At 36.9% G+C, this 65,292-nt stretch overlaps 3 protein-coding genes and 1 pseudogene across 4 annotated transcripts; all 4 read left to right on the forward strand.

Moving 5' to 3' along the window:
- Positions 1–12,388: 12,388 nt before the first annotated feature.
- On the forward strand, positions 12,389–13,054 carry LOC143604396 (glutathione S-transferase T3-like). Its single transcript, XM_077080891.1, has one exon. The coding sequence runs from the start codon at positions 12,389–12,391 to the stop codon at positions 13,052–13,054; it is 666 nt and encodes a 221-aa protein (XP_076937006.1).
- A 4,824-nt stretch (positions 13,055–17,878) lies between these two features.
- Positions 17,879–23,013, forward strand: LOC143604398 (alcohol dehydrogenase-like 7). The gene is made up of 10 exons (XM_077080893.1): positions 17,879–17,913; positions 18,003–18,139; positions 18,232–18,278; positions 19,930–20,255; positions 20,455–20,537; positions 21,208–21,283; positions 21,362–21,426; positions 21,513–21,608; positions 22,223–22,387; positions 22,582–23,013. Exons 2-10 carry the CDS (start codon positions 18,134–18,136, stop codon positions 22,693–22,695), a joined length of 978 nt encoding a protein of 325 aa, XP_076937008.1. The 5' UTR covers positions 17,879–17,913; positions 18,003–18,133; the 3' UTR covers positions 22,696–23,013.
- A 5,415-nt stretch (positions 23,014–28,428) lies between these two features.
- Positions 28,429–32,442, forward strand: LOC143604397 (alcohol dehydrogenase-like 7). The gene is made up of 10 exons (XM_077080892.1): positions 28,429–28,633; positions 28,722–28,858; positions 28,952–28,998; positions 30,314–30,639; positions 30,734–30,816; positions 31,284–31,359; positions 31,554–31,618; positions 31,708–31,803; positions 31,952–32,116; positions 32,190–32,442. Exons 1-10 carry the CDS (start codon positions 28,588–28,590, stop codon positions 32,304–32,306), a joined length of 1,158 nt encoding a protein of 385 aa, XP_076937007.1. The 5' UTR covers positions 28,429–28,587; the 3' UTR covers positions 32,307–32,442.
- A 12,806-nt stretch (positions 32,443–45,248) lies between these two features.
- LOC143604399 (alcohol dehydrogenase-like 7) lies at positions 45,249–57,295 on the forward strand (annotated as a pseudogene). The gene is made up of 9 exons (XR_013148282.1): positions 45,249–45,300; positions 45,777–46,053; positions 54,905–55,215; positions 55,309–55,391; positions 55,944–56,019; positions 56,477–56,553; positions 56,642–56,735; positions 56,909–57,070; positions 57,146–57,295. The product of XR_013148282.1 is annotated as an alcohol dehydrogenase-like 7 (transcript).
- Positions 57,296–65,292: the final 7,997 nt, after the last annotated feature.

Raw genomic sequence — 65,292 nt, forward strand, 5'->3', positions numbered from 1 at the left:
TCCAAATACTTAAGAAAATAATTAAAATCAGTTTATAAATGATATTTAAAGAAATATATAAGTCTTGATAGCTAAAAACACACTTATGTGTCTTAAGCGAGTGAAAATCGGTTTAGTTCGGTTTGGTTCGGTTTCCATCTAACAATAAGTTCATAGATGGTTTCCACATAACCAAGTATCAAAGAACTTGTATAATAACTTATAAATGGTGAAACTTAAGTTTTACAACCAAAAAGTTAACAATAAAGTCTTTTAGACGAAAGTTCGGTTTGGTTCGGTTTCCATCTCACAATAAGTTCATAGATGGTTTCCACATGCCTAAATATCAAAGAACTTGTAAAATGATTTTAGAAACTTAAATCTAACATAAATCATGTTTAAAACAATTATTTAACAAAAATAGTAAACAAGTTCGGTTTACGGTTTGGACTATTTACGTTAAACCGAGGCTAGTCTCTACAAACCCATAACCATGGAACTTCATAAATATGATGTACCAACTAAAATGAGAAGAAATTAAACATGATTAATATGTACAAACAAGTTATATAAGTGTATATATATTAAGGACACGAAGTCCTCCATGAAGCCTTGCCTTACAAGGTCCGAAACCTCACCGACCAGGATCAGAGAAGTAACTAACAAAGGTAACAAGGAGTGTGTATTATATATATGTTGTGCCATATGCTTCAAGTATTTTAGACTAAGTAAACTAAATAAAATTGCAAAACTAACTTACTTTGATTCTTGGAAGTCAAACCTTCAAGAACACTAAAAATAACAACCTTGAATCTTTGTATTTGAGAGAGAATTTGGAGATGTAGCAGGTGTAAAAATAAAGAAGATGGTGTGTGTATATATAAGGTAAGGGTCAAAGATTCTTTGCAAGGTTCTCTTTCATATTTGCAAGTAAATAGATTGGTTAAACAAACAAGCAAAGCACAAAACAACAAAGAAAATCCGTATTATGCTGCAGAGGTCTCTAGGCGTCGCGCGACCTCACCCATTGCCCTGGCCGCGCGGCGCGGCGTGCCCAGGGGGGGGTGGGTTGGCCCAGCTCGTCTTGTGTGGTTCGTTACGCGTCCTGGAAATTCGTTTTTGATGTAATTTGGTCGTTTTAAAGGCGTTTTCGAATCCGTAAAAGGGGTTTTTAAAATTAAACAAATGAGAATGATTTAGTAACATAAAAATCCAATATTTTATATATGATAAGCTTTCGGTTTACAAAACGGGTCGGTTTTACATAATAAAATGTTACAAAACGAATACAAATTGAGATCCGAATTTTAACGAATGTCACATCTGGCTCATAAAATTTGGCTAGTTACGTCTAGCTCTAGTTTAAATTATAAAGTATCATTAGTCATCTAGTGTTCAAATATATCAAGCACCTAGTTTAAACACCACTAGCTTCTTTCAAAAGTCATGATTCATCATATCGACAAACGGATTTAAGCAACAATCCACATATAAAACACTTGCATAACGGGGTGTTATAGATAAAAATTTCTCTTATGCCATTGTCAAGGCATTGATTGTGCACAAGATTCACTTGATCTACACCAACTAATTTAGAAGATTCTCACCTTTATGAATTAGAACCGAAGATATGGTTGAAATTTGGATAAAAGATGATAATGAAAAAACATGCAAAGACTACCAATGAAAATGGTTATTAAACATGAAAACTGCACAAGATTCACTTGAAGATCATCTTGAATTTGTCAACGTTTTTTATATATGATTTTTTTCTTGCTTCAATTATATCATTTTGTATGAATGTTCGTTATCAAATAAAGGCAAAACTCACAATATTCAAGCCCAAACACGTAACAATAGACAATAGTAGTTAACTAAACCTAGGTACATGACCTTTAAGCCCAAAATTTCAGGTGTAGATTCAATATGGTGGACCTCATGATTAGTGGCGCACAAACCGCTTAACCCGTTAATTGAAAACCAGTTATTTTTAAAACCGGTTTGTGATCAACAATCAAATTACCGGTTAGTCGGGTCAGGTACTATCCAGTTTTGAGTCAAGAAACCGCTACCCGGTATAACCAAAGCCAATATATTCTCAACATTCTCTTAATTGGAATTTTCGATTTACATTCATTTAGGGAAAAAAAAACCGACCCAAGTCAGAGAGATTCCCATATCCTTTAGACCATCCGTTGTGGTCATCGACTGAAGCAGCAAACGGCTTGGCGCGAGCCACGTAGGCCGCACACACCACAACTTCCCGTAGTGACCGCCCTCGCAAGCGAGCGGTCGCGAGCTGGCTCGCCTGGGGCTGTATTGGAACGTTGGGCCTTGGGTTTCGTTTATGACCTTTGGGCTTGGAAAGTTTCTAGAAAAAAATATTTTTTTATTCTTTTTACTGTTTACCTATATAAACACCCCCCCCCCCCCCCCCCCCCTACCCCTAAACTTTAAAGAATTAAGCACTCTCAATTCTCTGTACAATACTTCAAAAAACAAAAATAACATATTACTCATCTACCATTTTGTAAAAGTATGGATCAATGGGTTATGTCACCAGCCGAAAATGCCTTATGGTCAAGACGACGACAACGTGTTTGGCACCACCGAGATGGAGCATAACATGAGTCAAATGCCACCACCATCTCCCAACTTTTTTGTTCCGGATACACAAGAGGTTCGTAAAGAGGTCATCAAGGGCAAACGGAACCAAAAAAAGAACAAAGGAGGAGCGGGAGGCTCGAGCCAAGCGGCCGAGGAGGTCGTTCCAAAAAGAAAAACTCCTTGGTCAAAAGACGAGAAAAATGCTTTGTGTAGTGCTTGGGTTGAAATATCTCAAGATCGACATGCCAGTATATTATTTGATGAATTCAGAGCCCGACTTCAACGAAACATATAGTATTATAACCAAAGTTAGAACTACGAGTTGCAGGTCTTGTAAGTTGTAACAATATTGTAATCAACGTTATTAAAGTCAACAACGTTACCAACACTTAGGGGTGTTTGGGTGAGCTTTTAAAATTGTTTTTCGAAAAAACAAAAACCAATTTTGAAAAACTCCAATTTAAAGCCCTTTGAGTAGCTTTGTCAAACACAATTTGTTTTTCAACAAGCAAACAAATAGGCAAGCTTTTAAAGGTCTCCCAAACATCCCTTTGTGGCTACGAAATTCTAGCTATACAATTACTGAAAGTTAGGATATCAAATAGGAAACATGGACCATGTGGTTTGACCACTCTAAATTATTAAAAACTAACTAGTGGAAATATCCAATTCATCAGCATGCATGGGATTAAGTCCAATCGTCCGCGCGCGCGCACACATATATATATGTGTATATATATATGTGTATATGTTACTGTCATGATTGTCTTAATGTAGGTTGCAAATTTTTTTTTTTTTTGGAATGTGTTGATGTGTAGGCTATGCAGATTGGTTTAATGTAGGTTGTTCTAGATGTATGTTGTTACCGTGTAGATTGGAGGTTGGACATCCAAAGGTGGGGTCAACATATTCATTAACGCCGATGAGCTTGTCATTAAAATGGGCCACAACAAACAATTACAAAGATGCAAGGATAATATATATATAACCGTCTGTGTAGGTAATTTGAGCAATCTGTGTTGGTAATCAAATTGTATAATATGGGTTGGTGTTCTTCTAATTCAGGAATTCTGTGTAAGTAATGCATGTGTAGGTAATATGAATCTATCATCTATGTAATATGGGTTACTCAAACCCAAAAAAAATGTAAGGTTGTGTAGGAAAATTATGCATTATGTGTTGGTCTTGTTTAATGTATATAACATGCTCATGTAGGGTTGTGTAGGTAATCTGGTTTGTGCAATATATGCAAGTACTAATGTTAATTATAATCAGACAATGTTCTAATTTGGGAACTGTGTGTAGGAAATGCACGTGTAAGTGATTTGAAGGTCGTTGGACATTATATGGCATATGTGATTGAAGCTGCAATTGACTATGTCAGCAACTCTTTGGTTAAGTTAAAGTCTGTGGAAACTAATTTATTATTGTTTTTAACCAGTTTATGGGATTGGATATGCTTGAACTCTAATCAATGATGACATATTTGTTTTATATGATAACGTTGAACTTCTAATTTCTGAGAAAATTATTAATTAATGTAATCGTCTAGTCATTTGTCTATGCTTTTTTAATTCCTAATTTGATTGAATATCACAAAGGAGTGACCATGTCTTTGCACGAACATGCATTCATTAGTTGGTTTAGTATATCAAAAGGTCCAGTTTATTTCTCATTTATACTAGTTATTATAATTACAAACTGTGTAAGTTTGTGAAGTTTAATGATTTGTAATCTGTGTATTATTAGTTGTTCGATGTAGGTTGATTTGGGGATAATTATGAAAATCCATTTTGATGTTTTAAATTATTTTGATGATTAAAACACCTAAAAGATCATATACGTGAGTAGTAAAAAAAGAGAGATAATTAGAAACATAACATAAAGAATTAAGAAAGTAAAAAACTGATTTATAATGTTTTTTAGTTAGTGCAAGTTTCTAAATTTAAAACTATAGCATTTGACTATTATGTCCTTCTTATTAAATTAATTAGAAAACTAAAAGAAAAGTTGTAATTGGTTAATGAACTTAAACTTTTATATATATATATATATATATATATAACTCTTTAATTTATTTAAACATAACTAAGCAAAATGAAATACATAAAAATAAATGTTGTGTTGTTCACCCTAGTTTCTTGCTAGTCTGGTTTGTTTATTGAAGTATGTTAGCAATGGGTCGGACTCTTGGTCAAGATATGTTGTAGTGTGGTTCAGACTCCAGACTTGCAAGAGACATGACATGTAGTCGAGGCTGTTGAACGAGTAGTGACACTATCTCGGATTAATTCAACAATTAAGTTATTTAGCTTACATTTAATTTCTTTTGGTGTCTGTGTAAACTAAGCATGGTTGCAAAAGTCGCGAGACGCTCTCAGGACGGTCGACTGGGGAGTTGCAAGTACTCGGTGCAGAGAGTACTCTGTGAGTACTCGGACGTGGTAAGTTATAAAAAAAACTAATTTTGGGAACTTATATATATGTCAAGTATCATAAATCTATTAATATTTATAACAAAATACATGAATATCAATATAAATAAATACGATACCATTAAAGACTAAAGTATCTTAGATTTGAAAATCATTATTTAAAAAAATGATAGTCATTCTTTTATTTTATAGAAATATGAATTGTGTTTAATTTTTTGAAGTTAAAATCGGCTCAAGTTGACTGACTATATCCAATTGTAGTGGAAGTTGATCACTTTTGATCGATTCCAAGTAACTAATCGGAGTTAAAGAAAGTCGCCTCGGCATCATACCTTATAATGATTACTCAGCGAGTACTCAGCACCTAGTCGGGATTTTTACAACAATAAAACTAAGTAAACCCGATTATATCTTTTACATTTAATGTAGATGTAGTTACTTTAAATTTAAATGTCTACTAGATATTTTAGTTATAAAAAATGTTAATTAAAATTATTTGGAGCATGTTTGAGATTGAGTTTGAAAAATACTTATCGGCTTATTGGTGTTTTCAAAAAGCCAAAAGTTTAAATGTGTTTGGTAATCACAAAAAAACTCTTATTTTAACTTTTTGAAATGGTTAAAAAACAGTTTTTCAAAACCCTAAATCTTAGCTTTTCAAAATGACTTTTTAAAAAAGCTCATAAGCCAACAACAATTTTCAAACTTAATCCCAAACACGCCCTTAATCACTTATTCCTAAAATTTTAAATTCTAAGAAATTGCACATCTAATATATTAACTAAACAATAAAGAAAAAATATAAATCTTATTACTTATTTACAAATGTTAATAGCTTAACTAATACAATATTAAATTATGAAATTACCACTCTGGTGGGGTTGTAAGATTAAAGATGTAGAGTAGGAGATCAATGGTTCAATCCGTCATAACGTGTAACATTTAACTGTTCAAAATAATAAAATAATAATAATTCAATTTGAAGTCATAATTATTCTTATTTCTTCCTGTTAAACAAGTTCACAGTTAATCATATAAATTACAAATACTTGTTACTACTACTATTTCCAGGGGCGTAGCCAACTTTAAGGGAATGGATTCGGCCGAACCCGAATTTTTTTTTTTTAGTGTTATATATTAGTGTAATTGTCATTGAACCCGTAGAAAACTCAAATCTAAGTGATAAACAATCGGTCGTTCGTCCCTCAAAATTTTCCAAACCCGTAGAAAAAAAATTATGACTACTATTGCTACTGCTACTATTATTATCTTTTTAGATTAGCTTGTATTAGCTAAATTTATTTATTTGTTTCAAATACATGACTTCTCAATTAAATATATTCAAATTTGTTTAGAGTTTTAAAAGTTGTTAATACTTTGCGAATATGTTGTAATTTATATTATTGATTCATTTAATAGATATATGCACGTATTTTACTCTTGATTCTACCGGTTATTAAGTTGTGTTTATTAGTAACAGATAAAAAATTTGAATATATCTGTTTACGTAGTATATATATAGTTTGATTGGGATTATGGCTTCCTGATCAAACTTAGGCCATGTTTGGGATTCCTTATTTACACTTCATTTTGACTTATTTAAGGAGTTTTTGATAAGTTATAATTTCCTAACTTATCAAAACTCTTTTTTTCTTCTTTAAAAACTTAAGAAAACCACATTATCCAAACACATTTTTAACTTACAAAAGTCAATAAGTTATAAGAAGATAAAAATAAGGAATCCCAAACACCCCCTTAATCTTGTTATCAAATGGATAGCATGATGAAATTGGGGCCAGCATGTCAAATGAAAGGCGATATCTGGGACGATAAGAGCAGTTATGATCTCGTTGACATTTTAATTTCACATCAAAATGATAGCATAAATTCAATCCAGTTTACTTATCGATTAGGCTCCAAAGTCTTTCACTCGCCAATCCATGGAAAACCCAATGGTTCAAACTTTAGCATGGTAAGCAGAACCTCCTTTCTATGATTTTTTTGGTAGGGTGTAACGAAACTCAAAAATCTACAAATCGACGGGTCGGTTTTGATTTTTAGTAAAAACCGAAATATCAGTTTTGGTTTGGTTTTGACTTTTGTGAACCGGACAGAAAAATCCAATTCATTGAATTACTTTTTTGTTGAATCATTTATGTTTTATAAACTTCATATTTGTTTTGTTTTTGACGTTAATCGATTATGTTTTGTTGATTAGATCATTTTAAATGTATCTTTTATTAGTTTTTAATTGTAGAATAATGAAAACACGGTGTATTGTATTATTGATAAAGAATATATATGGTACAAATATAAGAAAACATAATCAAATATAATCACATCTTTGGTAAACATTTTTTGTCATTTATATAATCACATCTTTATTATCATTTTTTTTTGTTATAACTAAACGGCGGGTGGAATTTGATTACCCCAGTGAGGGCTTAACTTCGGTAAGTGGTGAGTATAGGGATGGTAGATTGTGGTCAATTGTATTTGGTACCAACAAAGGACAGTATGGACCCTTTGGAGGTACTGCCGTTAGGTATACTACAAACTTCAAGTATGAATTCAAACCAAGGAGATTTGGAGGTTTTTATGGAAGCGTTGAGCACGGCTGCGTGAGCGGTATTGGAGTATATGTCAAGCCATACGTGCCAACTCCTCCAGATTTCTATTGTCAAGCCCGTCAGGCGTTAACGGAACAAAAATAATTGTTCTTGTATGATCAATTTATATTGTCTATGTTAATGGATTATGTCTTCAAGTTTGTTCATCTATTTGGATAAATTAAACTGTTTTTTTCAATATAATCGTTTTAGGCTTTTTATATGTTCTTTGCCTTGGATGACCTAATCTTAATTGATATTACAAGTTTTTCTTCTTATTATATAAGGTTTTTTTTAATAAAATAATAATAATGATTGTTTTTAAAATTCGGACCTAGGATGCAGAAACGTTGATGGTTAGACGTTAACGGATTTATCTTTTGGGTTTTGTTCTAGTGTTGTTTATTTGATTAACCGTCAGGTTTACTGCTTGTATAATAGGAACCTAACTGAAACCGACTGAATTAAGAACAAGTCTGTAACGAACTTTGCAACCAAAAACAAATTGAAGGCATAAATACTTTTGGAAGTACTATCAATATATAATTTGAAGAATGATGTCCCCTTTTAGACAATAACCAAAAAACAAATGAAAGGCCTTTGCATGAGAAAATCATCTCAACTTATTCAATAAATTCCTCAACAACCAACTTATCACTCACATGAAAAATCTGTAGCCGGACTTGTTTAGAACTAAATAAATTGTCAAATACCCAAGACTAGAAAATAAGCATCTCATGAACTTCCAGGTTTATTCATAAACAAGGGATGCCATTAATTAATACATTGGCACATCAAGTAATAAGACAACATGCTATGGGGCGCCGTAGGGGCCAAAGGGGGCGCCGTTGGACGCTTAATACAACTAAGGGGCGCCCATTGTGGTGGGCCGCCGTTCTGCCTAGCAACCCAACGTCGGGCGCTTTCCCTCTCAACCTCACACACACACACACACACACATATATGTGTGTGTGTGTATATATATATATATATAGGTGCGCCAATAGGCTTTAAACCACATTAATGCATTATTGGTTGGAGCTTCGATGCCCCCCGACGCTAACGTGGCACGGTGGAGGGGCTTCGATGGCCCCACCATAGAGGATGGTCTAAGAGTAATGTTAAAAATGCATCTCATTTAGTCATTACTAATGGCCTTTGAATTGTCGTGAAAAGGAATTAATTCGAAATCATTCTTTCATGTGCCACTCGTAATTAAAAGTCACTATTGCCACATCAGCGTCACATCAGATTTCAAACTTTTCTTAAAACCTCTACTTTTTTCTACAACAACATACATCCACAAACCACCACATCATCACCTACCTCTACAATTCATTTTTATTTAATTAGATTACTTTTATAAGAAATTTAGTTTTTATATTTCACATATATTTGATTGATACACTAAATATTTAAAAAATATAACTTTTGGAAGAGAAAAACATTTAAAAGTATAATTTTTGGAAAAAAAACATTTAAAAATAAAGCATTTAAGAAAATAAGAAATTTAGTTTTCTGGTATATGTTATGTGTGTGTGAAAATTTATAGAAGTAATTATATATTTAATTTCTTTTAACATCTAGTCATTAGAACATGAATTCAATTAAGTTTAAAAAAAGGTGAAAAAGAAATAAAAATATATATTGTAAAAGTCTAGGGTCAATTTTACTAAACCTTATAACAAGATGATAAAGAATAGAGTAAAGTGTCATTTTCGTCATTGTGGTTTGACAAATAATGCGAATTTAGTCCAAAAAGTTTATTTTTTGCATATGGACCCTTCACGTTTCACAATTCTTTCCAATTACATCCAAATCACTAATCCCGTTAAATTTAATCGTTAAGTCAGAGGTAGACATGACTTTTCACTCTTTCTTTATTATAATACTTATTTCAATGAACTGCGATTTTCGTCCTTCTGGTTTGTTCAAATCTGTAGTTTTAGTCAAGTATTTTCAAATTTGCAATTTTCTTCCCTATGGTTTCATTTCACTTGCAGTTAAACCCGAATTCCCTAATATCGTCAATTCTGGTTGTTAAACCCATCAATGTGCCTTCACGTGAGGGGCAGTTTTGTTCCTTCTTGTTCCCTTTTTCCCCAAATACACCACAACCCCTCACGTGAAGGGGCTTGCGAATTAGTACCGAGGTTTGTTTGGGGAGAAAAACAACAAAACCAGTCGTCACGTGAGAGGCACGCAAATGGGTTAACGACTAGACTTAACGAGGTTAATAATTTCGGGTTTAATTGCAAGTGAAAGGAAACTACAATGACAAAAATTTTAAACTAAAATTACAAGCAGGGGCGGACCCACATAGGTTCGATCGGGGTCCCGGGACACCGATGTTTTTTAAAAATTACTTAGAGACGGTATATTAAATTTTGCAATGACCCCATAAAAATTAATACTTGGAACCCATACTATTAAGATTGAACTGGTACAGTGGAAAGTCCCTTGTTTTACTTGTGAGAGGTTGTAGGTTCAAGCCCCACCATACTCCTTTTTTGTTGTTTTTTTAATATCCTAGTCTTAGTTATTCAGTTAGGGTATTTGTGCTTTTTGTTAGTTTCTCTCATATAGTCATTATCACCATGCAACATATATAATGTTAACATGGATTTTGCACATTCTTTTATTATTTACCTTGTGTATGTATATTATAATTAATCATTTATTTGTGTTAGAGTTATTTTTTCATGTTTTGGTCAATTATGTAAGACCATATATATAGATTACGTTCATGTTTTTCGGGTATGAATTAAAATTGTATGTTTCATCTAGTTTGTAATTTAGATTCTTTCTACTTACTCGTTTCCAATGACACCATAGTCCCGTGTTTTATTATGTTCCTCGCCTCGACCCGACCCGAATAACGACCGACCTGAAAAATTTTGTAAACCGAAAAAATTGGGACCCTATTGACAAAAAATCCTGGGTCCGCTACTGATTACAAGTAAATAAGAACACTAAAATAGTAAATAACAATATTTCATTAGAAAAGTTCATACATTACAACACTACAATTCCAACAAGTCCACTTAATTAAAAATATCGTCGGAGTAGACGGAATAATAAAAAATATTGTCGGTCAAGACGGAATACTAAAAATCCTATCGGTCGAGACGATATTAAAACTCTTAAAACTTATAAAAAGAAAATATGAGAATATGAACTCTTTGGTACAAATTCAATGCAAATGCGTCCACCAAGACGAAATTAAAAAGGCTCAAATCTCAAGAAAAAAAAATATGGACTGGCCAGAGAAGAAACATTTTTAAACAGTCTTGGTGGACAGTTTTTTAAAAAGTTGATTTATTTAAGAATATGGTCGGAACAGACGAGATTTTTATAAATCTCGTCTGGTGTGTAAGAATCTTTACATGTGTCAACTTTTGATTGGATTACAAATCTCGTCGTTTATTTTCCCAAAGCGTCTGGTCAGTACAAATTGCATGGGTTACTTTGGGAATGTGGATCCATTTAGAATCTTTTTTTTCTCTCTCCTATTTAGGATCATTTTGGGAATTATCCTCAAATAATTACCTTGAAGTCAACTCTTAAAACATATTCTTTCAAGATTTGTCACCTCTTGGCATAATTGACAAAGATACTATGGATGAGTTGTGTGACTAAAAAAATCTATAGTTTACTGTAAGTGTTATTCATGTTACATAATGCAAGATTAAGTTATGACAACCACATAAAGTATAAACACTAAAGATTTTATATCTCAAAGCCCCTTTTAAACTCTTAAATGTTTTCCTTTCATTTTCTTTATTATCATAGCTTTGACCACACGTATCATCAATATCACAATCAAGAAACTAAGTTTCCTCATGTGTTAACATTAAAGTCATTCGCTGGTGTAAGATACCTTAAAAGATTCCTCTATACTCGATAGTAAGAAAATTTGAGGAGAAAGTTACATCACTCATTATTAAAGACATGTGTTCTTAATAACTTGTATCGGGGATACAATCAAGTATGACAAAGTGATATTTTTGTCTGATTTAACTTCTTTATGATTTATAATTTAATCTTATAACCTAAGGCTGGTCGCTATGGGGCGCCCATGACTGAGGTGACGGGCGGTGATGGGCGCGGAACACCGCAGTGGGGCGCGGTGGTTCTTTGGGCGTCGTTACTTTGATTGTTCAAACGGCCGCCGCGCTTGGAGAGGTTTGGCGGGTCCCCCCCCAACGTTCATTTTGAACGGCTAGTTTTTTTTAAAAAAAATAATTATTTTATTTATAAATATTAACTCATTTTATTATTTTATATTCAAACAAATACCAAATTACTATCAAATTTCATAACAAAAAACTCTCAACTCTCTACCATGAATCCTTTCTCAAATTTCACCGGCTCGAGCTCAAACCCGAACCCAAACCAGAACACGAGCTCGAGCTCGAACCCTAACCAAAACCCGAACACCAACCCAAACCCGTGGGATCCGTCTCAAAGGTGGTGGGCTAGTTTACTCGCAAACAACAATGACCCTACCTACCCTTACTTTGTCAACCAGCATATACCATCAATGCCTCCAAACGTACAATCGTTTCCAAACGATATGTTTTATCGAATGCCAATGCCGTTTATGCCTCCGCCACCCCAAACCCAAAAACCCCAAACCCAAACACCCGAAACCCAAGTTGTCAAAACCCAATTTCCCGAAACCCAAGGCGACGAACCCCAAGATCTTCGCAAGCGAAGCCTAAAAAGAAGGTTGTTGCCGATCAAACACCAACTGAAATGTACGACAGGAAAAAGTGGAAAGACGATGAGGAAGCGGCGTTGGCGCAAGCGTGGATCGACACATCCGAAGACTCGGTGTTAGGTGACGGTAAACGCACCGCGATATTTTGGGCAGAAATATGTGATAAGTTTTTTGAGATAATAGGTCGAGGTCGCTACCGCGGGGATGATTCCGTCTCCAACAAATGGAAGGCAATGGTTTTAAAAATGAACCACTTCTCCGCATTTCACACTCGCCTTAAGAACAACAGAGGAAGTGGCACGAACGACGCCGACCTTCTTAAGGATATGTTGAAACAATACAAGCGCCTTCATGGTCACCACTTCGGCATGGGGATGTTTGAAATTTGGAAGAAATGCACGAGCTCGCCAAAGTGGCATCCGATCCCGACATCTTCACTGCGACCGTCCAAACGGTCAAAAACAACGTCTACTTCGGCCGATCAATCGCCGTCTCAAGCCGCGTCGGATGCTTGTTCTCAATTTAACTTAAAAGAGATTGATCCCGATTTTCATTTTGATGAACCGGATGAGTTGTCACGTCCGGTAGGAAGAGAAAGGGCCAAGGCGGCGGCTAGAGGTGGGGGGTCTTCGTCTAGAACGACATCCTCGATGAGTTCCGACGTGAGCGCGCGGTTTGACAACTTGGAGCTTGCACTTTAAGAGTTTCGCGAGGAAAAAAAACACTCGAAAGAGGAACTCAAGATAATACACGAAGAAAGAAAAGGGATGCATGCGGAATACAAAGCCATGCATGAAGAAGAAAGAAGGCTAAATCGGAGCGGCAATGAGAGGACTTCAAGCTCCTAGCAAAGGATCTCTCGCATCTAGATCCGGCCACGCGGGCGTTTTTGGAGAAAAAGAAAGAAAGGATAATGGCAAAATACGCAAACGAGGATTCGGATGCCGAAAATTAGTTGTATTTTTTTTCTATTTGTATGTTTTTTTTATGTTTTTTATTTTAATTAAGTTTGATTTTTATTATTTAGTTGAATTTAGTTTGTATTTTATTATTAAGTTATATTAAGTTTGTTGGTTTTATTAAATTTGTAAAAAAGATAAAAAAAATTAAGGGGCTTCGAAGCCCCTTAAACATTGAGAGGCATCTTTGGGGTGGGGCTTTGAAGCTCCCAGTACACGTGGCGCTGACGTGGCACTGGGGAGGGGCTTCGAAGCCCCTCACCATGGCGACCAGCCTAATAGAAGTATTAACTCGTTTTAGATATATTGTTAAAGAAGATGTGCATGAAGTTCATCATTTGATGCGTCACACAAGTTCTTTCATAAACGGATCAAACTCTTCCAACATCTAAATAGCTCTAGAAAATATTCCATTACTTTCTTAATGCAACTTCTCATTTTATCTACAAAATGCTAGTTTATGGTTAGCAAGATAACTTAGATGGACGCAATCCTAACATGATTTAAAGTTTGGTAGGGAAACAAAACTAAAATATTGATAAGCACCATAATGATAGGGAATAGCTAGTATATTCAATAAAGATTGACATAATCTTAATTTTTGCAGTAAACTGTTTAAAATATGGCTTCTGAAAGGTGAGTTGGATACTGAAAGTCAAGGAGCAGTAGACTAACATATCTCAAAGAGTATTGACAACTTGGATTAAAGAGTGTCAAAGATCGAAAAGTATTGAAGCAACTGATAAAGTGGCGTACGAGCAAGAAAGAGATCATTGAAAACAAATCATTTTAAGAATTACTGCACTTGTGAAATATCTTGCTAGACATAACTTAGTTTTTCGTGGATCAAATGAGAAGCTGTGTAAAAAAAAGTTAATAGAAATTCTTTAGAAGACATTGAGATGTCGAAAGAGTTTAACCCAATTATAAAAAGAACATGTGCAGTAATTCTTGAAGACAAAGAGCTAAAGTTATGTTATAGCAGTTGTTTTGACATATTATATCAAGTGAAGTTATAGAGCCTTCTTGACCATTTCAGTATCAATGACATCTACAGAAAGGCAAGAGCCTGACAATTCATTTTGATAGATCGCCTTGCTACAAAAAAATTGTTTTGTTTCTTATAATAACAATTGTAATTAGTAAAATTTCTGTAAAAACAAAGGTTAACTTCATTAGTTGCACACCACACCTGAAATCTTAGAGAAATCCCGCTATATAATCATCTTACAAGGGCCACACCGATAAGAATACCGTCCACCTGGACCCAAGACTCTATTTTCCGTGAACAATCGGTGAATTTTCCCCGGCTATGACCCGATGCGTTTGCAAAGAAAAGGTACTTTCCCGGGACAACTCGGATTAGCCTAATATGATCATATTTTAACAAATTGCTTCTCTTATGAGGATCCTGAGGTGAAGTTCTATAAGGAACCGGGTGTCCGCCTGTTCGGTGGAAAGTTCGTTTACGCTCTTCCGTTTAATAAACGAACCGGACATGAACAAAAAAAATTCTATTCAGTAAGCTTAACGGACGAGCACGTACAGACGCCGTGTTCGTTCAATAGTGTTCGTGAATGTCCCTAACGTCCGTTTAATAAACGAACCGGACATGTTTTGGTTACTACGTTAAGATTTTTGAATATCATGTGGTGTAATTCCGATTTTGTGGGTAAACCGTCCATTTGTCCGACAAAAGCCTAACAAACAAACATGAACAAGGTCTCATCCGGTTCGGTTCAGCCCGCTTACAGCCCTACCAATAATCATTAGCAACTAATAATATCATAACATTATGTTCCTAACCTATCATCAACATAATTAGCTCAACATAGTAATCAATTTTAGGTTTATTAGCACTAACAAATGTATAATATTAATAACAACAATCACAAATTCAAACAATAAAAACCTAAATTAGTAGACTCGCATACCGATTAGGCGATTACTCATCACCGAACAGGACACGGAGCTTGGCGGCAAAAGTACCGGTGGAATCGAGTGCGGCTTCAGCAAGAAGACTGTTTTTAATGTGATTGAGTCGATCGTTGAGTGAAGCTTGTTCTTTCTCTAAAGCGGCAGTATCGTCCTGTAGATCTTGGATTCGGTACTTTTGACCTACGGATCGCATGCTTAATAGGAAGATACCAGTCATGGCGAAGAATTGGATGAAGCTGTGTTTGCGTTTGATGGCGTTGGCCACGAATCCGAGGGATTTTTTGGGCGGTGGAGTCCCGGTGGTGGTTGATGGAGGCATGGTGGTTTTGGATGGAGGTTTTGGTTGATGTTATGTTTTTGAGGTGGATGAGCCCATGCACAAATTGGTTTTTTAAACCTGACTTGAAACCGGACCCGGTTGACATGCTAGTTCAAAGTATATTTCGTTTCTTCGGAGAAATTGTACCCGCAGAAGATTTGGACCGGCCTGAACGTTCCAAATCTACCCGGCCAAAACCTGCGTTAAAAACCTGACCATACCCGGTTCGGTTCCTACCTTACCCGGTTATTGACTTTCGTTGAGCAAACTCGGAACCGGGTCTTAACTTTTGTTGAGCAAACTCGGAAACGGTTCCTGAAATAACCTGATTTGCCGACCTTTAGAACCAATTCGGTTACAGAAAGTCAAAATCAGTTTTTACAAAATGGTTTGGATTGAAACTGGTTTATAAAGGGAAAATGATTGGTTTGGTTTGTAATTGGTTTTTATCTAGTTTGGTTGGTTTTAACCGGTTTCATGGAGGAGTTTTCAAATTGATTATCACTTGAATGTTCAATTTGGTTTCAATATCGGTTCGGGTTTGGTTTAGGTGCGGGTTATTTTTTCGTGAATTGGTATTTTTGTCCACCTTTGGAACATGTCATTTGAAAGCTTGTGGTACCTTGATCAATAGGGTAAGGTAAATTACAATTTATAATTGGAATGCGACTTTCAAAAGATTATAATAAGAAAATAGTTGAATCAAGATTCAGATTCATGTATGAAGCGTCTACCGATACACTTAATTAGTTTCAATATGAAGCGTCTACCGATACACTTAATTAGTTTCAACTTGGCAAGATTAAAATAGAAGTTAATCACTAATCTAAACGCACATATACAATTGTGACACATAATATTGTTACTTGTTAATAACACATGAGACTATAGGTTATTATTCATGGTAGGTTTTATATATGGGTTAAACTAATTATTTGTTTGGGCTTAAGTGTTACGTTAAGTGGGCTCCTAATTAATTCATTTGGGCGCTTATGGGAGTTGGTATTGAGATCATATAGATCAATGTTATATTCCGTGCCTGGTATCTTGATCGAATACACACAAAAGCGAGACGGTTACACCAAACTATCAAAGAACACTACCGATTCTTCAAAATTCAATTCCATTAACAATAATTTGTCTTATGCAACAAATCATTGTGTGTGACCCACAAATACTTTTATATGATAGTGATTCTCGATTTAGAGACTAATCCATAGTTCAGTTCAGTTGTCAACAATCGTAGATTTCCATGCTTATTTGTTTGATTGGTTACTTGGTTTTAGACTACAAATATACAACAAAAGCGTCGGAAAATGATGAAACCAAATCAAAGTTGATAGGTTGAAGGTTGATGTAGGTTCAGTTATTGTATTAGATATATGATGAGCTAAATGTAGCCTCTTATGTGTTGAATGAGAACTCATGCGAGTAAACTATAGGAGATAATGTGCAAGAATTATCTATTATGTTTTAAGGGTTGCTTTAAATATTATATATTAAATTATGGAAACGAGACAAACTTGATGACATTTAGATATTAATACTTTACAAATCAGTAATACATTTGTACGCATGTTTGGTTAATTATTGAGAGACAAAAACATGGTACAATAAATAATGTTTTACAAATTTTCTTTAGCTATATAGTAGGTTTTTACATTACATAAAATCAACTAAAATCAAACAGAACGATTGTAGTAAGGTGTTGATAAACCGTTAAATCGAATGAATCGTCTAAACATAAGTAAGTCGGTTGGTTTGGCAGGTTTGAGATTCAAATGATTTGGTTCACATCTCATTTTTGACGGTTTACAGCTTAACAACTCATTTTCGGGTTAGAACTTGAAACCAGTGTCTAACATTTGTTATTTATACTTTTTTCAATATGTAGCGACATATATGCATTATAATAATGAATCATTTTTATCATTTTAAAATTTTAATAAAAACTAGTAACTTTCAAAGCCGGTTTGATTTATTGGTTTGAAAACCATAGTTAACAGTTCAACTTAAAATTTCGATCAAACCAGCCAAACCATACCAAACCATTAATATTCTGTTATATTTATCGGATTCTTATACATAAAGTGATAAAACGTTAAACAAACGGCTAGTAGTGACTACTGACCATGGGCCCATATATTCCCAATTCTCCTAATATGAAACACTTACCATGTGGCACTCATAACCCCTGTAAATCTATAATAAAACTTTAAAACAGAAACCAAAACAACACAACTTTGTTGTGAGCAACAGACAAGAACAAAACCAGTGCCAACAATCACTGTGACCGGAAAAACCTCCAGCTATAATACCTTTGGAAAGCCTATCCGGTGCAAAGGTAAGTTTCTAATTTAGTAGTTTGAAGCTGAAAATAATATGTTTAAAATGTAGATGTTTAAAACATTTTGATTTCCTTGGCATGGGCAGCTGCGATTTCTCGGAAACCAGGGGAGCCGCTAGTGATCGAGGAAGTGATAGTTGCGCCACCGAAATGTCGTGAAGTTCGAATTAAAATAATATGTACATCACTTTGTCACAGTGATCTTACCTTTTGGAAAATGAAGGTAAGTTGTTACATATTTTTTTAGTAAAATTGGAATCAATTTAATGTTTGGTTTATGTTAAATGTTAATCAATTTTTTTTTGGTTTGTGAAGGACCCTCCTGCTAGTTTCCCCACAATATTTGGTCATGAAGCAGTGGGGTAAAAGCTGTTAACCCTGTGACTTATGACATATGTGTTTTTGTGCATGCCTAATTTTGATATATTCTATACTGTCTGTTACGTAGCACTAGTCAGCATGCTAAATCAGCTTTTTACACAAACATATTTTTACTCCAACATTACCATACTCATTCTTTCCATATGCAACTTACTTTATTTAATTATGTTATTTAATATTGAGTGTGAGACAAAAAAAGAAATAAATGATCCGCACTTACCTGCATGTAGCCACGAACGGGACCCAAAGAATGGCATGGCCACAACGACACATGCCTAGCACGCGAGCTCCATGTCATCAAGAATTGGGCAATGACGCTCGTGTTGAGGGTCCTCTTAAGACGTTGTTTAATATGTTTGTTTCTAACTAGCGTTAAATTGACTCCAATCATTTATCAGAAATGGTAAACATGTTACACCTATCATAGCAACTATTTTGTAAATCATTTTGCTAGTATCGGTAACAATATAAAAATATGTTGCTATTATAGATATAACACGATGGAAGGTTGCAATGGTTGAATGTAAGACAATAATTGTACTTTTCGTAGTACATTAAAGGAAAGTCACGTGAATAGCCACACTAACTACACATTATGAAATAGGGATTCATACCTTTTTTATATATGAAACCATGTGTAGTGGGAGAGTTATAGGTAAAGTTATGACCCATAACTCTCCCTTCACCCCCCCCCTCCCCCCCCTCAATGTCATAGGTAAAGTTATGGGTTCAAAGTTATGTATATAACTTTGAAGGGTGGTGTTTTGTGTGTGTGTGTGGTGTTATGGGTAAAGTTATGACTACATCATCTTTTTGCAAAAATCTATAACTCTGACTGGACGACACATGATGCATAGAGCCTATGGGTGGAAAGTTATGACTATTGACTACACGTGATCTTAGTTTGAGAGTTACAAATTCCTTTAATCCTAGGAAGCCAAAACGTTACGAACATGTGGACCATTTTTTTTTACAAAACTTAGCACTGTTGCGTCGAGTAAACAAATAACACACTGATACGTCATAATTGCCACAAAAGTGACCAATTTTTGCCCAAAAATGGCTATCTTGATCACGCGTGTAATTTGACAGGATGTAATCATTTTTGAGGTAATAATTCTTGTTTAATAAAAAACAATGACTATTTGGATCAAATAAAAATGACTTTTATCATAAAAGGTGTAAAAAAAACTAGAGTAATTACGTTAACACAAGAGTAATTATTATTACACTATAACTTTTGAACTAGAGTAATTATTATTACACTATATTATTTTTTTATAACATAATTACTCTAAATCAAATATGTAATTACTCTATTTATTTGTATGTTTAATATGCTAATTTAATTTGTATCAGATCTCACACATATTTAAAATGATTTTATGTGACTTTCTTTAAATACATAAAAAACAGGTAAAGTATGCTGTTGACTTAAACATGTAAGTTTTTTACCTTTTGTTTGATGAAGATTTGAGGTTAAGTATTGGCATCTCAATGGAACAATTTAACTTACAAGTATATTGTTCAAAAAGATAATATGATAACAAAATTTATGTTGTTAAATATGCAATATTCATTACTGCAAACATATGATCCAACTCATAACTATTTCATTCTTCCACATTAAAGGGTTGTAGAGAGTGTTGGAGAAGGTGTGCATGAGCTTGTTGAAGGAGACACTGTGATCCCAATATTTCTAGCCGATTGTGGTGAATGCACCGACTGTTTATCTGAAAAAAGCAACCTATGCGCAAATTTTCCTTTCCGTCTTTCTCCTTGGATGGACCGAGAAGAAACAAGTAGGTTCACAGACGTGAATGGAGAAACCTTGTACCACTTCTTGTCCGTATCAAGTTTTAGTGAGTACACGGTGGTTGACATTGTACATTTAACCAAAATCGACCCGACAATCCCACCTAACCGAGCTTGCCTCTTAAGTTGTGGAGTATCAACCGGTAAGTTTGACATTTGAGGTCAAACATGTTTTGAATCTATTTCAAAATTAATATGAACTTTTTACAACTTCTGGTTGGAACATGATAACCATGTTATGATACAAAAAATATGTATTTAAGGGGTAAATTGGTAATATGATCAGCCAATTTTGACTTTTGAAAGTACTAGATTTGACCCAAAATGTCAATATGGTTTCAGGGTTGGGTGCTGCTTGGAAAACAGCCAAGGTTGAAGCTGGATCAACAGTTGCTATATTTGGACTGGGTGCCATTGGGCTAGCAGTATGATTTTACACAAAGGCTTAAATAATTTTGTAACGTGTTACAATACTTAAAACATGATTAGGGTTGTAATCGCGCCGCGCTAGCTCATTTAATTTTAAAAGTTTTTAGAGGTTTTATATTTTAAACGTATTGATATATATAAAAGCTACAAATAACAAATGTAACATACACATAATACTGTGTTTATAAACTACAGAATTCATAACTTATATGAATTAAAAATTTGTTATACTTATATTATATATATATTAAAGTTTGGTCCAAACTTTAAATGAGCCACACGAAAATTTTCAATATTTTTCTTATTTTTGTTCATTAAAAATGTCATATGGCTTTAAGTTATATTTAGATGTATAAAAATTGGGCTTTAGTTTACACGAACCAACGAGTAAGCTAATAAACGAGCCACGAGCTGAGCCGGCTTTGGCTTGTGCTCAGCTCGTTTATAGACCGAGTCGGCTCTGTTTGACTCGTTTACAAACGAGCCGATTTCGAGCGAGTTGAGAGCTTTTTGAGAAAACCTATTATGAATTAGTCAGTAATGCTTTTGTGATATTAATGGTTAAAACTTAATTCAACATATAAAGTGAAGTTAAATTTTAATCTTGAAATATGTCTTGATGTGAGCTTAATGACCAATGATAACAAGCATAAATTGTTTTTACAGGTAGCCGAAGGAGCGAGGCTGTGTGGAGCTAAGAGGATCATAGGTGTTGATGTGAACCAGGACAAGTGCGAAATAGGTAACATTATGGTCACTTTCCATTTATAAAGGTCATATGCGGAGTTAGGTTTACATTGATCTATTACTTTATTAATAGGAAAGAAATTCGGAGTTACCGATTTTGTGAATTCTAGTAATTATGGGGACAAAACCGTGAGCCAGGTAACTTAACCAAATTTAAGTCATTATTCGACGCGATAAGATATGCTAATGATAAATGACTAATTAATGATGTTATTTTGGAGTAGGTAATAATAGAGATGATCGGAGGTGGTGCTGACTATTGCTTTGAGTGTGTTGGTATGAAGTCAGTGGTGCATGAAGCTTATGCTTCTTGTAGAAAGGTAGATTTAATATTTATGTTTGTTTTGCTCATTCCATTTTTCTTAGGGGTGGCAATGTTGATTTGGAAAAAAAGTTTTCCCAAATGAGTTCATTGGGTGAACTCAAATTAAAACATGGTTTTATACTCAAATTATAGATGAGGTTACTCTTAAAAAACTTTTATAATGAGTATGTATGAAACCAAAATACCATCACAAACAAAACGCACGAGACCCGTAGGTTTTGTTTTATGTTTTCTCACAAACCGAATTTCCTGTTTGGTTTTGCATGTACTCATCCTTAAAGGAACTGAACACCTAAAACAATAAACACCGAACCAAACTCATAAAGACTAAAAATACTGAACTAAAACCTGTAAACCATATCTTTTGCTTTTTGTAAACGTTAATCGATAATTTTTTTTTGTTGGATATCACCTAATCATTAGTTAACAAAAATATTTTAATTCCACACTTCATGGCTAATTCATTTTTTGACAATCTATTTTTTTGGGCCTAAACGTTACAAGCCCAAATGATAAAAGCAAGTAATTGTATGGTTTTCATCATCTTCCAAAGTCCAAACTCCTTTTATGCGTTAATTGAAGTTTCTTCATCTGTGATGCAATCTTTAGGGATGGGGAAAAGTAGTAGTGTTGGGAGTTGACCGACTGGACGCAATGTTGACTTTTAATTCTTTTGAGCTACTTAGTAGCGGGAGATCAATCACAGGATCCTACTTTGGAGGTCTCAAACCGAAATCTGACATTCGTATCATTGAAAAACGCTACATGAACAAGGTAATTAGCATAATACTAGCTCTTTGCTTTTTCATCTTTGACTTCTAAGGTCAAAGTCAACCAAAGATTTCTTTCAATCCAAATTGATATGGTTTGTAGTACAAATTAACACTAATACTTGTTCTGAAATCTTCAAAAGTTAAAACTTAAAAGTATTCACATTAAAACTTAATATTAATTCTTTTCCAATTCAGGAAATATGTCTTAATGATTTTGTCACACATGAAGTTGACTTCAAAGATATCAACAAGGCTTTTGACTTGATGACTGCGGGGAAGAGTTTAAGGTGTGTAATCTGGATGAACTAATGATTATTAAATTTTCATTTTAACTTTCATGAGGTGTTACTATTACTTAAGTTGCAAATAAAGATGTAAACATTTATTTTATTTGTTTTATGTCATATTACTCAATAGAACTTTTTTAATTGTTTTTGTTCAACTACTATAATGTGAGATCTCGCCAAATAACAACCACTAGAGCTGTGCAACGGTTCAGTTCAGCGAGAACCAAACGGAACTGAAAATAAGAACCGGAATCGGAACCTATTATAGTAAACTGGTTCGGTTCCAGAACCGGTAAAATCGGTTCTCGCTAATCGGTTATGACCAGAACCGGTTCCGTTGTATATTTATCAAATGAGTTGTGCAAACTTTGAAAATTACAAAACAAGTTTATATAATTGTATGTCTTCTTTCACTGTAAAATTAATTTAGATTACAACATGAACATCTATTATATTTTTTAGACAGAATTACAGAAATTGTCATTTATGTATACACCAAATTTCAGTGGTTATCATTTATCTTTAAAAGTAACATAATTTGTACTTTACGTTTTCAATAGTTACTCCATTTGTTCTTTAACCCTAACCTAGTTAGTTTTTCTCGTTAACTCGAGTCGTATGCTTTGCACATGAGGGCAAATTAGTACTTTCACCTATTTAATTGAAAAGACATTTTAATATCCATTTATTTAAGTATATATATATATGGTATTCTTTCTTCTCCAGTAGCCACCACCACCACCAACCCACCACTTGCCACCATCAACCTCCGGCAACCACCACCGCTGCACCATCACCAATCCCAACACCATCTCTCTCTCTCTCACAATCACCAATCCCGCCTAACCATTGCCACCGTCACCTGAAACGACCACAACAATCATCAACCTTTGAACCCATTAACCAGCCGACTAAAGCATCGCCGGAAAAACGAGTTAGTTCTCCAGTCACCGGAAAAACGAGTTAGCGCTCCGGTCGCCGGAAAATCCGGTTGATGTTAACAATTGAAGAAAGGGTGCGTACCATCGGTCCATCGCACCTGATTATCTCATGCTTGATCAAATTGAAACCCTAATCGAAGTCTGTTCATCGTATTCCGGCCAGATCGGATCTAATTCATCGTCTGCCGGACAAATCAATAGCCTAATCGAAGTCCAATCAACCATTTCCGGCTAAATCAAAACCCTAATCGACGTCCGTTCACTGTCTTTCAGTGACCAATTAGAGCCTCGTCTTCAAACCTAACTATTCCAGGTCTTCAATAATGGTGGCCGGGCGACTTCATCTTTATATCAACATAGATGAGGAAGAGCATACGGAGAAGTGGAGGGGAGGCAGAGATGGCGGTTAGAGGTTGGATGGTGGTGGTGGTGATGGTGATGAACTGGAGAAAAGAGGGAGAGAGAGAAGTTTGAGATAGAGAGAGATATTTTTTTTAATTTATATATATATATATATATAGGTAAGGTTAATGTAAAAAACAATAGTTTTGTGACAAGAATAAGAATAAATCTAGGCCCTTAGATCTAGGATCTAGTGGTTGAGATTAGTAGTTTTTAAAAACCATATAGTTTCCTATTTACATGGTATAGTATCATATTTAGGTGGTGTGGTTTATTTTAAAGTCTTTCTCACACTTCTCACAAAACAATTTTTTTTTATTTGAACCTTTCTCTCTCTCTCTCTCTATATATATATATTCTCTTATTTTTAAAATGTTTTTTTAATAAATGGTTAAAATGACTAAATTACCCTCATGTACAAGGCACATGATCAGACTTAACGATAAAAACTAACTGAGTTAGGGTCAAAGGACAAACAGTGTTACATTTGGAAACGTAAAGTACAAAATATGTTACTTTTAAAGATAAAGGACAACCACTGAAACTTGGTGTATATATAAAGGACAATTTCTTTAATTATGTCTATTTTTTATTAAAACCTAATTGTCAAAGTTAAACAAATCATTAGCAGCGACAGATTAAAGAAAGATCATATCATTTTATATTAAATTACCTTGATAGCTTAAGCCAAAATTAATCATGGTTGCTAGGTCTTGAACGCAAAGAAAGAATATTTGAATTAAAGAATGACTGATAATAAGTTACCCTATAAAACATGGGGATTGGTAAATTTAGTTAAAACGTTTTTAATATTCCGGTTCTTCGGTTCCAAGTCTAGGACCCGCCGATGTTACCCGGAACCGAACCGCGAACAGTTTAATACAAATTTTGAGAACCGAGAACCGTAAAGTAACACTGGTTAGCGGTTCTGAAGCACCGGTTCGATTCCGGTTCCGAACCTTTTTTCTCACCCCCTAACAACCACCACTTTTTAACTATATTATAATGACCACTTATTTTTTAATAAACCTAAATAAAATAAAAGGAATCTTATTGTCTGATCGTATGTTGTTTAAATGTCACATGGAAAGTATGGTTACTATTATATTCAATATTTTAAAAACCTCTAAACATAACACATGCTATTCTTCGAGTGCACTCCAGTGTGCTATTCATCAGATAATCAAGATTCTTTCTTGGAATATATTTGTGTTTTATAGCAAGAAGATCAAAAGTGATATTATTTAATAATATATTTGTATAGGTACACACATGTTCATGTTAGTTTTTAGTCAAACATATGTAAACCATAAATTATTATATAGGTAGTCAATACATTTACGTATGTGTAAATAGGTGATTTACGCATTATCATATAGGTAATCAATACATTTACATATATGTAAATAGGTGATTTACGCACATGTAAACGTATAGATATATAAGTAGGTCATTTGTAAAAATGTCAAAAGTAAAAATGTGTAAATAGGTCAATTACACAAGGAGGTCAACTAACACATATACAAATAACTAAATTACATATATGTAAATGTTGTATATAGTTTGTAAATGGATCACTTGCACATATGTAAATATTGCATATATATAAAACTTTTCAGTTGCATTTTGTAGAAAATATTTTGAGCATGAAATTATATAACTTAAAAATTTGATGTATAAATGTTATACATATATGCGAAAGGAAAATCATAAATGCAAAGTACTATTACCTAATTTTTATTGATTCCCCCCTCCCCCCCCCCCCCCCCCCCCCAACCAACTGAGTTAAATGTCTGGATCCGTCATTGCTAGTTGTATTGGGAATTGCATGTCTTACCGGTCCGGTTTAGTGCGTGTAGGTCGTTTCCGTTTTGACCTGCCGGTTTTTGACAGGTGACCACCGAACCGGAAACGGGGTTAACGATTGGAAATTGGAATTGAGGAGCGTGACTATTCTTAACTTATTCACAAAGTCCATTTTGCTTTTAAGATTTCAATCTAACTTTTCAGTTTATTGTCTTTTTCATTTTTTGATTCTTAATTAAAAGTTTTATTTATGGGATGTGATCCTCTCACACCACTCTCACATGTCTATATGGCTCGTATAGGATACACATGTCTGACAATGGGACAAAAAAAGTAGCTTTTTACAGCCTATACGACCGTATAGACATTAAATGTCTCGCATTGCATTCAGACAAAACCATAAAAGCTATACGGTCGTATAGGGCTATACGGCCGTATAGAAAATAAAAGTTATACGGTCGTATAGGTCTATACGACCGTATAGAAAATAAAAGTTATACGGTTGTTAGGGCTATATGACCGTATTGAAAACATTTACAGAAACATTCAGACTACTTTAATCGTTGCCGGAAAACGATTTAAAAAAAACCTCAAATTTTGGGGTGCATTTTTATTTTAATGTATGTTGACTAGATGTTAAAAAAAACCTCAAATTTTTATTATATGTAAGCAACAAATAGGCCCAGACAGTCTTGAGCTTTTGACGAGCTAAGCTTGAGCTCAACATTTAAACTTGTTAAGATAAATGAACCAAATACGACCCGTATAAATCAAATATATTGTATATATGGTCATCATTTTTTTTAAAAAAAATGTCTATAAACGAGCCAAATACGACCCGTATAAATCACATATATTGTATATATGGTCATCATTTTTTTTAAAAAAAAAGTGTCTATACGACCCGTATAGGCCTATACGAGGCACAATAAACAATGGCAGACAACCTCTGACACGATTCAGGTCCTATACAACCGTATAGCCCTATACGAGCCGTATAGGACAAAAAAATGATATATGAAGATCCAAGGTGGTATGGGAGGATCCCTTGCCTATTGTATTTGTTATACTTTTTGTTTTTTATATATCTTAAATACAACGTGGTTCGGTTTTAAGACCGGTCCAACCAATACCACCATGAATCCCTAGAGTGGGTTTTAGCCATTTAGCCTCAATGATTCATGATTTTATTTTATACTCGACAGGAGATATCTTCAGAAGACATGTGAATTAGACAATTCGTATTAAAATTTTAAAAATTGTAACCCACCTACCCACATATGGGGTCGAAACTCATAACAATACAATAATAAATTAATAATTGAATAGTCATATCTTTTTAGACATGATTGTTTCACACAACTACTACTAAATATATATATAATATTTTTTTAACGGCGAAACTTCTTAGAGCATTCACGTTCCATTCCATATATTTTCCCTATAATTTAGTTAAAAAACAACATTCCATAAATTTATCTATCATTTTTCAAAATTTTTTCACATTCTATTCTCTATTCATATCCATAAATTAATTCTTTATTATTTTTTTCTCTTTTGTCTTATTATATGGTAAATGGTGATTGAGAGATATGTGATATATTATATGGTATGGATAAAAAATGAGTCCCTATATTTAGGGATTTACTTTAGTTGCAATATAACTCATCCATATAATAGAGAATAGATTAGAGAGATGATTTTGATGGTTTTCTTAAAATTTATCTTAAATTATATGGGTTTGACAACTTTAAAGAATGTGTTGAGAATGCTCTTATTAGTTATTAATATTCATAAAATAAGCATAACCTTATTAGTTTCTAACAAATATGTTAGAAAGAGTTGTAATTAATGAATTGAGTTTTAAGTCTGAGTTTAAATAAACAGATGAAGCATAAATCATAGTTTGCTTATTTGTCTAGATCATTAGTATCAACTATAAAGGTTAAGCAATTCGAAAAATTAATAATAATCGTGTAATATAAAGCATTTAGTTATACATACTTTTTGATCACTAATTGGTTAACAATTTTAACATAAACATATTCAAATATGTTATATACAATTATAGCAATTTTAACATGAACATATACAAATATGTTACATACAATTAAAGTTTTCTTGGTTCCCGGAATGTATATTCCACGCGTTGTATCCAGTTACGGCTCAGAGTTTGTGAAAAAAAGGAACACTTTGGTACTTTGAGAGACCCGGTGCATCTAGCTAGTTCGGTGGATGAAAACAAAGTGATGAGCTTTCTTTGGGTGAAAAGTCAGGCACGGCTAGCTGATGTTTCTTGGAAGGATTGGTATAGTTTTGTGGTGTAACTAGGTGAGGTGAAAGCGAGCATGCTGACTGGATAACCTTTGGCTGTGGAGATTTTGTTTGTGTTGGTTGTTGTAACCGGTATGCTACTACGTTTAACTTCTTGGTAGCTCATTTGTATATAATAATTTTTTTTTTGTTTTTCATTCAAAAACAATAAAATTTTACATTTTCTTATAACAAGCAAATAATTTTATTTTTATAAGTTAGCTAGTTAATTAATAATAACATAACATACCGCTTATTTATAACTTTTGAAAATGTAAAGTAACAGAACCACCTTAAAACATGTTGCCACGTGTTCAATGAATTAAATACCCGTAACTTATCTTTCACCACCTATTCCCGCCGGGCCCTGACCAATAAAACCTCAAAACGGAATCCAACAAGTACAACATACGTCTCAGAAACACACCAAAAACTTATAAACTCATCGGACCATGGCCGGACAAACCACCACCGCCGGCGAACCAATCCGGTGCAGAGGTAGTAAATAGTAATCCCAATACAAACATTTTAAAACTTTAGATATTATTATTATCTTAAAAAAACATTTATGTTATGTTGTTGGCAGCTGCTATTGTTAGGAAGCCAGGGGCACCACTTGTGATTGAGGAAGTGATTGTCGCCCCACCGCAACCTCGCGAAGTCCGAATTAAGATCATTTGTACTTCTCTTTGTCATAGTGATGTTACTTTCTGGAAATTGGAGGTACAGAGCCGTTGACTTTTGTAATCTGCGTCAAATGAGTGTTTTGTTGTGTTGAATTGTTGGTAATTGGTTAATGGTGTTTTGTTTGTGAAGCATCCGCCCGCGATTTTTCCAAGAATACTTGGTCATGAAGCAATGGGGTAAGTAAGATTTCATTCGGTTGATTAAATTTGCATGTTTGATTTGTTGATTTGTTTTATTTTGTGTGTTTGAGTTATGTGTATCGGTGAAAGTTAATGTACAAATTAAATTAATGTACTAACGGGAAGAATCAAATTAATTACAATATGTTGTAATTACACTATACTATATAATTACACTACTTGATTTTCACAGTTAGCATGTTAATTTAATTTGTATCTGATCTAAACCCATGTGTATATGGGGTGATAGTTTCCCAGATTGCAATTATTGCAATTATTGCAATTAATGTTACTGGTTAAAGTCAACATATGAATAAAAAGCATATTGATGATCTTGGTAGACAATGATAGTTGACAAAATGGTTGTTGGTGTGGCCAAAAGCCTAAAAGTCTTAGGCTGTCACTATACAAAACTACTTATCTAGACACCGGTGATGTTGTCATACGGCGTGTATGGAATGGCGAAACGTGGTTAGTTGGGTTATGTAGGTAGTCATACGGAGCGTATGATAAGGTGAGGATCATATGGGTTGTATGAGACGCAAATCACACTACCCATATGATGTTTTGAGTGACAAAGAACTGCATGATGTTGTTGGGTTAATCGGGTTATTCACGGGTCAAACGGGTTGCGGGTAGGGGGGGGTGTAATTTTCAGTAGGGAATAAATAGTCCATAAATTAGTCCGTTGATTTATTTATAACATGTTTTTATTGTGTTTTGATTGAGCCTTAGACGGTGGGCTAAAAGGTGAGTTTGTTTCCTAGTTATTTCGTATGTTAATGTTAGGTGGGTTTAGTCGTACCACCCGTATGTTAGAGCAATACAACCCGTGTGCCATACGAGCCATATGGTAAGTTGAAAGTGGTTAAACAGGTTATTTTTGATAGTCATACGGGAAATAGAGAGGGTTAAAAGGTCATACGAGTTGTATGAGCGCCAAATCCTATGCATGTTTTGACTGACAAAAGATTGATGTGACAATTGACAAAAGTCATACGGCTTGTACAACTTTTTCACCCCATCATAAAGCTTCAGCCCAGATGGCATTATACGGGGCCCTATGATAGGACGAAAAGGGTCATATGGGTCGTATGAGGGCTCAATCATATGGCCCAAAAGGCCATTGACAAAAACCATACTGGCCGTATGACCTTTTTCCCTATCATACGACCCATATAGCGTGTTTGGATAGCATGAACTTAAATCTTCAATTTTCATACAGATTTGTTAGCTCCCAAATTATAAATTTTTTTCTTTGATTCCCAATTTCAAAAAACAATATTATAACCATTTCTTTTGTTACAAAAAGGGTAGTAGAAAGTGTTGGAGAAGGTGTACATGAAGTTGTTGAAGGTGACACAGTAATCCCAATATTTTTACCAGATTGTGGTGAGTGTACAGATTGCTTATCCAATAAAAGCAACCTATGTTCCAAGCTACCTTTCAGTGTTTCACCATACATGGATAGAGACAAAACAAGCAGGTTCACAGACATTAATGGGGAAATATTGTACCATTTCTTGTTTGTATCAAGCTTTAGTGAATACACAGTGGTTGACATTGCCCATGTGACTAAAATTGACCCACAAACACCCCCAAATAGAGCTTGTCTCTTAAGTTGTGGAGTTTCAACCGGTAAGTTATATTGCTTTTTTTTTAAATATTTTTATTGTTTACTTTCGAATAAGGAAATGTTAACGTATAAAGTTCGACTATGTAACGATTTTAGGGGTTGGTGCTGCTTGGAAAACCGCAAATGTGGAAGTTGGATCAACGGTTGCTATATTTGGATTGGGTGCAATCGGGCTCGCGGTATGATCACATTTAATTTAAATTTAGGACACGACACAAACCTTGAATTTTACGAGTTTGGGTTTTGTATAAACGGGTTTGGGTTAGTATCGGACCCGTTTAGCTAAACAGGGGGGGTTATTGTCAACCTGGTGGTTCGTGGGTTGACCCATTTGTATTTTTTGTTCAACAAATGTAAATTTAAATTATTAATATGTGAAAATAATAAAAAAAATATAAACAAGGTCAAAGGGGTCGTGTTTGTGTCAACCCGCAAATAGGCGTGACGTGTTTGTTTGACACTTTTTTGGGTCCGGGTGAATGTTGGATATAAATATATTTTATGTTAGAATTTGTGTCACTTGCTAATAGTTTTTTTATCATCAAAATAAAAAGTGCATTTTACAATACTTCTGCGGTGTCATTCTTGTTACATACCGATAAATCTAGTGATATTTAACGTTAAAAAGCACGTTTCCTTTTTTTAGGTTGCTGAGGGAGCAAGGCTCTGTGGAGCTAAGAGGATCATAGGTGTTGATGTGAACCAAGACAAATTCGAATTAGGTAACATTAACTTGTAATTTGAATTTTTGTCGCAGTATGGAAGCTTTTCATTTATGTTAATATTAGCTATGAACATAAATTAAAGATAGTATAGTACTATAATAGGATTGTTTGTTATGCAGTTTGAGGATAGTTTGTTTATGACTTAAAATTTTAAAATGTTTATTTTACATTTGGTTTTTATTTTATTTCAGGAAAGAAGTTTGGAGTGACTGATTTTATAAACTCCCGTAATTGTGGAGACAAAACTGTGAGCCAGGTAACGAAGTTAACCAATACCGACCGAATTGTGCTGTTATTTTCCATTATTGTTTTATTTTTATACCATAAAGTTGCTGCCAAAAACAGGTAATAATGGATATGACAGGTGACGGTGCAGACTACTGCTTCGAGTGTGTCGGTATGTCATCGCTCGTACATGAAGCTTACGCTTCTACTAGAAAGGTCTATTCTGCCCCTATATTCAAACCCGTCCAAGATAACGGGCCTGGTGCGGAACCGGGCTTTATAAAGCCCGTTTCTCGTGCATAATTTGCAACTTTTTATAATCCATAATTAAAGTTTCTTCATTTGTGAATGTAACAATATTTAGGGATGGGGAAAAACAGTTGTGTTGGGAGTTGACCAGCCGGGCGCAAAGTTGACTTTCAGTTCTAGTGAGGTACTTCTCAGTGGGAAGTCTCTCATGGGCTCACTTTTTGGTGGTTTAAAACCAAAATCTGATATTCCAATCCTTATAAAACGCTACATGGATAAGGTAAGCAGAATCTGTCTTAGGCTTTTAAAGTCAAACTGTTGATTGAAATACTGATGAATCTTGATCTTTTCAGGAACTACGGCTCGATGAATTCGTGACACACGAGGTTGAGTTTGAAGATATTAATAAGGCTTTTGATTTGCTTCTTGATGGAAAGAGCTTAAGATGTGTGATATGGATGAAAAAATGAGTGGATTTTGTTTCACTAATGTATTTTTATTATTGTATGTTGGTCTTGTTATATGTTATTCGTGGTTAATGAGACTGTTGTGTTAAGTTCTTGATTTCAACATTTCTAATAATGAAAGTATAATAACCTGTTTCAAAGAGTTTTTGAATTTCAATAAAACAAGAAGTGGTATTAGATTTCCCCATTTTATCATGCATGTTATATCAACGTCACTTCTTTTTTTTTTCACATATTTAACTTACATGTTGTTCTCATATATGATTAAAATATTAGTAGTTTTAAAGTGTCTTCATTTGCTATTTTATATCTCCAAGTAACAAAAGCTTTTAAATTTAGGGTATTTCATTATTTTAGTTTTTCTTTAATATTTTGTTGAAATCAACAAAATCAAACCAACTTAATAACACTTTAGTGACCTTTAAAATATTTCTAACTAGGCCCGTGTATTACATGGATAATTGTTAAAAATTTTAAATTTTGATTATTAAGTGATATACAGTCAACAAATTGATCATATATTGAAGAAACACTAAGAGACCCCGGCAGACTACGGATAATCTGGGGGTTAAGTAGATGTTTCCCACGAGGGGTTAGGTCCGGCAAAGATGGTTGTTCTTCTGATGACCTGCAAAACAGACACCGTGAGCTCGTCACTGAGAAGGGGGGGGGGTACCTCCTTGTGACCACCCTCCGGCGTGAGAATCAGACTAGATTGCTCTTGAATATAAGTGTATATTAAGAGAAATGACTAGAGCAGATATCAGATAATATATGAAGATATAAGATAATGATACCGTTCCAAGGTGTTGGAGTATTTATAGCCGAAGATAGGTTTCCAAGCAGGTACAGCCAGCTGTATAATATTCCTGTTCTACCAACTGTGGGCTACGCACGTGCCATGCTGGTGGTTGGTGGGTAGGCAGCGGCTGATAGTGACCAGGCCGGCTGTATACTATTCCTTTTCCACCAAATGCAGGCTAGGTACGTGCCACGACAGGGGTTGGTGAGTAGGCAGCGGCTGATAGTGACATTAAGTACTAGAGCGTGCTCCTCGTCGTACTGTTTGTCAGTGAGCTGTCGCTGCTTTGGTCAGATCTTTTGTCCATACCTTGGCAGGTACAGTACAAAAGATCCTCCAGTAGCGTACGGACTGGCTCATTTGGGCGGGAGTATTCCCGGCTTTGGGCGGGAGTATTCCCGGCTTGCTCATTCCTTCTTCTGGTGACATCACTGAATTATTTGAGAGTTAGTGCCTTGTGCGTGTAGCCTTGCTGTTAGTGCGGGTAGCCTTCCCTAATGGCTAGTATCCGCAGCTGCGGGAACAGGCGGAGTACGTCACCATTGAGAGGCTTTTCCTGCGGGAACAGATTGCGTACTGCGCGTAAGGACGTCATCTCTCTGAGCATGGTGGGTCCTGCGGATCCAGTTGGTCTTTGCGCAGACGTCCCTCTTTAAGGTACGTCTTGCGGGTTCAACTGCGCAGACGTCCCTCTACGAGGTGAGTCTTGTGGGTTCAACTGCGCAGACGTCCCTCTTCCAGGTGAGTCTTGCGGGTCCAACTGGGCTCTGCTGGGACCTACCTCTTCAAGTCCCCCCAGTCCAATGTTCTTCTCATGAATTGTTAATAAGTGAGGTGAACTTTTGGACTTAAGCAAGGGGTTTTGAAAAGGGTTTAGTTTTAAGGTTCTCCGCGGGGATTCTTCCCGCAGGTTTCCTAATGTCACGTGCAGAATTTCCCACTGTTCTGCTTGATCTTTGGGTATGATGCGGGCAGGTGTGTAACCTTCTCGCAAGTTGGGAGCGTTGAGTTTCACTTGTGTAGATTCTCAACGGGGTTTTGGTAGTTTTAAACATAGTGATCAATTATATTAAACAACCAATTCCATCTTGGAGCTTCCAACAATCTAGTTCTCAACGTTCCCGCTATGCGGGGATGTTATTTCCCTTTCCGCAAGCACGGCCCAGAAGATCCTTCTTGGTTTCAATTCCCTGCGAGTGCTAAGTATGTGAAGGGTTTCGCCTTGACACTGTACCCGCACTCGTCTTATAGTTACTTTAATTCCAAGGTATTCTTGGCTTCAATTCCCTGCGGGTGCTAAGTATGTGAAGGGTTTTGCCTTGACACTGTACCCGCACCTGTCTTACGGTTACTTGGTTGCCAAGGTATTCTTGGCTTCAATTCCCTGCGGGTGCTAAGTATGTGAAGGGTTTTGCCTTGACACTATACCCGCACCTGTCTTACGGTTACTTGGTTACCAAGGTAAGGGGGTATAGTCCCGCTTACTTTTGAATCTTTTTGAAATTCGAAGAGTTGGTGAAAGGATAAGAACAGTCCAAACTGTTGAAGGGACGTTAGTGTCGTCCGATGGTTTCTTCTGACACTTTCAGGACGTGCAGGATGTTAGTGTCGTCCGACATGACAGTATATGGTCATTCCAGACGCTTTTTCAGGCGCGTGGGCGCGAGTTTTCGGGCGCGTGGGTGCGAAGTTTACGGCGCGCGTCCTGTCAATAGCTGTTGCCAGCTTGCTTTTTCCACGTGTCATAGTTTCATTGCACCTGCATTTTCCTCTCTCTTCCGCATTAAATTCATCGCATTCATTGCGATGAGTATATAAAGGGAGGAGAGGATGCATCTCAACTCACAGTTTCACTTCTTCTTCTAAGCGATTTCCGGCGAATACTCTAACTTTTGTCGAGCATTCTCCTGAAATCGTTCTTCTTTCCATCCTTCAAAACATGTCTTCTACTCATGATCTTGAAGTTACTGCTGAAGAGTCGGACGTGTATTCCGAGAACCCGACGTTCACGTCTGATAAGGACGATAAGAGCACTGCTGGCGAATGCCAGTGTGCTCTTCCCATCGAGCTTTATCAGTACATCGTCAGGAAGTTCATGCTCGAGCAGTTCGAGCCTGAGTTTCCTGAGCCTCACCAGACGGTGTACGATGCCCCCCAAGGATAAGATAGGGGATATGCTGCATTCTTCATCTATGGGAATCTCAGGTTCCCATTGACGAAGTTTGCATACCGTGTTTTGGAGAGACACGGTGTGCACCTGACGGAGGTACACCCAATGGCGATCGCCAAGATCCGCCATTTTGAATGGGTGTGTCTCATTCTGGGTGTGGAGCCCCATGTCGACCGCCTGATGACCTTCTACTCCTGGAGGTGCATCCAAGGCTGGTACACCTTGGTCACCCGGATCAAGGGTTTGAAGATCTGTGCTACCAAGCGCAGTCTTCGGTCTTGGAAGCGGGAGTTCTTTTACATCTCTGCCCGTGTCATCCCTATTGCGATGACATTCAAGAACGGGAGAGCACTCCCCAGCTTTCACGCCTCCAACTACCAGGAGGCGGAATGGTTCTCCAAGATTTCCCGGATCCAGACTCCGGTTTACCGCTTTGCGGAGTCCGGGATGGTGATGCTCGGTATGAGCCGGGTGTGGAAGGATGCTGGGGCGGAGGCGCCACAGATTCCCATCGTCCTCGAATACGGTTTGAACTCTATCCCTTACGGTATGCTTCATATTATTTGCTAATTTAGGGTTTTTGTTCTAACCATTTCTCTTTTTATTTTCAGAGGGAAACAACTTGCAGTCTCTTCTGCAGCCGCGGGAGAGCGGTGGTCCCGCTCGGTTGGGTACTCGTGCTCTTGACGAGAACGAGTTGCCCATCCTTGAGCAAACAGCGGATCGGTTTGTGGAGGCCTACCCGCCAGGCCACGAGATACTGAGCGCCACGCGGCCAGGTAAAAGATTATTTAACCCTCGCCCTCTCAATGCTCAAACCTCTGCTGGAATTCCTCTAATTTTGTCATCTTCTATTGAGGAATCCGCAGATGGTCCTTTCTTCGCGAGGAAGAAGAAGGCTGCTGGCGGGAAGGGCAAGGCGAAGGTTGCCTCCACTGCCGATCAGGGGAACCGGTCTGAGTTGGAGACCGAAAGTGAAGAGGCGGCGGGGAACCCTGGTGGTGGTGAGACCACTGTTCCGGAGGTTGAGACAGCTGACACCTCCGGGCAGCCCAGTACAACGACGGTGACCGGCGTGAAGAGGCCGGCTCCATCGGGTTCGTCCCCGCCTGTCCGATCCTTCTAGCTCAAGAAGACTCGTAAGTCTAAACTTCATTTACTTTAACTGCATATCTTTCCGCCATTGTATTTAAATATCTTGTCTTTATGCAGGCGTGGATGCAACAGCATTCCAAAGTGATGCGGGGAGGAGCAGTTCTGGACCCATGACGGTAGGTTTGGTCAACCTACCCGAGGCGATGACTCAGGCGGCTGCGCCTGTTTGCAGTATTGGTTCAGTTGCTCATCCTGTTGAGGCAACTGTTCCAACTGTAACGTCATCTCCGCCGGCTGTCAGTGCTATATTCACAGAATCCTTCACTGAGCCGGCGGTGGTTTCTTCTGCGGGTTCTTCCGCAGCGACGGCCACGGTTGTGAGTTCACCTCCGGTGAGTTCACCTCCGTTGGTTTCCACCGCGGCGGCCTCCACCATGCCTCCTCCGGCGCCGGCGACTACGGCCGGTCCTTCAGGTATGTTCGGAGTTGGGGTGTCTAGCCAATCCTTGCCTCCTTTCCGTCTCCCTGACCTTTTGGATGGATATCCCTTAGGTTCAGGTGATGGGTTTGGTGGCTATCGGCCTGTTGTCGACCCTACAGGTGCGTAGGGTTATTTTGGCCTATATCCCTTTTATCATTTCTTTTTCTCTAACTGTTTTTTGTTTTATTGCAGTTCGCGATTCCAACGAGGTGTACGCTCCTCGGTGGAGTATCCGCCGGGGAACGACCCTCCGGAGTGCTGCGGATTGCGTAGAATGGGCGCGCCACGCCGCCCCAAGCGGTGCGTTGGGGGAGGCAATGGCTAGCTACCAGGAGGGTAGGCTAACCAATGAGCTCCGAATCCTCCTTGCCCGGATACAGCCGCTCGTCGAGCTACTTTGTCGTGAAAATGACAAGTTAAAGACGGCGCGTAGCTTGGAAGTGGCTTAGGCACGGGCTATCCGGGAGGAGAATAAGAGGCTTGCCGCCGTCGCTGCGGAAAAGGAGAAGGCCTTCAAGGCCCTCGAGGTTGAAGTTCAGGCCCGTCTCGAGGCCCGTTCCAAGGCTACCCAAGTTGTTAACGAACAGTTTCGGTTGGCTAAGGAAACTGCGCGGAACGCGACCGATAGGGCCACCAAGGCTGAAGCTGTTGCTGAGCCTCTGCGCGTCGAGAATGAGGAGCTTAAAGCCAAACAAGAGAGGCTCCAGCAGGCTCATGATGCCTTGGCCATGGAAGATGCCAAGAAGCTCCAAGAGATCTTGGACCAGAGGGGCATGCTTGACCACACTGAGCGTAAGCTGTAGGGCGTTGAAGAGGCTGCAGCTAAAGATGTGTTGCTTGCCAACCTTACTAAAAACGAAGCCGAACGCGCCCGTGATGAAGCTCAAGCTGCCCTCCAGGAGGCTCTGGTCACCAAGGAATGGCTTCTACGAGAAGCGTTGTCGCAGGTAAGCTTAGCTTCATAATGTTTTTACGCTTTCCTTTATACTTAGAAAAGTTTGATATATTTTTTCTTGTTGTAGGTTGTGCATCGAGTCTTCATGGACACATCTTATGACGATGCCATGAGCGCAGCCCTCAACGCTTCTCATGAGGATGGGGAAAAGGCTGGCTTCCTGCTTGGTCTAGGGTTTGTTGAGAAGGGCATTCCGCCTTCCAACTTCCCTCTATATGACGTGGACACTGAAGCTGCCTATGACCAAGCAGTGAACCAGTATGCTGCCTTCCCGCATCCGGTGGTGGAGAAGGTGAACGAAATTGCTGCTGCTGATGATGGGCTAACCATACTCAAGACTTTCCTTGAACCGCCACAGCCAACTGATGGTGCGGGTACAAGTGGGTTTGGAGGGAGTGGTCCTGAAGCTTGATCTTTTAGATTCCTTCCCACTGTTAGAATAGATTTATGTTTTTGTATAGATTTATATTCTTGTATGCAGGTATGTGCCCAGTTATTCTTATAATACTTGAATTTTTATGGAATATAAATCTTTGTGCGGGTATGACCGCCACTTTTACTGGATGACTTGCTTTATAAACGTTATATGACTTGCTCATGCATATTACATCTTAATTTGGCACTTGTTTTGCCGCATAAACAATATATGATTCGCTCGTGCATACTTTTGTTTAACTTAGCAATTTTCCAAGTGTTTTGAATAAGTTAACCGTTCGACGCGCGGTTGTCAATAGGTTAGTGTTCAGTTTCCTCTATCATGATTGTGCTGGTAGGACCGTCACTTTCATTTAGTGGGATGACCAATCTTCACCTATGACTGACCTGCGTGAAGGTTTGCCGTTTTTTGTGTTTATGCGAGTTTTGCCGCCGTCCACACGCAACGACTTCCCCACTTTTTTATGCGGTGAATACCGGCATATCAGTGTTTTGAATAAGTTAAACCTGTCGACGCGCGGTTGTCAATAGGTTAATGTTCAGTTTCCTCTATCATGATTGTGCGGGTAGGACCGTCACTTTCATTTAGTGGGATGACTAAACTTTACCTATAACTGACCTGCGTGAAGGTTATCCTTATCTCTTAGAAATTTTTGCCGTTTTTTGTGTTTATGCGGGTTTTGCCGCCGTCCACACGCAACGACTTCCTTTCTACACTTATATATGCGGTGAATACCGGCATATCAGTGTGGCAAGTTCATAAGTATAAATGTAAGACCATCAGCGTCAATGTGATAAGGAGAATCATTTCCATTAGAAGTGGCTCTGGGCCTTTTCTTTACAAGTTTGGAATTGATCTACATGCAACCTGTGTAATTGAACTCTCTTCCATGTTCTTGAGATGGGGGTGTCATCGAGCCTTTCGAGCCGATATTCACCTGGTTCGGAATCTCGTTGTTTACGCAGTATGTAGTCTCCAACATTGAAGCTGCAGTTTCATTCGTGTTTTCCCCAACTGGGGTTCTACACGCATTAGCCTGCTCAGCGTTCATTACGCCACGAGGTGCGTGAGTTTCCCATCTCTGACAAATGCTTCGACGACGTCCTTCAAGTCTAAGCATTTCTCGGTGGTGTGGCCTCTTGTCCTGTGGAAGTCACAGGATTTGCTTTGATCAGCGTTTGGACGCTGTCGGATAATTGGAGCCTCTGGCCATGGGAGCCTCTCTGTGGCGAATATCTCGGTGACGCTTTTGGTGAGTGGCGTCCATCTGGAGTTCCGGTTCGACGACTGCATGTTATCCTTTCCGCCTAACCGAGGGTGCGAGCCGGATGAGGTGTCAAAGTTTACCCTTGACTGCCAAATACCTAGCTTCCTCTTGTTGTTTAGTCGGGCGGTAAGGACATTGTTTTCTCTTGTTTCTGAGTGTAGAGGTTTGTGTTCTGAGGGAGATCTCTACCCAGTTGCTTTTCCGTTTCTGCGAAGCGTTTAGCTGCTGTCATGATGGCATCCCATGTGGATGGCATGCCATCTTTACCCGTTAAGGTGCGGATGAGCTCTGGGTCTTTCGCGCCCTGGATGAAAGCAGCGCGAACAAGATCTTCGCTAATAGTGCCCAGACTTAGCTTCTTTGAAATGAAGCGCGTGATGAAGTCTAGTAAAGACTCATCTTCCTCTCGGATGCAGTTGAGGATTGTCCATTGCTCTTCGGTATACTTTCTTTGTTGGCTGAAGTGTTGGCTGAACTTCTGTTGGAAGTCTGCCCAATCGTAGATGTGGTGGACCGGTAGACGGTCAAACCACGCTCTAGCCGCTCCAACCAGCGTCATCTGGAACATATAACACCACGTGGGTCCCGTCCAGTTGCTGACGGTTGCCCCCGCTATGAATCTGTTCAAATGATCGTCTGGGTCGGATATACCATCATAAGTGCCGATGTTGGGCATCTGCTTGGCACTCTTCGGGGCGATTGCTTCCGCAATGTCCCTTGCAAACTTGGACGTTCCCGCATTTGCAACAGTTGGTCTAAAGGCTTTGGAGAAGTCACGTGGGTTTCCACCCGCGTTTTTTGGTTTGAAAGTTTCTCCAAAATTCCTTCTCGGTTGGAAGTCCGTTTCCTTACGCTTCCCTTTCGCCCTATGGCGAGGGTTTGCGTCGCTGTCGGATTCCTCCTGATCATCATCCCAGTACTCGCACTCATTGCTCATGTTGAGCTGTTGTCGAGTGCTTCCGAATTCGTCAGCCTGTTGGAGTGAACGTAAGCGTTCATCCAACTCAGCTTGGAATTCCCTTTGTCGTGCTTCCGCCCACGCTTTAACTTGATCAAGTGTTTAGCGGGGGAGCCTCGTCTGTTGTCTTTCCGCCTGGGTATTAATGAATCCCAGGGGATGATTGTTTACTGCACTTGCCCCGGCTTGGGTAACCGGGGTAGTGTTTGTAAAATTTACTGCACTTGCCCCTACTTGAGTAACCGGGGTAGTGTTCGTAAAATGTGTGTATTCGCCGGTGTTCCTCCCAGTAGCTGGGGTTGTGATTACCGGGGTTTCTTGGTCACTCGCTGGTCTTAGGACCGGAGTAACGTTAACCATCTTTCCAGAAGTTTTGAAAAAACTGAAAAAGAATAAGTTCTAGCTTTTATGCACGGATGGCGCCAATGAAGAAACACTAAGATACCCCGGCAGACTACGGATAATCTGGGGGTTAAGTAGATGTTTCCCACGAGGGGTTAGGTCCGGCAAAGATGGTTGTTCTTCTGATGACCTGAAAAACAGACACCGTGAGCTCGTCACTGAGAATGGGGGGTACCTCCTTGTGACCACCCTCCGGCGTGAGAATCAGACTAGATTGCTCTTGAATATAAGTGTATATTAAGAGAAATGACTAGAGCAGATATCATATAATATATGAAGATATAAGATAATGATACCGTTCCAAGGTGTTGGAGTATTTATAGCCGAAGATAGGTTTCCAAGCAGGTACAGCCAGCTGTATAATATTCCTGTTCTACCAACTGTGGGGTATGCACGTGCCATGCTGGTGGTTGGTGGGTAGGCAGCGGCTGATAGTGACCAGGCCGGCTGTATACTATTCCTTTTCCACCAACTGCAGGCTAGGTACGTGCCACGACAGGGGTTGGTGAGTAGGCAGCGGCTGATAGTGACATTAAGTACTAGAGCGTGCTCCTCGTCGTACTGTTTGTCAGTGAGCTGTCGCTGCTTTGGTCAGATCTTTTGTCCATACCTTGGCAGGTACAGTACAAAAGATCCTCCAGTAGCTTACGGACTGGCTCATTTGGGCGGGAGTATTCCCGGCTTTGGGCGGGAGTATTCCCGGCTTGCTCATTCCTTCTTCAGGTGACATCACTGAATTATTTGAGAGTTAGTGCCTTGTGCGTGTAGCCTTGCTGTTAGTGCGGGTAGCCTTCCCTGATGGCTAGTATCCGCAGCTGCGGGAACAGGCGGAGTACGTCACCATTGGGAGGCTTTTCCTGCGGGAACAGCTTGCGCACTGCGCGTAAGGACGTCATCTCTCTGAGCATGGTGGGTCCTGCGGATCCAGTTGGTCTTTGCGCAGACGTCCCTCTTTAAGGTACGTCTTGCGGGTTCAACTGCGCAGACGTCCCTCTTCGAGGTGAGTCTTGCGGGTCCAACTGGGCTCTGCTGGGACCTACCTCTTCAATGAGACTGTTGTGTTAAGTTCTTGATTTCAACATTTCTAATAATGAAAGTATAATAACCTGTTTCAAAGAGTTTTTGAATTTCAATAAAACAAGAAGTGGTCTTAGATTTCCCCATTTTATCATGCATGTTATATCAACGTCACTTCTTCTTTTTTTTTCACATATTTAACTTATATGTTGTTCTCATATATGATTAAAATATTAGTAGTTTTAAAGTGTCTTCATTTGCTATTTTATATCTCCAAGTAACAAAAGCTTTTAAATTTAGGGTATTTCATTATTTTAGTTTTTCTTTAATATTTTGTTGAAATCAACAAAATCAAACCAACTTAATAACACTTTAGTGACCTTTAAAATATTTCTAACTAGTTTGAGGTCCGTGTTTTACATGGATAATTGTTAAAAATTTTAAATTTTGATTATTAAGTGATATACAGTCAACAAATTGATCATATATTGTTAATACAATTATAATTAAATTAAATTACATAAATTACATAACTAAGATTACACAAATATGTTACAAATAGGTAAAAAAAACTTCCTTATAAGCTACATTTGTGATTGTATTAGCAGGTATATATTGTTTATCAAAAATCAAAATCTTTAATCCATGTCTACTTGTAACTCTTAATAAAGTAACATATATGTCTGCTTATAACTCTTAATATAACTATATATAGTTGTCCGTGTGACAAAAAAGGTTCTCCAAGTACATACCAACTTTAAATAAATGATAATATATATTCATGATACTAATAAAAAAATATTCATACACATAAAATATCATAGTTTTTAATCAATTAATATGATGTTATTTGAGAAGATCTGCTCATGTTTATCCAAAAAAACACGATTATCCCAAAAATCATATACCTGGAGTTTGATGATATAATCATCTTTAGAATCTTTACAATTTGAAATTGATTGATCATGATAAATTTTTTGTCATTAATATTCTGTGTATGACAAATTTTTAATTGACTTTATATTTTACAATTAAAAATTGTATAATAAAGCAACATAAAAACCAAAAATTTAAATATAACAAAATTATTTGTTTATTCATATGAATGTAATTGCCAGGAAAATGAAAAATACATACTAACATTAAAACCATGTTCAAATAATAATGATTATTCTAAGTTAAAATAATATTAGAAGATTTTAGGTTGCATAAAGTGAATGTAGTGATTCTTATTTATAATCGTTGAAAGTAGGGCTGTCACTTTTACTCGTAACATGAAACCCAACCCAAGAATAAACTTGTACCTGAACCCAAACTAACCCTACTCGAGAAACTCGAACCCAAGAAAATACTAACCCGAACATGAACCGAAGTAATTCGGGTTGGTTCTTGGGTCTGAATTCTAGGTTTCGGGTCAACCCGAAAACTTTTAGTTTTAAAATCATATGTGTTTTTAGGTATTAAAGGCTAAGCCTTAGCCGCTGACGTTATCAGGATTTAATCCAAGTCGATTGTTCTCATTCCACATATTATGAATCGAATGTTTGATGTTTATTATTTTGAATATAAACCATAATAAACACTTTAATTAATACTTCAAAATTCACTAAGGTAGCGTTTGGTAGGCAGGAATGAAGGGTGGAATGAAATGACCCATTGCAAAGGAATGAAAAAAAGTGTGTTTGATTGATCAAAGGAATGGAATGACTCATTACCTAGTCCATTTCATTCCCTCTAAAACACCTCAAATTCATTCCATCCATACCCCCATGTTTTTTTTCATTCCATTCTCCCTTTCACCCTACATCACTTCCACCACCCTCCCACCACCACCACCACCAACACCATCCATCGCTGCCGTTGCCACCAACCACCACCATCGCCGTTACCCGCCGCCGCCACCCACCGCCACCAACCATCGGCGTCAGTGCCAGCCGCCCGCCACCGCTGCCCCCCGCCACCATCAACCATCGCCCCCCGCAACTCACCACCACCACCACATGCCTCCCACTACCCACCGTCACCGCTACTGCCACCTCCACTGCTACCGCCACCACCCACCACCAATGTCCAACGACCATTATCTCCTGTTGCACACTACCACCCGCCACCGCCAACCACCATCACCGCCCACCAATGCCACTATCGCCACCTACCGCCCACCACCACCACCACCCACCACCATCAACACCCACCATCACCGCCCACCAATGCCCACTCCGGCCGCAGCACCACCGTCACCATCGTCGGTCGTCGTCTCCACCATTGTCCGTCCTCGTATCCACTCTCTGGCCACCCGTCTCCGCTCTCCAGCCACCCGTCTCCACTCTCCGCCACTGACCAAAACTATTTGGTGGTTGTATATTTGGTTTGTTGGATCTAAAAACTTGTTATTTGGTTGTTGTATGTTTGATTTGTTGGTTTGGAAACTTGAATTCTTAAGATGATGTTTGGTTTTTATTATTAAAACATTTTTTTTCTTTTTCGGATATTCGGATATCCGAGGTTCGGATATCCGAAGTTTCAGATTCGGATTCGGATAGTGATTTTCACTATCCGAAAGGTTCGGATATCCGGTTTCGGATATCCGAAAATTCGGATATCCGGTTTTGAACGGCCCTAGTAAAGGGTACTTTAGAAAGGCAAGTATAAAAAATATGTTATCTTAAGTTTTATGATAAACAATTTAACAATAATTCATAATTTTTTATCATGTTCTTTTGTCGATTAAATGAATGGAATAATATATATGTTTTGTCGATTAACAAATCTAAACTTATATGTTATAACATAATAATATTATAGAGTGTCACTTTAGGTGGATGACAATGGATGACTTTAGCTACGTCTTACGAGGCTGTCAGTTTGGATTCTGAGTCCATCCAGCTTTTCGTCCCACCATGACACCACGTGTTACGTCAGAGAGTTCTGCTCTTGTGGCGGTACAACTGTTAAGTGGCAGTTGAAGGTATGGTTTCCTGAATAACACTTAAGCCAAACTCTGAAACCATCATGAATCTAATTAAGACAACATATTATATTAGAGTTGGGCAATAGTCTCTCCAAATTGAAAAACACGGTGGCATAAACTCAAAATGAAATCGAAGAGTACACCCAACACTAAAAAAAAGAATGTGTTTTAAGATGGCAACCTAATCTATTTAAAATAATACTACACTAATATCTATCTTGGAACATTATAACCAACCAATAATTGAATAACAAACCTATTAAAGTATTAATTAAAGAAATCAGAATCTTAACATTTTGTATAATTAGTTGTCAACATTAATCTTTCACCATCTATTCCCGCCTAGTGTTACCAACAAAACCAAAATTATTAAGTCAACTCCTCGTTTAATATGACCGGAAAAACCACCACCATCACCGCCGGCAAACCAATCCGGTGTAGAGGTAATAATCCCAATACTAACAGTGGGCGTAGCTTAGTTGGGGCCAGGGGTGGCCCCGCCCCCCTCCGTTTTTTTGCTCGATACTGTAAAGTTATTATTTTTCGGACGAAAAATTTTATACAATGTAAATTTACCTGTTTCTGACTGAAATTTTGAATCCGGCCCCCTCGGTTTTTTTCTAGGTAGTGTAAATTTATCCTTTTTTGCCTGAAAAGTTTTATACAGTGTAAATATCCCCGTTTCCGACCGAAATTTTGAGCATGACCTCCTCCCTTTTTTCGCTAGATAGTGTTAATTTATCATTTTTCAGCCAAAAATTTTTATACGTAGTGTAAATTCACCCATTTCCGACTGAAATTTTGAGCCCGTCCCCCTCTAGTCTATGAATTTTTATATACATAATGAGTCCGGCCCTTTCGATGTGAAGCTTCGCCAACTTTAGATATTATTATCTTAAAACATTTATGTCGTTGGCAGCTGCTGTTGCGAGGAAACCCGGGACACCACTTGTGATCGAGGAAGTGATTGTCGCCCCACCGCAACCTCGCGAAGTCCGAATTAAGATCATATGTACCTCTCTTTGTCATAGTGATGTTACTGGAAAATGGAGGTATAGAGTCGTTGACTTTGTAATCTGAGTCAAGTTAATGAGTGTTTTGTTGATGTTGAATTGTTGTTAATTGTGTCTTGTTGTTTTGTTCGTGAAGCATCCGGCTGCTATTTTTCCTAGGATATTTGGTCATGAAGCAATGGGGTAAGGTTTCATCAAATTAATAAAATTTGTATTTCCAATATGTTGTTATGTTCTTTTTTTTAGCAACCATATTTCACTAAAAAACAACGGATGACTAACAAGTGACTAGTCATCACATAATACATTCGCCAATAAACAACCGATCATAATTAAAACGAAAGCCTTCACCAATCTTTCTATTTGAGACTGTCATTTTTCCTCTATTCTTCATCCACAAAAAAGACACTCTTTTTATGTCTTCTTTTAACATATTGATTGATACTCTTGTTTTGTTGAACAATGTCTAATTTCTTGACTTCCACAAACACCAACATACCACGAGGATGATTGATTGAATAACTTTCTTCTTACCTTTTTGGGACCTTACGTTTAGGTGTTCTTTAAGGCGGTCTGCTATGGCCGCTCATGGGGGCTTCCATGGGGCGCCGAATACCTTGCACACCATCGAGGGGCGCTTAGGGGGGGGAGGGGGGGGGGGGCTCACAACAACCTGCGTATTTGAGTGATTTTGGTGGGCCCTCCTCCTTTTCTCTCTCTCTCTCTCTCTCTCTCTCCTATACATGCATATGTATATATATATTGGGGCACTCAAGGCCTTAAACCACACCGGGACGTTATGGAAAAGAGCCTCGAAGCCCCATTTCTTACGTGGGGATGATGTGACGATGACGTGGAGGGGCTTTAAAGCCCCTCCATAGTGAACAACCTAAGAAGATCTCTTACTTCGAAAGCGTAAACTAGTAGAATACTGTACCAATTACTTATGAATTTCCAAATAAATGGCTCTACATAACAAGAGATTAAAATATGTTCCACCTATTCCAGAGCGTCTTTACATAAACCTTTGTTCCATCAAGTAGCCCTCGTTTATCTAAGTCGTCCGATGTAGCAAACTTTCCCAATTCTGTTTTCCACCCAAATAAATTTACCTTTAAAGATACCCATGGGTTCCAATCATAAGGCTAAGTGTAGTGGGCGACGTTGGAGGGCGATTTTGGGCGAAATTGTGGGGGAACACGCCCCCCCCCCCCGGCCCGATATTGGGGCGATAAGGGGCGGGGACGGGTGATATTTGTCGTCGAAAGGAGTAATAATAATATTATAATTATATTACTATGTGTTATATATATATATATATATATATATATATATATATATATATATATATATATATATATATATATATATAGGAGAGGGTTATCCTAAAAACAAGTAGTTTCCTAGGAAGACTAGGAATAAATCATAGCCATTGGATCATATCAATCAATGGTTGAGATTTAAAATTACCAAAAACCGTCATAGTTTCCTATAAATACTCTTTCAGCATTATAACCGACATAGTTTCCTAGAATTATTCTTTCACCATAGGTTTTAATGCCAAATGTCAGAATTCTATTGGTTCTTACCATTCCTAGGAAACTTCTTCTTTTTATTTGAACTCTTTTCTATATATATATATATATATATATATATATATACATATGTATTATTATTATATTACTATTTGTAGCCCCTAAACCATTACACCCTAAAAACAAATTCTCATCCCTTGCTAACTGGGCGACACATGTCATAATTCGCTCCAATTTGTAGCTCATCCACTACGCATAGCCTAACAAACTCATTATAGTAGTACTACCATTAAACAATCCCGATCTACATGATTTAGTGGACAAGATACCATTGTTCTTAAACCTCTTCGGGTGATGTCAATTCTCTTGTCCATTGTTCTTAGACCACGTCAGTTATTATGAATTACCAAATAAACAACACTACATAGCAAGAGATTAAAATATGTTCCACCAATTCCAAAGCGTCTTCACATAATGGGCATACCTTTGTTCCATCAAGTACCCCTCGTTTATGTAAGTCGTCCTAGGTAGCAAATTTGTCCAATTCTGCTTTCCACTCAAACAAATTTACCTTTAAAGGTACCAATGAGTTCCAATTCATAGCAACCTCATTATTAGACTACAACCATTGGCAATCCAAGATTGCAAAAAAAAAGAAAGAAAAAATGGATTTAATTAGCCAATCCTATCGGTGGCTCAATTGAGATTGCAATCTCAAATTTGGTCAACTTGTGACCACATGTCACAATGTGAGTGGCTGTAATTTTCTTTTTTATTCTCACCAATTAATTATATATACCTTTTGGTTTTTGTTTTATAACTTATTATATTTGACTTTTTAAAAAAATCTAAAAACACAGTCTTACTTAGTTTTTTTTTGTGAGCATTTCGGTATAAATTTCGTTAAAAATGGAGTTTGTTTAAAAAATCGTATTTTTTATATAAAATTTTAGTTTTAACCATTATTGAATTATTTAAAGTTTTTTATATTTAAAAAAAATATAATTACTTAATTATATTTATATAGTTAATCAAAACTAATTATAAATTGAATTTATTTAATAAAAAAAGGATGAGATTGGGTTGTTAATGGGAGTAAAGGATTGGAGTGGGTTAAATTTTGTTGATTGAAGAGAGAGAAATTAATTTTATAATGTATGATTGAGATTGTGAGATTGTTGATGGGGATAGTCTTAGTAGTACAGCCATTAAACAATCCAGATCGACATAATTTAGCGGACAAGATACCATTGTTCTTAGACCTATTCGACTTATGCCAGTTCTCTTGTCCATTGTTCTTGGACCACACCCTTATTTATGAATTGCCAAATTAACGACGCTACATAGCAAGAGAATAAAATCTGTTCCATCGATTCCAAAGCGTCTTCACTTAAGGGGTTTAAGGGGCAACCCAATTCTTTTTTCCACTCAAACAAATTTACCTTTAAAAGAACTTTGGGTTCCAATCCATAACAAATTCATTATTAGTAGCACCGCCATTAAACAATCCTGATCAACATGATTTAGTGGACAAGACACCAATGTTCTTAGACCTCTTCGGCTTATGCCAGTTCTCTTGTCCATGTTCATCTCCGACCATTTATGGATGAGCCCTCCATCGTTTTTTCTCGCAACGAGCAACGTTGATGCTTTTCGAGTTGGAACAAAGCAAGACATTTTATACATTAAGGCACTTCTCCCACCCAACTATAATAATATATTATTTACATTACCCGGTACCACTTTTAAACAATCACTCAAAAGAAACATCCGGGTTAATGAAATACTAATCTATCTTAACTATTGTTCCACACACATATCGGGACATATTTGCAAGGAATCGGGTTGATTCTGCGGGCATTGAAATGTATTTTAGTTACCACTCGCCTCCAAAGTTTTTCCAGTTGAGTTTTGAACTTTACAAAACTAAATAAAATGAATAAAAATACAATTTTTTTATATTTCACAATTAGTTTGAATCATTTTCTTTAGTGGGCACTTTAACGGGCTTCCATGTGGTATTGTAAGACCTCACACCCGGTGCCCTACATTGGGTGTTGAATTACTCATAAACATCGTTCTAAATATCAAAGTGAATTAAAAATTTTTGCGAAATAAATAAAAGTCAACCATTCCTACATAAGTCTCAGAATTTAAACAAACATGTCTTTAAGTTCGAACATAACAAAATATCATAATTCTCATTCTTTAGATGCCAACTTCTGTCAACGATTGCTACTAATGTATTTTTAATCTTATTCTCATGTCATGTGTTCCTCCTCAAGCCATTTGTTTCATTCTACTCATATGCGTGCATACTAAAAGTCAGTTACGCTGAGTTAGTTCTAGTTAATTAGACAATATACAACACATTCACATTCTTGTATGTGCATACCCGAAGGTATATTGTAACATCCCGAAATTTCCAGGTAATATTAATTATATTACATAATATTAGAGAGAAAGTTTACCCGGGTTATTAGGAAATAAATAATAGAGTATGAGTTGGTATGAGTCGGGCTAGTGTTGGATTAATTGAGATGGGTTAATTGAGAATGGGCCTCGGGTCCGTGGGCTTAGAGGGATATAAATATCCCATCCCAAACCCAATCTTTCATTTCCACCTTCTTTCTTCACACACTCAAAACACACATTCTAACCGATCAAGATTCGAAGCCGAGACCCGAGATTTTGTTGATAGATCTGAGTTGGTAAGGTAAGAACAAATCCAACAAAGCTAATATTACTGAAAATGGTTAGGATTGGATGGGTTAACCGGACCCGAAACCCAAACTGCCCAAATCGGACCCCTAAGACGTCGATTTTAGGCCGATTTGATGGTTGGGATTTGAAGGCGCCGATCATACGATTCCGTGGGTACCAAAATCGAGTTATTTGGCTAAGAAACGAAGGAGTTATGGGCAAACAGATCTGCAGCGCGATAACTTCGCCTGCAAGATTAAGTTCGCCTGATGAACTTCGCCTTCAAGCGTAACTTCGCCTTCAAGCGTAACTTCGCCTAAGGATAACTTCGCCTACGGCTAAGTTCGCCTAAGGATAACTTCGCCTGGAGCCAAGTTCGCCTAAGGTTTAACTTCGCCTGAAGCCAAGTTTGCCTAAGGATAACTTCGCCTGAAGCCAAGTTCGCCTAAGGTTTAACTTCGCCTGAAGCCAAGTTCGCCTAAGGTTTAACTTCGCCTGAAGCCAAGTTCGCCCGAGGTTTAACTTCGCCTGAAGCCAAGTTTGCCTAAGGATAACTTCGCCTGAAGCCAAGTTCGCATAAGGTTTAACTTCGCCTGAAGCCAAGTTCGCCTAAGGTTTAACTTCGCCTGAAGCCAAGTTCGCCCGAGGTTTAACTTCGCCTGAAGTGAAGTTCGTTTAGAAAATAAATTATAAAGCGATAAGATAAAGTAAGCTAATACTAGGCCACCAGATTAGATCAGACGAGTATTGATACGTGTAACTTGTACAGTCAGCCGAGCTCAAATAGAGAAGGGATTTACAACTATCAGAAAAAGAAGCAGAATTCAGGTGAGTTTCTAGCCCCATTCCTTGTTATGTTTTCGGGGCTGTGTGCATACTCGATGTGTTGTTAATACATTTATCCTAAGTGATAAGTGTATGTCATATGTGATATGTGTGATAGATATGAATGATTGTTTGTCGGTACGCGAACGATCTTCGGATATTGCGCGTACTGTCAGGTTAAAAATAAATGTACGAATATTATATATCGTAGATGTATGAATATTTCAAATGAATACTTGTTGGGGCGTGAACGATCTTCGGATATTGCACGTAACGACAAGGGGTATGGTTGTTAAATGAATGAGGTAAAGAATGCCTAGGGTGTTCTTATGTTATAATGTAAGTATGTGTGTATAGGTACACGAATGGCATGTGAGTTCTACGTGTGATATGTATGAATGATTGCTTGATGGTACGTGAACGATCTTCGGATATTGCACGTACTGTCAGGTTGTAACGTTATAAATATGGTAAGTATGATATGTATGTTTATGTGTATGAACGTAATAAAGTTAATAAAAGAAGGAAATGACGGTTGTATGGTTGTATGGTTACGAAAAGGGTACCGAGCCCTAATAATACTCGAGGTATGATGTATGGTTGTATGGTAACGAAGAGGGAATCGAACCCTACTAATATTCGAAAACCAAGGGACCAGACCCTTATAATATCTGTGATGTTAGGGACCAGACCCTTATAATATCTGTGATGTTAGGGACCAGACCCTTATAATATCTGTGATGTTAGGGACCAGACCCTTATAATATCTGTGATGTTAGGGACCAGACCCTTATAATATCTGTGATGTTAGGGACCAGACCCTTATAATATCTGTGATGTTAGGGACCAGACCCTTATAATATCTGTGATGTTTGGGACCAGACCCTTATAATATCTGTGATGTTAGGGACCAGACCCTTATAATATCTGTGAGGTTATAGGGCGAAAGGCTCTTTAAAACGTATGATTATGAATGTAAAGAAAGTATGTAAGTAAGAAGGAAAGTATGTAAGTAAGAATGAAGGTATGAGTACTTATGTGTGTATGAAAGAAAGTTATGAGGTTAAGTACTTATGTATGTAATAAGGTATTGTATGGTATTGTATGATTAACTAGAACTCACTCAGCGTAGCTGACTTTTAGTATGCACGCAGGTGAGTAGGATGAGACAGCTGGCTTGAGTGGAGGACACATGGCAGAAGACTAAAGTCTGGCATCTGAAGATCTGATATGTTTTATAAGTTATGTTTGATTTTGAAAGACAAGAGGAATATTTTAAGTCATGATTATGAATTGATATGTAATGTTTTATGAAAGTTTTATATTCCGCGTAAAGTTTTTAATGAACTCTGATTTGAAGAACCGTGTTTATGAGTAAATCCGACGTTAAAGTAGGGCCACCGGGTTCGGGGCCTTACATATATATATATATATATATATATATATATATATATATATATATATATATATATATATATATATATATATATATATATATACATCGTAACTTGTTTATCTTTCTTTCATACATACATTTCTTCTTACATACATACATTCTTTCGTACTTTCATACTTTCATGCTACATACATAATCGTTCTAAGTTTTAAAGAGCATTTCACCCTACATACATTGGATATAATTAAGGTCCGGTGCCCTTCATACTCGGACATTATTAGGGTCCGGTATACTTCATCCTCGGATATTATTAGGGTCTGGTACCATTCATCCTCGGATATTATTAGGGTCCGGTGCCCTTCTTTCCATACAACCATACATACATTCCATTATATATATATATACCTTCATACATACTCTTAACCTTTTCTATATCATTCATTAAACATTTTCATAACATACACTTACCACTTAAGATAAGTGTATTAACTATTCACATCGAGTATGCACACATCCCCGAAAACATAACAAAAAAATGGGGCTAGAAACTCCCTCTCTAAGTTAACTGTAACACCTCTTCTTAGCTGTGCACGACTAAATGTGTAATAATCATAAGTATTAATTAACTACTCTTAACCAAATCATATTTTAAGTAAGTGAAACCCCTAACGAACGGGGGTCTGGGGGCAGCGCCCCTGGCAACGGGGTTCTAGGGGTGGCAACCCCCAGGGTCCAAGGGGCAGAGCTCCTAGCTGGGCTTAATTCCATTCAAATCGAGTTTCTGAACCAATCGAATCGAGTTTTTGTTCCATTCGAAACGAGTTTTCATTCCATTCGAATCGAGTTTGCATTCCAATTGAATCGAGTTTCAATTCGTTTCGATTCTTTTTTCCAAATGAATCGAGTTTCTCCAAAACTTGATTCAAACATGGTATTTCGTAACTTTCCTTCCTAATCACATCCTTACATCCCGTTATGCCCGTTTTATTGATAAAACGAGTTCCGGGCCATAACAACTCCATTCTCTCACTCTGACACGGTCCAAACGTCACTCGTTTGTCCAGTTTCATTCAAAACATCTTGTTTACGTTCAAGTTTACATTTTTCTTACATAATAAGGCTCGGTTTTCCTTAGTATTAAATCCCATGGCAAACCAACCTCAAAAACTTAACCTTTAACCTAAAACGTACATTTTTGGTTCGGTTTTGCTTCGGCTTGGATTCAACACGTGAATCTAGACGCGTTTCTTGCTGGACGTGGAAGCTAGAACGCGAACTCTAACCTTTCATTCAGCTCGGATCTAGGTCCGAATAGGATGAGAGTGTTTGTGTGTCTTTTGAGTCTGTATGGAGACAAAGATGATAGAAATGAGGGTTTTAGGAAGGTTTATGATGCTTATATAGGATAAGCATATGGACCTTAAGGTCCATCACCATCCCTTATTCCATCTTTTATTGTCCAAGCTCACACTATTTTATTTTATTTAACTTAAATAAATAATAACACATCATTAAGTAAAAGAAATTTTTTTATTTATTATTATCAAAAGTAGAATGTTACATGTATCCTCATCTTGTGTCTTTATCAAATTTGGTATTCAACTAAGCTCCATAACTACAATAAAAAGCAAATGAATTGTGGACGGTTGTGGCTAAAAATTCGTGTTAAACACGGGTCGTTTAAAGCAGATTTCTGGTCTCTAAGAAAGTGTTCGTTGGTCTCCCAGGTTACAATAGCCGAATGAGTAATTGTATTGCCTCCCGGGGGGTGGGGGAGTATATTAATAACTTAACTAAATTAAATCTCCAATCACCTCATTTTGAATTTCTAACAACAAACATCACTGATGTGCTATCCAGACAACAAAAGTGGTCAAACGAGTCATTTTGATAATCATACCATTTTGTATGATATGACGAAAAGGACTTGTGAGGCCTAATCATAAAGTCTGTATGATATTTTGCCGGGCAAAAAGATGACTAGTGTGATAAGTGAGAAAAGTTGTAGAGATATTATGATCTTTTCTGCCCTATCATACAACCCATATCATAGAGCGAAAAGGCCATACGACCTGTATGTGCATACGAGTCATATGGTAGGGCGGAAAGTGGTCAAACAAGTAGTTTTGAGAGTCGCACGATATGAGTTGAATGGTAAGGAGAAAAAGGTCATATGTTTTGTATGAGGCGCAAGTCATATGGCTAGTATATGTTTTGACTTTTAACTGATGTGACCATTGAAAAGAGCCATACGAGCGAAATCACATAACATATGCGACCCATATGACATCATATGGCCCATATTACAAGGCGAAAGAAAAGTTCTTACGAGTAGAATGAAGGCAAAGTCATATGACCCGTATGATATTTTGACTGACAAAAGAAAAACTAATGTGACCATTGGCTAAAGCCATACGGCCATACGGGCCAGGACGTATAACCGTTTTCGCACTATCTAACAATCCATATGACATCTTTATACAAATTTATTGGCTCCTCAACTATAAAGTTTCTTCTTTGATTCCCAGTTCCACAAAACCATATTATAATATTACCATTTCTTTGTGCACAAAAGGGTAGTAGAAAGTGTTGGAGAAGGTGTACACGAAGTTATTGAAGGAGACACGGTGATCCCAACCTTTTTACCAGAATGTGGTGAATGTACAGATTGCTTATCCAATAAAAGCAACCTATGTTCAAAACTATGTTATAGTGTTCCACTGGATAAAAGCAGGTTCACAGACATCAATGGAGAAACATTATACAATTTCTTGTCAGTATCAAGTTTTAGTGAATACACAGTGGTTGACATTGATCACGTGACCAAAATTGACCCCCAAACACCCCCAAATAGAGCTTGCCTCTTTAGTTGTGGAGTACCTACAGGTAAATTATATTCATATTTTACATGTGAAATGTTTACATTTTTTTACTTATATCATGTTAATGTATAAAGTTTCGAGTATTTAACGATTTTAGGAGTTGGTGCTGCTTGGAAAACCGCAAACGTGGAATCTGGATCAACCTTTGCTATATTTGGATTAGGGGCAATCGGTCTCGCGGTATGATCACGTTAAATTCAAATTTTTAGCTAAATTGGCCTTGTTCGTGTCAACCTGACGCGTTCATAAGGACCCGTAAGACTTATATATTTTGTTATGTATTATGTTAAATTAATCAAGGAAGTTTATAACTAAAATAGAAATTGACATACGATTATATAACTAAAGTGTAATGTTTTATTTTTACTTTTTAGTTTCAAAAGTGTAAATTTAAAGTATTGATATGCGCCGTTAAAAAAAGTATTAATATGTGAAAACAATAATAAATAAAAAACTTTCGAGTAAAACGGGTTGTAGCCGTGTCAACCAACAAACGTACGTGTGAGTGTGTTAGTCACAATTTTTGGGTTTGGGTTGTTTATTGTTGTTTTAGAATCTAGGATATGAACATATGAATATTTTGTTTCACGTATTAATATTTCTGTCATCATCAAAATAAGAAACGCATTTTACAATAGTATTCACTGTAATTCATGATACATATACAAATGATAAATTTTTTGATATTTATGGTTTTGACATGTTAACAAAACATGCCTTATTCTTTTCTAGGTCGCTGAGGGAGCGAAGCTATGTGGAGCCAAGAGGATTATAGGTGTTGATGTGAATCAAGACAAGTTTGAACTAGGTAACTATAACTTGTAATTTGAATCTTTATAATGATATGGGAAGGTTTTTTTTATATTAGTATTAGCAATAAACACGAATAAAGGATAACAAATAGTTATTATGAAATTTTATAAAGTGCAAATTATTATTTTGGTCATTTGAGATTTGACATGTTTAACCCTTTTAAATTCGAAAAGGAATGAGGTTTTACTTTTTACCATTAGTCGTCTCAAAATTGAGTTAAATCTCATCACATGCCCTTTAAGGACTAAAATGCCCCTCAAGCAAGAAGCACGTGATGGGATTTAACAAAACTTTGGGGCTGTGTTAGCATTGCTTTACATTGTAACTGCATGACATGATATGCAAAAAGATTTTCTTTAGACTAAAAAGTTAAATATGTCAAAACTTAAGGACCAAAAGCATAATTTACGCACCAAAAGTTTGTTTTACATTGTAATTTCTTTTATACGCAGCTAAGAAATTTGTAGTGACTGATTTTGTAAACTCCCGTAACTGTGGTGACAAAACTGTAGCCAGGTAACTTACCATAGTTAAACTTTCATTACACAAGATAGTTTTTTGTTGTTATTTTCCATTATTATTTTATTTTTTTTATATCATAAAGTTGTTTAAAATAGGTAATAATGGAGATGACCGGTTACGGTGCAGACTATTGCTTTGAGTGTGTTGGTTTGTCTTCCCTCGTGCATGAAGCTTCATGCAGAAAGGTATATTCTACCCCATCATTATTCAAAGTTTCAAACCCGTCCAACATAACATGTCTAGTATAGAACAAGGCTTTTTAGAGCCCGGCTCTCGGGCATAAAAACACACCCCAATATGCAACTTTTTACATCCCCCAATTGAAGTTTCTTCATTTGTTTATGTAATAATATTTAGGGACGGGGGAAAAACAGTTGTGTTGGGAGTTGACCAGCCAGGAGCAAAGTTGACTTTCAGTTCTAGTGAGGTACTTAACAATGGGAAGTTCTTTCATGGGTTCAGTTTTTGGTGGTTTAAAACCAAAATCTGATATTCCAATCCTTATAAAACGCTACATGGATAAGGTAACAACAATCTGCCTTTGACTTTAAACTAGTAATTTATGGAAAGCCTAATGAATAATTGGTCTTTTCGATCAGGAACTACAACTCGATGAATTCGTGACACATGAGGTTGAGCTTGAAGATATCAATAAGGCTTTTGACTTGCTTCTTGATGGGAAGAGCTTACGATGTGTGATTTGGATGAAAAAATGATTGGATTTTGTTTCACCAATGCATTTGAAAAAATGATTGGATTTTGTTTCACCAATGTATTTTTATTATTGTTTGTTGGTCATGTTATGTATTATTCGTGGTTAAATATGACTGTTGTGTTATGTTTTTGATTTTAACATTTCTATTAATGAAACTACACGTGTTTTTAAATTTTAATAAGATGAAGTTACTTATAAAGGGTAATTTAAACATAGGTGTATAAAAAACATTTTACCTTAAATTTTATGATAGGCATTTCAACAATATTTTATAATTCTTATCTAGTTTGTTTATCGATTAAATGAACAAAACAAAAACACATGTCTGTTTAAGTATTGGTATATTTCATCTTTTTGGGTAGATATAAATGAATGAACAAGAGTTCAATTCGTTTACAACACTGTCACGAATAACGATCTCTGTTTTCTTAGAAATTGGTGGTCTTGACCTTTCAGAATTTCACTACATGTGTGTATTCAAGGACCATTTATCGATTTGTGCAATCACAAGAGACCTAACTTCTTGGTTAATTTCATTACATTAAAACAAATTTGTCATGTACCTAGAATTATGTCAAACCAAACTTTTGTCTAACTTGATCTACATCTTTTGGTTGTGTCCTTTCGAAACTAAAATCTCAAACAACTGCAATTCATAATTTCGTACGATTAATTTCGAATATCAATATCTCATTCATTGTAGTATTTAACTATAACATACATTACATATTTTACTTTGTTATGAAACTGCAATCAAACACAACACAATCACGTAAATTATTAGTTACACATAGCATAATTACATGTAAGTTATAACTAAACCTGATAAACTAGATGGACATGATCAAACCAAAATGAGCTTAGGTCAAAATATATATGTTTTTTTAAACTATCTTTTTGGTCCAGGTTTGAATGAGTTTAGTCCAAATAGAAATGGGTTAAATGAGTTGTTTTAGAAAAAAAGTACCAAAATAGGCTTACATGCTTGATTTTTCTTATGGTGACTAGTGTCAACCGTGAAGGTGGGTGTGACAACGGCGAAGACTATGAGGTGGTGCCAGATGCAATGATGGTGGTGGTGAGGGTGGCGGAGGTGCCTGGGGTGAGTGGAGGAGGCGGCAACGTATGAGGTGGCAACAGCGGTGTAGGGGACAACTTGTAGGTAATAACGGACCCAAACAATAGTAATGGTTTTTCTTTGATAACAAATTTTGTAATAATCCTTTCCCATTATAACTGGTAACAAATTTGATACCGACCTAATAAACTTATATACAAATTTATTAGCCAACTTAACTTGTTTTGTAATAATTAGTCATAATTGTTTTCTTTTTTTCTTCAACACACCATGAGACATTGGACCCATTACGCTCGATGGAGATGGTGCATGTTGCGACATATGTTCACCGCCCTCGTGGATAGGCTGCATGCCATTCCATCACTTACAACGTACAAGCTAGCAAACTTTATATCAGCATTGCCCCACTGTCAGTTTATGTGGACATCTCAATTTATTACAATTTAATTTCTTTTTGACTTGTTTAGTATTTAATACAACCTTTGTTTATTAAAATTTCATTATAGTTGCATATACTTTACTAATCTTAATCAAGTACAACACTTCACTTAATATGGTTTTCATTTAGATGTTGACCGCCACATTATTTTTTATCAAAGGTTTTATGTTATTATTTTTTTTGTTTTATTTTTTTTTCCAAGTGTACACCCTCTTTTCGTAATGTGAAACAAATATGCTTGAAGTTGATTATATTTCCCTACCATGTTAAAGGATCTTATGGTTATGGTTATGGTTATGGTTATGGTTTATACATATTGAGAATTTAAAAGGATCAAAAGGGTCAGAAAGTTAAAAAGATTAAGTCTAGCCTAAACTACCATTACGTAAAATATGGGATGTATGATAGTTGCCTGATACCAAATGTTGTTTCGATTATGATTTTGCACACCGCTTTACACTATTGCGGGTTGTATGACTGGTCAGGTCTTGCACTATTAATAGAAGTCGAATTTGTGCAAAAGCAAAACCTTCCTTGTTTGATCTAGTTTTTTTCAAGAACCCAATAATCTCTGTCGAAGCACGAAATGAATCTAACCTGGTCCATGACGATGTTTCCACGGATTTCGAGATGAACGAACCACGTCTTGATCTTCTTCTTCAGCTGCGCCTGTGACCTGCAATGGTTTTCGGGGGAGTGGAGGTGACTGCTAAGATATCCAGAGGATTTCTTGTTCACAGACACAAAAAAGTGGTGGTGGCTCTTATTGAGCATGACCCCTAATAAGGAGGTGGAGACCTCCTTATATAGAGAGTCTCATGGCCACCATCATGGTACCCTAATGGGCCTAGCCCAATTAGGGTTACCTCCACAAAACCCCCTCAGCCCAATAACATTGTATTAATCCATGTAATAAAATAAGCCAAACATAATAGATTTAGGATCGTAAAACCGGGTTTAGTACCATACCCCTACAATCTCTTAACTCTTGAACTCAACAATAATACGTATATAAAACAAGCAATCGAAGCTATGAAACTCAACACCCCAATCCTTCAAAGGAGACACAATCTTCCAAAACACCCCAATCCTTTATCATCCGATCTAAAAAATGGGTATATGAAACGCAACACCTTTGAAGTATAAGAAAGCTAGTGGTCAAAGTGAAGGTGCCATAACTGAGTGGAAGAAACCAAGTTGATAAGCCGAATATAAATTCCATCTAAAAGGAAAAAAAATGAATAATCTTTAACAAGTTACGGATTAATATAAATCAAATAATTTCGTTCTTTTTGCAAAGCATGCAAAGTCACTATTTGGAGTATCGGGTTATCTTAAGTACCCGATTAATGATCCCTATGTTCCCGATTGATGAGCCTTGCCCAATTTGTCGCAAGGCCTGTTTGGATTCTTTTGGTGGACCATAGCGGTGCATTGCAAAGAATTGTGTGGCTTTAAATACAGACATGATTTGGTTAGGGATGTTCTGTCTGATGTTCTTAAACGGACAGGATTTCTGCTAAAAGGAGGCCCCTGTTAACTTTCTCACGGATCCTCTGGAAGGGAGGTCTACTTTACGACCAGCTGATATTCTTGTGTTCGGGTGGGGCAGGGGGAAACGCCTGTGTGGATCTTACAGGAGTGTCTCCTCTAGTTGGGCTCAGGGACCGTGGGTTTGTTGTGGGGCAGGTTGCGTTAAAGGCTGAATCGGGAAAAGTTGTTAAACACGAGAAAGCTTGTTTAGATAATCAGCATGTCTTTCTACCATTAGCCTTTGATACATTTGGTTTTGTGGCCCAAGAGGCTGTGAATTTTTTGAACAGGGTTCAGCGTGTCGTACACGGAACCTCTTCAGCTCCTAGGTCTCAAAGCTTCGTTTTTAGCAGGATTGGCTTTGCTATTCAAAAGGGGGTTGCGGCGTAGCTTGTTGCCCTTTTGCTTGCCACTCTATTGTAATCGTTTTATAATAAATTATATAACTTAGCTATTTTAATAAAAAAAAGATTTTTTTCTCTAAATAACTTATCATATATTTTTTTTATTACTTTAATCTAGAATATCTGAAGTGGGCTTTTAGATTTAATCCACCATTGAATCCCAACCTCAAAGAGTTCGGTCTAACTAATTGAGCTTGCTATTGTACGTGGACTGTTCTCTTAATCCTATAATATATTTGATCAAGTCACCAACTTGTTCATATGTGTTATAAAAATTTTCACAAAGCTTGACATATATTTCCTCATTGTTTTTGTAGAGCTCATTTTAGTATTTGAGTCTTATGTATTATTCCTGAACATAAATATGTTTGTATTTGTCTTTTGTTTGTAATGTCTAGGCCTGAGGCCATTTGTTGTAAGCCCATTTAGCATGTGTTGTAGCAACTCTATTGGGTCATTCTTCCCATATATAAGGAAGCATGACATGTAATACAAGATAACCTTTTTTGAAAAATATTATCTTTTGTTCTTTCTCTTTACTCGTACTTTCTCCATACTCACAACCAAAAACAAAATATCAACAAGATCCGAGATCTAGGTTAGCTTTAGTGATTTCCGCTGGCTAAAGCTTAGACTGATTCAAGAACTTGTGTTGTTAGATCCGTATTTGGGACCTTCAATTGGTATCAGAGCTTTCGTCTCTACTAGTTGTAGTTCTTGGATCACAACCTTGAATCTAGGTCTGCTTGTGGTGTTTTAAGAAGTATTCTTGCTTAGTTTCCGGTTTTAAAGTGTTCTCAGGTGTTAAAGTTTGTTTTAAAGACTTCGTGCTCTTCAAGTGTGTTTGCTAGAAAGTGTTCAAGTTTGTGTTGGTTGCATTTGTGGTGTTTGTTGTGGATTTGTTATTGTTTGTGTTGTTAAAGTGGTGAAAAAGTGTGTAGATCTTCATTCGAATCAAACAAAGTACAAATGTTTCTAAAAGTGGATAAGGTTGTACAGATGATTTTGATATCCGTGCAAATGGTGTTTTTGGACTACTCGGGAATCAAATCGGATCGAATAAACAAGTTCCACTCGAATCGAATCACATCCTTTAATTGAATCAAATTGCTATCTTAATTGAATCGAACATACAAACTAATCGAATTGAATCTCCCATTCGATTCGACTCGTTTTATATTCGACTGGAATTAAAACGTTCGATTCAATTAAAATATTTGTTCGATTCGACTGAAATCCATAAAATTTGACACGGCCGGCCAAATAGCATCAAAACATTGGTTATATCGTGTTAGATCCTATAATAACCGGCTGAGAGATCGATCAAACATGAATTTGCCAGATCCATTTCAACCTCCAATTGTAATTATATGAAAGAGCCGAACATCAGTTGATTCAATTACTGTGTTTCTTCCTGCTTATTAGTATTGATTAATTAAGATCTGATATATCCAACAATTAACGTCGAAATAGTATCCATTTTTTAAGCAATTATACATACAGCCCTAAATAAAACCATCTTAGCACTGCTTACCATCCTCAAACCGATGGGCAAAGCAAAAGGACAATTCAAACACTTGAAGACATACTCTACGCTTGTGTGATTGTCTTAGGTGGGAGTGGGGACGAACATATTCCCTTATTGAAATTTTAGTACAATAATAGTTAACACATGAGTATTAAGTCGCAACCGTTCGAAGCGTTATACTGCCGAAAATATATAACACTGGTATGCTGGTCTGAAACTAGAGACAATCAATTGTCTGGACCCGAGATAGTCCAAGAAACCACTGACAAGATGTTACAAATCCGTGAACGACTTAAGACGGCGCGAGATCGCCAAAAGAGTTACGCCCATGTCCGTCGTAAGCCGTTAGAATTCAATGTAGGCGATAGAGTCTTATTGAAAGTTTCGCCTTGGAAGGGTGTCGTTTGCTTCGGCAAGAAAAGGAAATTAAATCCTCGTTTTGTTGGACCTTTTGAAATACTCGAGCGAATCGGTACTGTCGCTTACCGTCTGGGACCACCCGAAGAAATGAACGGGATATACGATGTATTCCACGTCTCTAATATGAGAAAATGCCTAGCTGATGAATCTTTGTCGATGCCTTTAAAAGATGTTGAAATAAATGAAAATCTAAAATTCGTAGAACGACCAATACAAATCAAAGATTCTAAAACAAAGAAATTAAAGAGACGAACGTTGAAAATAGTCAAAGTAAGGTGGGACTCACGAAGAGGCCCTGAGTATACTTGGGAACTTGAATCCGAAATGAAGAAAAAATACCCTCACTTGTTCTAAGAAGCGAATCTCGCGAACGAGATTCGTTCCAAGGTGGGGAGGATGTAACATCATGAAAATTTTGGACCAAAATTTACAAGTTTCAAAGTTAAAAGACAAAAATGAAAATTCTGAGTTTCGGCCCAAGGCTAAATGTCATCACGTATCGCGATGACAAGGTCTGACAGGGTGACACATGTCTTGCCACTTGTCACCACATGGCACAAAGTCCGCCACGTGTCATCACGTGGCACCGCGTCCGCCACGTGGCAAACCTACTAATGATTCACCAACCCTTTGTCGCGATACACGACGGGGTTCTCATCAAGCCATCGCGTATTGCGATGGGTTCGTTAATCAGCTTATAAATAGAGGTGACCAGCCCCATTCTCTCGTCACACCAAGTTCACAACTTACTTCTCTCTCTAAACCTCGTAAAGTGTGCCATCAATTTCCTCGTAAACCGTGCCACAAACCAAAGTTACCTCAAAGTTCGTGCAACATACCAACGACATTACATTGAAGTACGAGCCATCCCTCGCGAAGCCCAACGCATCAGCTCAACGCAGATCAAGTACCTTGGACTTGGATTTAGATGCAATAAAGCTACAAACTACATGGAATGAACTTGAGATTGAATTTGTAATAACATCGTAAATAAAACATTAATTATAAATGTAAACATAAGTAACTTCACCATTGTTATTAATAATTGAAGATCCGAATTACATCAAAAATTTTAAACGGGTACGGATTCGGGTTTGAAAATTAACGAACTTTAAAGCCTAGGTTTAGTCAATAAATATTTATCTTAGGGAATACTAAGGACAAAGTCCAATAATACTTAGGATATGCTCGTAAGAATTTCACATGACTATTTATCCATCGAAGTTCCACCTAAATTAACATTAGTTCTTACCATTAAAGAGTTATTGTATTACGGTGATAGATCAAGCTTGACCCTAGTTTTTAAATGCTTGAGATGGGGTAAGTCTAGTCATGGTTTTCCAAGTGTGTGACCCATAATCTAATTTATACGCTTAAAGATTATGATCGATAGGTTGGTGGCTGGGTTTAATTGGACAAAAATACCGGTAATCGCTGTTTTTTGCGTTTATATTTTATTAATTAAGTAATCTAAATGCTTTGGAAATCAGTTTTCCGGTTATGATTCCATTGCAAATAACTTTTACATGAACAGATGAGGTTTAAGTGTGGGTTATTTGATATGATTTAAAATATTAAATTATATATGAATATTATAAATATCTCTTATACACTTTTACGGCCTGTTCTTGAGTTTTTTTAAAGGAGGAAATGAAATGAAAACGAAGGATAGTTAAAAAAATGAGTGTTCTTGAGTTTTTTTTAGGATGGAAAAGAAAGGAGTAGGAGGAGTTAGGAAGGATTAAATTGATGTTTTGTTTTTCCAATAAATTATCCTATAAAAAATGGGCTGATTACTAAGGATAATATAGTTATCATTTCCTTTCATCTAATTTCATTCCAACTCAAGAACACATCTAATTAAAAAAAAATTTCTTTCCCTTCCCTTTCTTATCGTTCCTTTTCCTTCCATTTTCTTTCATTGATTAAAAAACTCAAGAATAAGACGTTAAGTAGTTTTTTTGGTTTATTTTATTAAATATTATCCGCTCCTAGTTCATATTTAAAATTTTCTAGTTTAAGAGACAATGAGCTAAAATATAGTAGTTTTACAAAACTTGAGAATAACAAATGATTATTCGAATAGATTATTATTGTTATTATTATTATTAAACTCTCCTTTTGTTTACTTTAGTGTTAATTATTCTAGCATTGTAACATGTTTTTTAAAATAAAACTAATATTAATTTGATGTGAGCATGGGTAATGGGTTATCACTTGAGAAAGGAAAATAAAGAAAGGCCCAATGCATTATTTTTAAGAATAAAGGGGAGTCGGTTAATTGTGAAGGAAGTAACATGGGAGGAGACCCGACATAATAAAAGGGAGCATGGGCTTTTTCTTTAAATGTTATAAGTGTGTAGCTAGTGACTAAGTATACTTAGTACTTTTTAAGGTTGAGAATCTTTCAAATATAATATTCAGACCCAACACAGACTTTAAAAACTCATTGGTAAACCCAAATCGATTTTCCCTCGTTCAATCTTATGAACAAGTTCAGCGGAGAGTGAATACGTCAGAATGATAATCAATTCAGGCGATGTTGTGTTTAATTGTGACAGAAATACGGTATTGCACCATCGTGCACACATCTTTTCCACCATAGATAACGAATTTACACGTTGGGCCG

Source organism: Bidens hawaiensis, unplaced genomic scaffold (genome assembly GCF_021521415.1).
Source record: "Bidens hawaiensis isolate Kalapana, Puna unplaced genomic scaffold, B.hawaiensis_p1.1 tig00065012_1, whole genome shotgun sequence".
NCBI lineage: Eukaryota > Viridiplantae > Streptophyta > Magnoliopsida > Asterales > Asteraceae > Bidens > Bidens hawaiensis.

What these genes read in the sequence shown, in the direction of transcription:
- LOC143604396 (XM_077080891.1), top strand. Translation starts at nt 12,389, where the DNA reads ATGTACGACAGGAAAAAGTGGAAAGACGATGAGGAAGCGGCGTTGGCG.
- LOC143604398 (XM_077080893.1), top strand. An exon ending in TTTGGTCATGAAGCAGTGGG is followed by an intron (nt 18,279 to 19,929) that starts GTAAAAGCTGTT and finishes TCCACATTAAAG; the next exon opens with GGTTGTAGAGAGTGTTGGAG. An exon ending in AAGTTGTGGAGTATCAACCG is followed by an intron (nt 20,256 to 20,454) that starts GTAAGTTTGACA and finishes ATATGGTTTCAG; the next exon opens with GGTTGGGTGCTGCTTGGAAA.
- LOC143604397 (XM_077080892.1), top strand. Translation starts at nt 28,588, where the DNA reads ATGGCCGGACAAACCACCACCGCCGGCGAACCAATCCGGTGCAGAG. An exon ending in CTTGGTCATGAAGCAATGGG is followed by an intron (nt 28,999 to 30,313) that starts GTAAGTAAGATT and finishes TGTTACAAAAAG; the next exon opens with GGTAGTAGAAAGTGTTGGAG. An exon ending in GAGACAAAACTGTGAGCCAG is followed by an intron (nt 31,619 to 31,707) that starts GTAACGAAGTTA and finishes TGCCAAAAACAG; the next exon opens with GTAATAATGGATATGACAGG.